The following is a 72089-nucleotide window of genomic DNA, read 5'->3' on the forward strand; positions in this document are numbered from 1 at the left end:
CTCCATTCACAAAATTGCCATGAAAGTCAATGTAAGCTTGGTCCATGGAAAACTTTCTGCACGTCACCCCCCAGGATTATCTGGATGAATACTGGGGGCTGTGCTTTAACCTACGTACCACATCACATCAAAAAGATGCAGGACCTATCAAACTGAGTATGCACTAGCTAGCATATTGTGATAATTAGCAGTAGTGTCTTTGTGGATGAGAAGAACTGGGTTAGAATGCCATGTCAATCTGATAATCACAAAGTCAAAGGTAAATGTTTTTCAGTGTCTAGAAAACTTTGTGAGTTCACATTACATTAGGGTTGCCAACTTTCTACTCGCATAAAACCAAACACTCTTGCCCTGTCCCGCCTCTTCCTGATTGGCTCGCAGCCCCAGCCCTCTCTAAAGGCTGGTTTTTAACCCTTTCACAGCAGGAGCAGGGTGACCACCCCACTATAGTGCTAAAAAGCAGAAGTCCTCACATTTATCTTTTAATGCTATCAAATATAAGACCAATCAAGAAGACTCTTTGCATTTCAAAGAGATCCAGCAAAGGCAAACTAGCAGTTGGAAATCTATCTGGAGGAAGAGCAAGGATCTGGTCTAAAGCCAATGGAAAGATTCTCATTCACTTCAGTGGGCTTTGATTCACATTACGTATATTTCCCAAATCTTTCAGCTGCCTTGTTATTTATGTAGTGGCTTCATCGGGATGTTCAAGGTTTTCAAGTGCCATCAGGTACCTGGGAGGTATAAGAAAGTTGCAGGCTAAAGGATTTAGTTGCCAGGATAATTTTGCTGAGACCGAAGGGCTTCAGTAATGAAAGCCTTTCCTATAAGGTAAATATCAAAGATTCTAAAGACTGGTCCAGAAAACGTGTATTTTATGGGGCAGAGAGGGGTAGTGAAAAACATGGTGACTTAGCTGAAGGTAGAAGGTACAGGTGCTGAATGACATTGCATGGAGTGGAGGGATTTATTGATGAAAGATCCCCGGTAGATTTTAAAACTCAATGGGAAGAGAGTCTTCATGGCAGTTAGTCAGCATGACATAATTGCTTTGACATAATTGTTGACGGTGTGTCTTTCTGGAATCTTTTGATTTTCTCTCAATAAATATTTTACCCTGGAAACCATCAGTAAAAAAGCAAACCCGTTAAACAAACATTGGCCAGCTATGAGAATACAGCAATATAATGGAATTTAAAGCTGCAGGTTTTGATTGTTTCCTTTGGGCTTTTACTGGGATAATAGAGAATGCCAGTTACAATTAAAAAAAGAAGATCAGAATTATGAGCTGTTCTGTAGATTTAAAATTTGAGGGCACATTCTGGGTGCACAATAGTGTCAGAACCTCAAGTGATACATGAGGTAAAGAAAGTAGAATAAATACTATTCTGGTAGTAAAAAGAGCCCTTAATCTAGACTCGGAATGTAAACAAAAGCCCCCCAGAACCATTCCCTTCAGCACACAGCTTCCTCCAAGGCAATCCAGCTCACAGCAGCCCATCCCCTTCAGACTCAAAGGGCTCTTTCTAGAGCTAAGGAGTTTGTGCAAAACCTGAGCTCCAGATTCTAAAACAGAGACAATTAACTTTGAGAATTTAATGTGAGAAAACTAGAACAGAAGAAACGTGTGACAGAACTGCCAAATAGTTACCACCATTGCAATCAGGACAGAAACTTGGATTTGAAATAGGAAGTGGATAGCAACCTATCCACACAATAGCTATACCCTCTACACCATCAAATGTCACACACCATAACCACCACGAATGGTTACTTCGAGGAGGAGGAGATGACATATTTTCCAAAACCAAAGAGGACACTGGCTCTGTGTTTCTTGAAACCACGCAAAATGCTCCAACAGAAGTAGCACAGACCTATCCAGTTACCAATATTGAAGATCATCAGAAGCAGCAAATGCAGACTCCAGGTAGCAGATCTATCGCAGTGGCCAAACAGATCACTACAAATCAAATGTAAGAGGAAGTGACTGTGCCAAGAATTGTTTTATAACCCTGACCCCTGTTGATATGATTGAGGGGCTGTCTCTTACCAGTACACCTGTGCGTACTGTACCCTTTATTACAGTATGGTCTGCTGCTTTTTAAGCCAGTTCAGGCTTATTTGCTAGCAACATACACTGACAAAAAGGACACCCAAATCAACTTCTAGCCAGTGCAAAGAATGACAAAAGAAAACTAGACCTCCACATGCAAAATGGTTTAAAAAAAAAAAAAAAAAAAAGCTGATGTGGGAAGTCTTTGTATGTTGCAGTTTTTTCTTCTAAAGACAATATTTATCCTCTCCTCCAGTACACTGATAATTAGCTGAACTGAATAAAAAACAGTCTCAGGGTTTAGTCAGGATTTTTGTTGGCATTTAAATAACCTTATTTTGTCAGACAGCTGGTTCCTTTACTAGCTAGGTTTTTCCTCCAGAATCTGTCTCTCCCAAGGGCATCATAACTTCCGTAGTCATGGATAATTATTCCTGTGATTATTTTAGGTTCAAGTTGTGATGAAGTGGGGTTTTATTCACCTTGTAATGTTGCATGCGAGTCTTACTGTCCTATACTAGTACTGTGTGTACCTCAGTTTCCCTGTGTACCGCACCAATGCCTATTGAGTGTGTGACTTTTGCTGAGGCCCTCAGGGCAGGTGAGGCTGCTCAGTGGTCTGCATGTAGGTGATGGCCAACACCCTTTGTAACCTGAGAACCAGGAGGGGGATGCGACCTGGTGACACTTTGCCCGCAAAGCAGGACAAAGACCAGAGGAGGAGCAATGGCCATGTCGGAGGCCAGACGGAATCCAGAGCAGTGTGCTCTGGGGGGCGGGGGGGGGAGGAGTCCAGGCCATCTGGCCCAGGGTCTCCCAAGATGGACTTTGCTGAAAGTCACTGACTGCTGTGCTAACAAGCTCTGTTCTATGCTGTCTATCTGTTGACCAAGAAACCCTTCTGCTTTACAATGCTGGCTGAGAGTCACCCCTGACTGTGGAGTGGGGTGCAGGGCCCTCTAGGTTCCCCCACCAAGGGGAAGTGTGCAGTGAGACCAGGGATGCTGAATGCTCTGAGGTCAGACCAGGAAGGCCGAAGCCAAGGAGATTTTTTTTTTTGCCCTGGACAGCGTGCCCTGAAGGGAGTCGCGCTACCCCAGAGTCCTGGCTGGCTTCATACAGAGCAGTTCCAGAGCATCAGACCTGTGACTCCATCACACAAGTATGTTGGTAAAGCTCTGAGTGCTTCTAATCCCCATTTCCTGTACATATCAATATTATATTGATACATTTTTGCACACTCAAATACTTAGTGTACACCATCTTTTCAAAATGCAGGTATACCATTTGCCAGGCTCTAAATTGCAAGGTGCAAACATTTCTTCTTAAAAAAAAAAAAAAAAAACCCACTGTGTAAACACAATGACCAAAGCAGCTATAGGCAGCATTTACGCAAGGTTCAGATTGTTTGCCAGCTGGAAATAGCAAAAGTCAATACAAGAAAGGGGTTATAGTCCAACAATTTGTGTGCTCTTTAGAGGACTTTACAAACAGTACCAAGACAAAATCCTCAAATTCTGTCTCCCTCTGAACATCAGGCAGGATGAAGGTTCAGATCAAATGGAATTGCATTGGGCTTTTGGATCAAAACCCACCCTTCTAGTTTGTGTCTAGGCCAGAATTCTCAGAGAGAGGCCAGTCTCACTACATTTCAGCCTTACTGTTCCTGAAGTACAGACTCAAAAAGAAAGCTGGCTGTTCCCCATGAAGCAAACTGTAAGATATGGGGGCAGAGGGAAAGGGGGAGGGGGGAGAGGGGAAAAAAAAAAAAAAGAGGAGAAAGGGATTAGAAGCCTGAGCCAAAGGCCACTGAAGCCAACAGAAAGGCTACCACTGACTTCAATGGGCTTTGGATCAGGCCTTAAGGCAGGGATAGGCAACTTATGGCACGTGTGCCAAAGGCGGCACGGAAGCTGATTTTCAGTGGCACTCACACTGCCCGGGTCCTGGCCACCGGTCCGGGGGGCTCTGCATTTTAATTTAATTTCAAATGAAGCTTTGTAAACATTTTAAAAACCTTGTTTACTTTACATACAGCAATAGTTGAGTTATATATTATAGACTTATAGAAAGAGACCGTCTAAAAACGTTAAAATGTACACTGGCACGTGAAACCTTAAATTAGAGTGAATAAATGAAGACTCGGCACACCACTTCTGAAAGGCATCAGAATCAGAGACAAAACAAAAGAAAAATCCAGACAGAGTAACTTTTTTTAAAAGGGATGTTTAGATTCCTACTGTGCACAGGCAAAGTCATGCAGAAAGTTCACCAAATATCCAATGCCTGTCTTCTCTCTGCAGTGGGATTCAACTATCCTCAGATAACCTTTGAATTAAAAATACATGCAGTATTTCAGCAGATCACAGTCAAAACAAACAAACCAAAAATTAAAACTAGCAATAAGAGCTGGCCCAAGATGAGCCATATCTATTATTCAGATATGCTCGTCTATCGTTCCCTTTATGTGCTTACTCTAAATTATAGTGCTGAAAGATTTCTACCACTCTAGCCCAGATGGATTTTTTTAAATATATATTTAAATAGCTTTCCAGTTCTTGCTAATAAATTAGATTCTTATTTAGGTGAGAGAAAACTAAAATTGGTGCCACTGAATGTTGCCACCACACATATTTAAGTAACAGCCATTACAAAAACGTATTACAGATTTATTACACATGCAAGTCGTTCTATCTATACTTGACATGCACAACATTGGCAAACTGTATGCCTAATGTTCCAAAGTACAAAATTTTTATAAGAATATGCATTATAGCACCATTGCAAGAATAAAATGCTTCTGAGGGCCAAATTCAGTCCTGGGGTAAGCAGATGCAACTATATTGAAATCAGTCAATCTCCAGCTGATGAGCATGTCAATGGGTCAAATTCAGAAGAGCGGTACAGAGGCAGTCATTAAATCACCATTGCGGCACAGTGGCATAGGGGACACTATGCTGCACAGAGTTAAAAAAATCGTTGAATTTCAAATGAACAAATCGTATCTTCTCAGACATTCAGTGGGCAGAAAAAAAAGACTAAATTTGTTGTATGAATTATTTGTTGCAAATTATTCACTCCACTCCAGCCTAACGGATATTAAATTTTCACATGATTTATGTATGTGACCGGACTGCATGCATGAGAATGATTCTGAATCCTTAGTAAACTCACTTGATATGGTCACCATACACATTTAATCCCTTCAGGTTTTTTTATGCTGGTGCATAATGATGAATTCACAGAAAAAAAAATTGTATTTAAAGACATTTGGAACCTATTTGGTGCAAAATGTACTTTTTATTTGCATAAATTACTGTTTAATTACTTGAATGTTGATTCTAGTTTTCCTGACCAAAGGCACCTTGCCTCTACTCTAGGGACAAGGTGGCAGAGTGAATTAGTTAACTACACCTGGACACATGGGTTTGGAGGTTCATAAAATAGGTTTGGTGGCATCACGCAAGTCTACATTTGTGCATACCCCGAAACAAAATCAATTAGGTGTTACTCGTTCCTGAGGAGAGGAGCAAAAAACTGATCTACACTACAGCGGGGGTCCGACCTAAGATACGCAACTTCAGCTACGTGAATACCGTAGCTGAAGTTGCGTATTTTAGGTCGGCTTACCTGGCGGTGAGGACGCGGGAAAGTCGACCGCTGCCGTGCTGCCGCCGACTCCGCTGCCGCCTCTTGCCGAGGGTGGATTTCCGGAGTCGACGGCAGAGCGATCAGGGATCGATTTTACCGCGTCTTCACTAGACGCGGTAAGTCGATCCCCGATAGACCGATTGCTACCCGCCGGATCGGCGGGTAGTGAAGACAAAGGGTAACAGGAGAAATTGCAGGTCAGAACTGTGGGGAGAAGCATTCAAGAGTTAGGGTAAGGCCAGCTAAAGAGACAGCTAGACAAACAAACAATAGCAGCAGCACCCAGTTCTCATACAGAGCTCAAATAGCCTTTGATAAGAACATTGATGTGGATTGCAAACAAGCTTTTAAACCCCAATTATAAAAAAAAGACAATATTCAGCAATGGGAGAAGCATCTAGTGGGTTATTGCAAAGATTGGTATCAAAACCAATTTCATTTAACAGCCTCACTCAGATCTGGAAGTGAGTGTTAACAGCAAATTAAGGACAGCTACTGATGTTACTAAATTGGGAGGATTTGCAAATATCAATGAGGAAAGAGCAAACATGCAAAGGAACTGAGGGTGGTTGTAATTGCAGGGGGAAAAATATAGTGAGGTTCAGCTTTAAAAATGCAAGTTAATATATCTGATGGAAAATAGACCAACATACATATACTTTTTTGAAGCAAAGATCATAAATGGCACTAATTGCCTCCAGATTTTACTCAGACCTTTTCCCCCTTTGAAGAAGACAGCCAAGGAAATTTAAATGCAAAAAAAAAGCCCCACATACATATTCTTGCCATAGTTACAGTTAAAGTTTGGAAAAGAAAAAAAAACAAGACAGAGTTAAGGATGTAAGCCAAAAACTTGAAGGTCAGGAAATTCCTACAGTTAAGATTGCTCTGGGAATGCTAATTCCATCACATTAGTCTCATTTCATTTCCAATTCCCCTTGTTATTTGTAAACCTTGCTGTATTACTCTTATTCATGTATGGTATAAAATGCTCCATATGTGCAATTGTAGCTGAGCAAACATGACTGGAACACCTTTAGATTTTTGAATCTCCTATGTGAAGTGTTTGCTCTCAGAGCCCTAACATTACTAGTGCTACGTTACATAATAGTACAGGTTTTGTTTTTACACTCAATACTAGACACATTGACTCACTCCTTGATCATCCAGGCTCCTCTTGAAGCCTGTCAGTCTTTCTCACATGTGAAACCAGGCTGGACTCTTTTATAGGTTCCCTTAATTGGCTCATAAAGATAAGAGAGGTCACTCTGACAAGCTTCAGCTGCTTTCCCACAGACCCATACAAACTGCAGAGTGAGGAACTAATGACCACATACTTCTATAAGCAAGAATGCCCGCTCTCAGGAAACCATAAGACTTGACTAAGCCTATGAAGATGCAGGACCATGTTTCTTAATTCCCTGAGAGTAGCTTAACTGCTTGCCATTGGTGGCAAGCCTAAGTAATTGGTATCCCTGTGATAAGTTCTAAATTGCATTTTTTTCTTCTATTTCTGTAGTGCCAAAAGTAGGCCAAGTGTTTTACAGAGAAGTATAAGGACAAGGGACATAGGAGTTGCAACTTTTAGGCACCTCGAAAATCACTGGATTAGGGTCCCTATACAATCCATGGGGAGAGCGTCATAGATTCCAAGGCAAGATGGGACCATTTTGATAATCGAGTTTGAGTTCCTATATAACACAGGGCTATAGAACTACTCCCCTCCCCGCAAATAATTACTAGAGCAGATCCTTTAGAAAAAAAATAAAAATCTAACCTCGATTTAAAAATTGCCAGTGATGGAGAATCCACCACAACCCTTGGTAAATTATCCCAATGATTAATTACCCTCACTATTAAAAACGTATGCCTCATTTCCGGTCTGAATTTGTCTAGCTTCAACTTCCAGTCATTGGATTGTGTTGTACCTTTCTCTGCTAGATTGAAGAGCCCATTATCAAATATTTGTTCTACATGTAGGTACTTACAAACTGTAATTAAATCAATCCTTAACCTTCTCTTTGTTACACTAAAGAATGGGATCGGTAAAAGCCAACATGCTAGGCAGGGAGCTGCCTAAGCTAGCCAATGGGAGATGGTGATAAGAGGGGTTTGTCCTGAGCCCTCCCTGTCTCACAGAGTTAAGCACCAAAACCTGGGCTGGAGAGAGGGGCCTATCTCTGCTTGTGCCTCTCTCTATCCCCCAACCAGGACCCTCTCTTGGCATGTGGTACCACTGGACTATTGAGTCATTCGCACTCTCTGTGGCCCAATGTATATTTAATTATTTATTCAAAGTGGAAGGGCTTCACCAAGAGAGACCCACATCAGAATATCCCATAGCCTACTGGCTCAGGCACTCACCTGAGATGTAGGAAACCCCTGTTCAAATCCTTTTGCCACAACAGGCCGAGGGGGAAATTGAACCAGGGTATCCCATAGTCCAGGTGAATGGCTTAGAACTGGGCTAAAGGCTGTTTTGGAGGGAGTTAGACATGCTGTGAGCATGCCTACTGGATTAGGCCCGCAGGGTGACACCTACCTCCATCTGCTGTGAGGATAGCACTGGGACTTAGGTGTGAAGGTGTCAGATGTGTGTCCAGGCTCCTGCCTGTGGCAGCAGTATACATGCCCAGAGGCAGAAACTTAGATGCCTAGAAAACCTTTACAGTGAACATTTAAACATTGAGTGAGATTAGGTGCCTGTGGATTTAGGCAGCAGCACCAGGGGAGAAGGGAGGAGGGTTTGTGGATTGCAATAGTGCCTAAAATCTGGGATATAGGCACCTACGTCCTTTTGTGGATCTGGGCCAAGGTGCCTGTCGTACAGAGTTCACAATCTATATTGACCAAAGAAAGGGAATGGGATGCAATACAAAGCAAACAATAGAGTAACAAGATGTATCTTGTTAATTCCATGGGTTTTGTTTTTATTTTATTATTTGGTTGATGCTTCTTAGAGAGGAGGATGAGGAGAACTGGGGTTTAAAAGTTTGTGAAGGAAGTGTTTTTAGAGGGCATGTGGAAGATCAAGGTCTCTCATAAGCATAGTTTTTCTTGTGCAGTAACAATTCCAAATGGCCTGCCATGTGATTATGTTTTTGCATCTAATTAGCATATTCAGTCAAACACTCTCAAGGAACCAGCCAGTCTTTTACATCTTAATTATCTTAGTTGCAACTGTACTTGTACATTAAATATAACTGCAAAGAGCTGGTTTAATAGAAATACATTTCTTTTGCTCTGTTTAACCAGGCCTATTTACTGATTTCATTGCTGTTTTTTGTAATCAAACTATAACATTATGTCAGTGTACCCTCCCTGTCATCCCCTGCCAAAAACATCACCACAATTGATATGTGATGTGTAGCATGGTAGAATGACTTTGCATATTACATCTGGATGATTCTATTTTTTTTCTTTATTCTGTTTAGCATGTCTGAAAAGAAGACTGCCCCGAAGGGTATTTGATGTGTTTGAAAAGATACAGTAATTCAAAAAGATCAGAAATGATTAGATAATACAATGAAGGTTTTTCCCCCATCATGCACTTAATATTCTTGAAAGGAAAAAATCCTGTACTTACAGACTTAACACTGCTGTCTACCATAATGGAAGTTTCCCTAAATCTACCTAGGGCATTGTAGTTGAGAGAGAACTTTCTTTTATTATTATTATTAACACAAGGTTCATAATTAAATCTGGATGAACTCAACCCATCAGCTCCTTTTAAAATAAATCTTGAGTTCTTTCTATCTCAGTGCTAGCATTTCTTAACACAAGTCTTTCTGGCAAGATAATAGATAACAAAACTCATTCTTTATAAATTAAATACCATTACATTCATTTGCTATTATTCAAACAAATGAATTCTATGGCATTTGTATGTTTGGAGGTGGTGTTTGTTTTGTTCTGTTTTTTTAGGTGAATTACACCTTTTTACATCAGATCTAAATTTGGCCCATTGCACCCTTTCTTTAAAATAGTTCCAATAATTCATGGATAATTTCTTAGCTTCTGCAGAGGACATGCAGGATGCAAAGGAGAATACACCCTAGTTTTAAGAACATGATTATTTCAGTCATTACTAGTAAATTTCTTTCTGAAGATATCTAAACTCTGCAAAGAATAATACAGTCATACTTCTACCCCTTAGCATAATATGCAGTGCCATTCTCCAAAGCTTGGTACTATTGCATTCATTGCTGAAGTGACTGTGGCATTTTCAAAAGTGACTTAGGAACACAAGTTCTGCTTACTTTTAATGAAATTTGTGCTCCCAAATAACTTAAGTGTTTTGGAAATCAGCATTTAGGACTCTGAAAAGAACTCCCAGAAATTCCCAAAGGGGAATGCCCTCCCTGAACTGATATTCTGGGTAGGGTTACCATATTTCAGCAAGCAAAAAAGAGGACGGGAGGAGCCCCGCCCTAGCCCCGCCCCCGTCCTGCCCTAGCCCCGCTCCTTGTCCCCTGACTGCCCCCTCCTGGGTCCCCTGCCCCTAACTGCCCCCCCAGGACTCCACCCCCTACCTAAGCCTCCCTGCCTCTTGTCCCCTGACTGCCCCCTCCTGAGACCCTCCCCCATCCTAACTGGCCCCCTAGGACTCTACCCCCTACCTGTACCCTGACTGCCCCAACCCTTATCCACACCCCCAGACAGACCCCTGGGACTCCCACGCCCCATCCAACCACTCCCCACCCCCTGACAGCCCCCCCCCCAGAACTCCCGACCCATCTAAACCCCTCTGCTCCCTGTCCCCTGACTGCTCCGATCCCTCTCCCCACCCCTGCCCCCTGACAGCCCCGCCCCCAGAACTCCCCAGGGGGAGAGGGGGGAAGTCCGGACATTTACAAATTCCCCCCGCACACTATTTTTAGCCCAAAAAGCCGGACATGTCCGGGGGAATCCGGACCAATGGTAACCCTAATTCTGGGCCTCTAACCTTCCCTCATTCAAACCCTGCTTAAGACTAAATCGGATCAGATAGCCAAAAGAAGAAAGTTACTGTGCATGATTTAGGGGGAAGATTGAGGGTGCATTCCTGGTGGCTAAGCTGGGGGCTCAAAAAGGCTTTTCTGTTGCTGTGATTTAGTGGCTGGCTGAGTTAATTTGTTATTTCATTGTTTAGTGCTGCTGGATGGTTGCTATTAGGTTATTGTAAGTTTAAATCAATTGTTAACATGCCTACAGCTTTTGTGTGGGTGGTTTTTAATGTCTGAATAAATAAATGAAGGAGTTTTTTCTAAGATATTTTCATCAAAACTATATTTTAAAATTTTTTTGAATATAAAACAGTCATATAAGTACAGTTTAGCTGTGCCAGAGTACTTCTGCAGCCCCTGCTTATTTCTTTCCCCATCTTCTCCCCACTGTTTCCCCCCCTCATTGCATCACACATTACATTAGATCCTGCTCAATCCAGGTGGACCTCTGTCCTCACATTGAATTCAATGGGGCTCCATGCTGGGGTCCACTGAGCAAAGCAGTTGGGAGGATCAAGGCCTTAAATTTTAAGCTCCAATGATCAGTTTGATTGAGTGGGACCTTGGTGGCCTGACAACCTACACAAGTCAGGCCAAAGTGTAATAAAAAGATAGACCCCCTACTATCAAGTGTCTTTCAGTCATGAGTATGACCCACCCCATGATACAGTAACATACTGTGCTTGGAGTTTGATCCCGTGTCCATTTGTCATAGGTTCAGTTTATTCATAGATTCTAAGGTCAGAAGGGATCATTGTGATAATCTAGTCTGATGATCTGTGAAGGGTTAAAATCCATGTGCATTTTATATAACAACCTGGTATATGGATTGTGCCAGCTCTTTTTCAGACCCGAAGTCCAGAGTTTGGTTAAGAGACCAGAAGCCTAGCTAATAGTGATTAGCGAAGAGAAACAAGAATAAACAAGATAACATTGCCTTTGCTAAGATATGCTTGGTCAGTAGAAATGCCAGATGTTGAAGCAATAACTGAATAATTATGTTTCATCCAATGTTTCAAATTGAACAAAGGATCCCTGTTCCTATTGTGTTTCTCCTGAAGGGAAAACAGTCTTCCCGCAGATCCAACCTTGAGTTTATGAAAATTGGCACATGTCAGTATAATGATATGGCATCCTTCCACCTCTCTTCCAAGGAACCAATGCCCTGCCTTAAGACATAAAGGAAACAATCTGTATTACCATATCCTTTCACTGTTTCTTTGCTTTAACCCCTAGGAATGTACCTGTTGGACAATCAAAGGAGTTGCTCCATTCCTATGGACCCCAAATCAGAATTCAACATATATATTTTATACTAATAACATTTTATCAAAGTATTAATTAAATGTTAACTTGCTAACTTGAGACCATGGGCGGAGACATTATGTAACCTTTTAAACCATTGGCTACTGTGCTATCTTGTCTTGCTGCAAAACCTATCCCGGGGTGTGGAACTGCCTACCCCGTCACTTTCCCCCACCCATGGTAAATCTATATATTCCATTGTAATCAATTGATTGACAGTGTCTCTGAGCCTGATAAGCCAGGTGACACTCCGCCAGCGCTGTGTGTAATAAACCCCTATGCTTTGACCTCTACACGGTGTGGATTTACGTCCTTCCATCTGTATAGCACAGGCCCATAAAACTTCCCCAAACTAAAGATCCAATCTGTGCTGTGTGGCACCTAGCACACCTTTCTGCAATGTGTGGTAATTAATTACTAACACGTTTTTCTTCATCATCATCATGGCAAATACCAAAGAGACATGGCCTCTTTGCAAATCTGGAGCACTACCTGGATCAATTTCAGGCAAGGTGCTTAAAGTGGTCGAGTTGAACATTCATTTTATGTCCATCACTGGCAATCTTCTTGCACCAACAAAGCTTTTGATGCCCACATGATCACCGGCTGTGTAGCAGAATCCCTTGGTACTCCTGCTTCAGAATTCATTGGTCTTCCATTCTAGCAATATGTCCATACCAGAAAACCACTGATATGTAACCGGTGTTGATGGAGGCAATTGCTGAGTTCAGCTTTGACTATCCTCACTTCTGATCTTGTCCTGCCACTTAAGCTGGAGAAGCTGACAAAGACGACAAGAATAGAAAACCTCAATGCAGCATTCTTCAGTCTTTCTCAGAATCCATATTTCACTTCCATGTGGTAGAATTGGTATAACTGGGAGTTTATAGATTTGCAGCTTTGTAGCAATCTTGATGTCACAATGTCCCAAGAAAGTCCACTGAAGTGCCTGAAACATTGCAACAGCTGCTGATTTATGAATTTCCACATCTTTTGAGCAACCTCCAGCATGTCTATGAAACTGCCAAAAGGATTATATGTCCTGGAAACTGGAAACAGATGAATGTGACAAAACAGGTTTCTTCTGTACAAAGGGGAAAGAAAATATGGTGGCAGATGTCCTGTCCAGGAAAGAGGGCTCTGACCTGCTGCCTCCAGGTCAGCCAGTGGCGAACCCTCCTACAGCTTTGTAAGCAGGCAGGTATGACCCTAAGAGCATCCCAGTGCCAGAGGGAAAGGGGCTCAGAAGTATCAGGTAATGAGTTTTTCAGCTGGCCTGGCCAACTTAGTGTATCCCAACTCACTATGGTTATAACCTATATCTAAAAGGTATCATGTAATATGTCATTGGAAAACTAATAACTCACAGATCATTAATATTCAAGTGTGATGTATGTATGTAGTGTGTATTAAGAGTTATGAAAATATGCTGGAGTTATGACTAAAATGTGTTTAAACCAGGCAGGTTGTGGGGAGTTGGTAAATAGGACTGCCCTAGACAAAGGAGTGTGTTTACTTCTCTGACCTGCCCAATTGTCAGGCGGAGACAATGAAGGTCCATTTACATATTAGGTAAACAAAGCTATCAAGCTAACAAGTGTGGGAGGATGGTGTCCACATGCAGCAGGACAGAGAAGCTTGGTCTGGGTTTTACCTTTCAAAGAATACATTGCAAAGGTTTACTGGTCTATAAAGACAGGGAGTCTGAACCTCAAGAGATAAGAAATTGAATCAACTGATTACATATAATATTACTGTATTATAAAAGTTTATTGAGTGAGGTGTTTTATGAAATCCTATGACACACTGGGAATTTATATCATAAAATGGATAGATTAACAAGATATAAGGAATTATGCATACCAATTGATATTAGGCTTTACAGTCTGTGTTCAAACAAAGGGAGAAACAGGTCTCTCGCAGACAGGAGGGAATGTCACAGCTATTTACCTGTCTCCAAAGAAATTAAGCAAGATGTGACCAAAAATAATGGAAGCTCCATTTACATTCTAATCAGCAGGCAGATGGGAAACCAACAGCAAAGGAAGAACAGCATGAGGTCATCCTGCCTCTTGAAACAAGGTCATTGAACTTTGGAATACATAAGCAAAGAGTGAAGTCATGATTGGCATCTATCACTAGACATACAAAAGGGAACAGATCTCTTGCAAGCTGAGAAAGATGGGTCCTTCAACCAAGCGGTGGGGTTGAAGTTTCTGGGAACTGAATATAGGTGAGAATGCCTAAGTAGGCTAAGATCTTTCACCAAGGAAAACAAGGGAAACCAGCCTCTTTTACTTCTGTGGAAGATCCTAACTGAGGGAAAGTCAACCATGGCTGGGAAGAAGAAATGATTGGTGAGAAACCATCTTGAACAAAGCCTGTACCTGGTTAGATGAAGTTTTAGACTTTTAAATGTGTGTTTTCACTTTTGTTTGTAACCCTTTCTAATGTTATTTCTTTTACTTTGCATCACTTAACTTATGTCCTACTGCTAATAAATTGATTTATAGTAAAAACTAAAACAAACCCAGTGCTATGTTTGAAGGGAAGAGTGTATTTACCCCAGTTAAGTTAATAAGCTGTAATGTGCTTTTGTCTCTTTAAAAGGGCAACAAACCTTATTACTTCTCTGAACTGTCCAGGAGAGGGCTGGAGAAATTTGGGACAGAGTACATTGGGGTCACCTTGCTGGTTGTAACCAAGACTGGTGGAAGCTAGAGTGGAACCGTAGACAGACTGCTTGGATGAGAGCTACTGGAACAGGCGTGTCTAGCATACAGACACTCATGGTGTGACCGGGTGTGCATGCTTGTAGGCTGGCTGGGAGCATTCCTGGCTGGCAGCTACTGCAGTGAAGCATTGTAAGACACCCATACTTGCAGGGCAAGTGGTGACACAAATCTTTACTAGCCTGAATTGCACCCCCAGAATGATGTGACGGGGGACCTGATAAGTCTTCAAATGTGTTAAGGGCGGTTATAAAGAGGAGGGAGATCAGTAGTTCTCCATGTCCACTGAAGGTAGGGCAAGAAGTAATGGGCTTAATCTGCAGCAAGGGAGATTTAGATTAGATATTAGGAAAAACTTCCTAACTATAAGGATAGTTAAGTACTGGAATAGGCTCACAAGGGAGGTTGTGGAATCCTCGTCACTGGAGGTTTTTAAGAACAGGTTGGACAAACAACTATCAGCAGTGGTCTAGGTTTACTTGGTCCTGACTCAGCGCAGAGGACTGCACATGATGACTTCTTGATGTGTCTTCTAGCCCTACATTTCTGTGATTCTATGTTTGAGATCTGGAGCAAAAAATTCAGAGAGGGACCCATAATTAGCTGTTGACAAAGACTTAGAATTTGCCAAGCTACAGAAGTTACCCAGTCCAGAATAAAGTTTATGGAGGGTGGATAGTTCTCTGACAATCAAGACATGATAGACACTCCGAAATACTACAAGAAGAGAGTCCTGAGGTAGAAATGCATGCAGAGCTCAAAAGCGGAGTCTAGCCAAAATAGCATATGGTGGTGCACGCACCGTGACAACCAATACTAGCCAAGATAAAGCTGGGCATATGGGAAAAGATGCAAGAAATGTAATGGATTACTTCACTATGCAACAGTTTGCACTCACCAACAGAGTATGCACAGCGTGGACCAAGAGGATGACAACAGCACCGCTCGCTCAAATTAATTCTTCATAGGAAGAATGGACAGTGTAGCAGCAGAAGATGATTGGACTATCAACTCATAAGCAAATGGGACATTTATTGCTTTTAGAGCAAGTAGAAGAATGAACAGACTAGATGAACTCATGGGACATTATAGAAAAAAAACGACTGATCCCTTCACTTATGCACAGACCAAAATAATTAAATAAATATGTAAAAAGGGAGAGAAATTTGAGGAGATGGCTAATGCCAAATATTTTTTTCCTATTCTTGGTGCCTTTCACCAGAAAATACATTTTTTTGATGCAATAAAGAGTGCAAAGGCCTACATAGATGACATTTTTATCTGGGGGGGAAACAGCAGAAGAGCATGACTAAAGGCTCCGAGCAGCTTTGGAAAGAACCACAGCTGCTGGGCTAAAGCTAAACAAAAGAAAACAAATTAAATTCTGTGTAATGGAGATAACATACCTTGGAGAGAAGTTAACACAGCAAGGTGTAGAGATAGAGAATGGGAAGGCTGAGGCCATCATCCACATGCTGCCCTCAACAGAGAAGGAAGAGGTACAAAGATTCCTTGAAATGGCAAACTGTGTTGAGAAATTTGTGCCTAATCTAACTGCATGAATCAGCCACCTGAGAGAGCTACTCGGCAAAGATGTCCAATGAACATGGGATGCAAATCTTAATAAAGAGTTTGAGAAACTGAAACAGGTAAATAGGCCCCAGTCCTGACAGACTAGGACAGTAAATGCAAATTAAGTTGTCCACAAGAATGTACTGGCGCGGCCCTCTTACGACAGTATGATCAAAACTGGAGACCAGTAGCTTACGCATCACTGGCTCTAACAAAAGTTGAGTGTCAATACACCCAAACAGAGGAGGTGGTTTTGGCCTCAGGCTGTGGCACTGATGCACTGGGCTGTATTGCTGTAAGCTCTCTCAGATAGCCACTCTAAGCCGATGGGAGAGAACTCTCCTGTCCACTTAATTAATCCACCCCCAACGAGTGACAGCAGTTATGTTGGCGGGAGAAGCTCTCCCACTGACATAGCACTATCCACACCAGCGCTTAAGGTTGGTGTAACTTATGTCGCTCAGGAGGGTGGCTTATTCACACCCCTGAGCAACACAAATTATACCAATATAAGGGGTAGTGCAGACATAGCCTATCAGCATGAAAAGTTTCATGACTTTATTTACGGGAGGCCTTTGTTAGCTGAATTGACCATAAACCACTGATTGCCATTGCTATAAAGGGCCTGGGAATATAGCGATTATTTTTTTCAGCTACAAATGCACGATTTGCAAATTGATGAGAAACCTGGGAGAGATTTGGTGGCTGCAGATACACTCTCCAGAGCATTTGATAAAAGTGCAGCAGGGCAAAAAGAGTCCAGAGCTAGATTTTGTAAATGTCAATGTGGAAAAAGAAAAAATAAACCAGTCCAATCTCAGATGAAATGTGGACTGTGATTGCCAGAGCTACTGCTCAGTAGAAGAGCCTACAGAAAGTAATTAAGAGTTGCCAGGACAGGGTATTCCCAGCTCTTATCAATTTAAGGCAGAAGTTCTCAGTACTAGATGGGGTTTTGTTTAAAGGCGTCAGGATGGTGATTCCCAAAATATTACAGAAAAAAATGTTTAAAGGGATACATAAAGGTCATTTAGGGATGAAAAAATATTTAAGAGAAGGTCCAGGAACATTTTATACTGGCCTCAAATGAACAGTGACATTGAGGAAGGTGTTAAGTCTTGTCACATATGCCAAAAGTACAAGCCAAATCACGCGATAGAGCCCATGTTGGAGGCACAGGAAAAATTGCCCTCCTGGAGCAAAGTAGGCATAGAGTTGTTTACATTGGCAGTGGGGGGGGGGGGGGATTATGTACGTGTTCTAGACTATTATTCTCAGTTCCCTGAGATAGCCTTACTAGAAGATACTACAACTAAACAGGTGATTGCGCATATCAAATCTATTTTTCCTAGACATGGTATACTTCAGTGGTTCTCACACTAGGGCCGCTGCTTGTTCAGGGAAAGCCCCTGGCAGGCTGGGCCGGTTTGTTTACCGGCCGCATCCGCGGGTTCGGCCGATCGCAGCTCCCAGTGGCCGCGGTTCGCTGCTCCAGGCCAATGGGGGCTGCGGGAAGCGGCAGCCAGAACGTCCCTCGGCCTGCACCGCTTCCTGCAGCTCCCATTGGCTTGGAGCGGTGAACCACAGCCACTGGGGGCTGCGATTGGCCGAACCTGCGGACACGGCAGTAAACAAACCGGCCTGGCCTGCCAGGGGCTTTCCCTTAACAAGTGGCGGCCCTAGTTTGAGAACCACTGGTATACTTGACACAGTAATGTCTGACAATGGGCCACAGTTTAGTGGGCATGAGTTTAAGCAATTTTCAGCAACGTAGAGGTTTAGACATGTAACAGCTAGTCCCCGTTATCCTCAATCCAATGTGGTGGGAAATGGTGGCAAAATAATAAAATGCCTACTGAAAAAGGCAGCAGAGTTAGACTCCAATCTATATTTAGCACTGTTAAATTACAAACGAGCATAAATGAAACACTGGCTGTCACCTGCTGACATTTTGTTCAACGGAAAACTGGAAGCAAGAATGCCCGCACTGTCAGAAACGGATGTCAGAATCACTGGGGAGACAAAGAGACAGATAAGGCAAAAAAAAAAAAAAAAAAAAAAATCAATATGGTTTGGGGCCACGGGAGTTGCCACAAGTTCATGAAAATGATGCTGTGCGTCTCTGTGGAGGGAAACAATGGTCGCAAACAGCAGTGGTGTCACAAGTGGTTGCCCTGCAGTTGTCAGCTCTGAAAGACACATACTAGGGAGGGTCAGGTGACACCTACAAATCCCTGAACAGAGGGAGATAAGAGGCATTGAGTCAGCCATTGTCCGGGAGAGGGTCTCAGACAGGCAACAACCACAGCAGGTTGTGAGAACAAATCCCAGAACAAGTGGACCTGCTGCCTCCTGACAACAAAAGAATGATGTTACAGGGAGCCCTGCAGGTCCAGGCAACAGCACAGGGCATTTCAAAGACTCATTGAACATTGTTAATCATTCTTAGGTTATTTATAAATATTTGCAATTGTATGTTATATTAATTTTAGTTTTTAAAGTGTTATGAAGTTTTTACTTGGAAGGGAAGATGAGGTATTGGGGACTGTGCCTTTAAGGGCTGAGCATCCCAGACAGAGTGTGGGAAGCAGGGCCGGCTCCAGGCACCAGCTTACCAAGCAGGTGCTTGGGGTGGCCACTTCAGAGAGAGGCGGCACGTCCAGCTGTTCGGCGGACGGTCCCTCACTCCTGCTCCGAGCAAAGGACCTCCCGCCGAATTGCCGCCGCAGATCGCGATCGCGGCTTTTTTTGTTTGTTTGTCTGCTTGAGGCGGCCAAAACCCTGGAGCCGGCCCTGGTGGGAAGGCCACTGTGAAGTTTGGGTTATACAAAGCCACTTGGAACTGGACACAATAAAGTAGAGCTCTTGCAAGCCCCTTAAACACTGACTAATCACTGAATACCATAACCCTTACTCTACCCTTTGTCTGTTTTGTTGAAATGTGAGCAAGGATGTGCCTTTTTGTTTCCACATTGTGAGCTATACTGGAAACACACACTAGTCATAATAATGGTCAGTGTTTAGTGGATTTTTGAAAATGGTTTTTTAATTTGGTAGGTTTTGCTCACCAGTCACTCCACTGAAGAATGTGAGAATATACAACACAATCAAAAAGAAAAGAAAAGAAAAAATTATCCTAAGCAGAAACTTCACACCGTAAATTGTCTATATGTTTCCAACAGTAACATATTTCCATGAGAACAATAGAGGATGCAGCAAGGGGAAAGAAAAGAGGCCTCAAATTCTCCTCAAGCATATGCTGGTGTAAACCAGGAGTAAATCCACTTAAGCCAATAAAGATAAAACAGTGTAAAACCAGTTTCAGAGAGAGAGGGGGGAAATCAGCCTCAAAGTTTACAGTTGAAAAATGCCTTGCTGCTTTGGTGGATCCTTTCAGAAACTACTTAGAACCAAGAAAAGAAGAGATGTTTAATTGTATCTGGAATCCAATTTTTAATCACAGACTCACCAGCTGTACCACCAGCATTATGGGACTAGGTTTTTCTGTGATCCTTAAGTGGAAATTCACGTCAAAGACAAAGAAATCTTAAAAATACAGCTTTCCAGAAATGGGTGTCCTTGGCGCTCAATGTAGAGGCAGCAGTTCAAATGCTGGCTGTTCTATCATATGAAATTCTTCCTAGTGATTGTCAGTCAATAGTTGAGTGGGGGACAAAGGGTAGCTTCTTTCTTTGCCTTTCATTTCTTTTTTGAGCTCTCCTTTTAGTGAACTGTTCTGACTGGCATAACGTACTATGGTTGGAAGAAAGTCTAGGCAGCTTTCAGCCACAGTACCATATTGGGTGGTGTTGAGGTGCACCCACACCGAGTGGCATCAACAGAAGGTACCTCAAACTTCCAAGCAACTCCCCTCAGCAGGAGGGGCGTAGCTTGCCTCACGTGGATAGCCAGCTTCAGTAGTTGCTGTACAGCCTCTGTGATGGTGATTTACCTCCTACCCCAGAGTGCTAGCAAGGAGGGAATAGAGACTGCAATTGTGCCCAGTCCCTCTGGAGCCCCGGGGTGGGAGGAGAGTCCTTCAAGACACAAGGCATTCATTAACATTTAGAAACTAATTGCTTCCAGTACTTGGCATTTACAATAGAAACCATTTGGGCCAATTTTCAAAGGTGCTGCACAAACAACAGCTCCCAATGCAGTTCTAGGCACTGATCACCTCTGAAAATCTCATTCAATTTGTCTCAAGAGAGGCACCCAGAGGATGGAAATACCCAAACTCAAAAGCTACTTTTCAATATTTGAGACTTTCAGGTTACATGATGTAATTGTGTCACACGTAGGATGTCTGGGGGGTGGGGGAAGGAGGCGGCCTAACGTAAGTGGCACACTTTTGTCACGGTACAAAATTTATATTCCCAAAGTAACTCAAAATTCCATCATTAAGGTAATCAGTCGCCAGCAGCTCATACCCAAGTGCACTCATGCAAATGTTACTACTGCTGTTCACTTTGGCACTAACTTTTCAGCAGCCACCAAGTCTCCAAACATTTTTTATTTTCATGTCTAACACTTGGTTCTGCATGTTACAAAAAAGAGTGAGATTAACTAGCTCAGTGTTGAAAAGGTGGCGGTGTTAATATTGGGTTAAAAGGAAATCATTTAATCTTTCTAGGCTCCTGAGTGTAGGCTGGGTAAGCTAAGCCTACCCTGTTTTGAAACAGATAAAATACTATCTTTACCTACTGCTGGGAAGTGACTCTGGGCATAACTTTGTACATTATTAAAAGAGGGAAGCAACAGATTTCAAAACCTCCTCTTTTACATAGGCACTGTTGCATTTGTCCTGTCTTTATGATCTATCAGAGACTATAAATATCCAGTGTACTTGCTGTGAAGAGTTATTTGCTGTGCAGTTATTTGGGTAACTGGAATCCAATAGGCTTTCTTTGCATAGATATGATCCTCCTCAATATTAAAGTTCAAGGGATGCTGAAAGCTTCAAGAATGTGACAGGTCTGGAAAATCATTTTTAAGTCGCAAGATCTCCATTTCCAACTGATTTATATGCACAGGTTACTATTTGAAAAGGCTTCTTTCAAAACCTGAACATGAACTTAGCTAAATAACTAAAGGATGACTGAACAATCAAGGTGTGAGTCCACCAAAGAGAGGTTTTCTAGCTAATTTATATTGCTCTTCAAGGAAGGTCTGTATTCTAGTGCAGGCTTCCCTGGCACTTCAAAGCACATATATTTTTATAGAGTCTAATTCAATTCACACTGAAAACCAGAATCTCGTTTACTTTAAAAGCCCCTTCATGTCACTCTGACATAAACTTGGAAGTTATTTGCTCCTGCTCTAGGCCCGTTCATACTGCCAGAGTGTTGTAAAGTTGTCTTAATATAAATGAGAATCTGGCCCTGGGAGTCTTTCCATAGATTTAACTGGAGTTGGATAATGTCATAATATGCTAGGAAAAATTCCTCAACTTGATATTGCTGGCTTAGCTCTATTACCTTGATAACACCCTCATCTACAGAATGCACCTGTGGCATGTAGCCCATGTGGCTATATAATCTGTTTTCCTCACTAGTTTGATTATGTTTGATACTGAATAATTCCAGTACACATTACTTCATTATACCTGGCAGTAATGTAAGGAACCTACAGTCCTGTATCCTGTATGATTAGCTAGGGCAAGTTAGCATAAGAGTTTGTAACCTTTGGCATAGATAAATGGCCTACTGGCTCCCCTTTTAACTTTGGGGAACTGAATGGAAAACTGAACAGAGAACTGAATGTGTTTACCATAATTCTGGAACATACCGGTAACCACAAAGTACAGCACAGAACATGGAAGTAATGATTTAGGCCAAAGGTAACAGTTTCGAGGATGAGATAATCAATATTAATATATATGAATATGGTAGTAATGTGTCATAATATGTCTATAGAGTAAGTGTACCCAAAGATTTATCTGAGTAAGGAAAGAAGATTTGGGCATGGAAGGTTGGGCATTGATATGAATATTCAGGGCAGTGCTGTTACCCAGGGTTGTCAGAACCTCCAACAGGGGCAACTTAACTATTTCACTCCCGGCAGTGTAAGGAATAAATCAACAGGAACTCAGCAATTCTGTCTGATCAAGGATTAAATGCAAGTTAGCGTGCTTTTGTCTAACACTGCAGTTTATTAGATTTAAGCACACACAAACATAAGCAATAGATTTAGAACATCCCAGATATTTACCTATATTCTGAGATGGTATTGAGTGAACAACGACAGGTCAGCGCTGGCCAAACGCCTCCCTGCTGGGAAGTAAAGATGTCAGGAAAATCTCTCTCCCAGGATAGCTCCAGAGGACTGCTGCCAAGTACACTCTATTATCTAAACTTTTTATAACTAACTTCTACAAAACACATAGGTCATGATGTCCCCTACTGGATCATCACTTTTCCTAACTTTCAATAAACTTTTACTATTAGGGGCATTTAGACTCAAGGCTGTCCATCCACATATCTTCTTCCAAGCACATATTTACTTTTTCCTCCCTTCCTCCCATACCAATTAACAAAACTGCCAGTAGTTATGACCTTGCTTCTGAAAGCCTGTCTCCAAATTAACCCTTAACTATGTGGTGTTCTATTTCATTAATTCGTAGTAGCGGAGTGCATATAATATGGTTGCAATTAGCTTGACTCACATTCTGGGGTATATACACCTCTCAAAACCAGGGCAACATTCCCCTCCTTAAAGTCTATACATCTTTAATATTAAGGCCTTTTCATACACACACACACACACACACACACACACAAATGAGTTCAGTTAGTTACTTTTGAAACTCCAGCATTAGGCTCAAGGCTCTTAACCAAGACAGCAAGAATTTTTTCGTTGGCACTCTTCGGTTTCACCCCTAACTTTGCCTCGTTAAAGACCAGCCATTATGTACTTATTTTTGGGAAGTACCCATGGTTTGTAAAATTGCTGGCTTTGCAACTGATCATTTTTTCTCCTTATCCAGCATGTCAGTGCTAAGAACACAACAACCAATGCCATTTGAAGCATGAGAATCACCACAATTGAATGCAAGGCCAAACTGAAAATTCCCGATGCCGTGGGGGACCATCCTAACAATGTCTTTCACCAACTGTGTTCCGAATCTCTGCTAACCCTCTTAATTACTTGTTTAATTTAATTAGAAGCGTGGTGGATGGTAACCATGACTTTATGCGCCTTCTGCCTAGCAACTTGCTAATAATTCCTCAAATGGGAATGCTTAAATAACATTTTTACATGCATCCGAAGAAGTGGATATTCACCCACGAAAGCTCATGCTCCTATACGTCTGTTAGTCTATAAGGTGCCACAGGACTCTTTGCTGCTTTTACAGATCCAGACTAACACGGCTACCCCTTTGATACTTAACATTTTTACAGAAATTAAATTTATTTCAGTAGGTACAGGTATTACATTGGAGTATAAGGTGTATTTTACTTTTAATTAGCTGGTCCTTTGTCTCCCACTACCAAGTCTCCAAGGAAGGGAGGTCTTGAAATTTTGCTTTTATCCTCAGTCTCAGTGTCCTTGCCACACATCCCAAGGGTCCGGCACGTCCTATGCTCTCCAATTCTATCACCTGAATTTGGGACAAGAACCTAAGTATCTTCTGGTCAGATCATTGGTGAGTTGTAATAAACTAGCCCTATAAATTCAGGTCAACAGGTATTTCTCTGTCTATGGAGATTGTTAAATCTCTCCCAGACAGGCTCTCTACGCCCAGTCACAGGGACCTTTTCTTCCAGTGTTCCAGTTCTTACACTTTGAATCCCCTGGGGCTTCCCTGTGCCTAGACATTACAGGTTAGTTCTCACCAACTAATCTCAGAAAATACCTTTGGGTTTTTTTTTTTTTTTTGGTTTTTTTTTTTAAACTTTCGACTCCACAATTTTTTTCCCAATCTTAGTTGCTGAATATTCAATAGATTTACTTTACATTCCAATTATCAGACCCATCAGGTTCATTTGTCCAGGTTTGTGTTTCTAGTGGTAATATCTGCATGTACTATGGAGTTGTTTCACTTGCAGAGCTGTCATGGAAACAAATTTTATGACCAGTGTGGGAGACAAAGATGTTACTACTCCTGGTCTCCCCAGCTATCTTATTGTAAGACATTTTTGTGTTTGTTAAGTTTCCCATTGTACGTTCTGTGAGACATCTGAGAGAATTCCCATTTTCTTCACCCATCCAAGTTAGCAGTTAGCTCTGTGTCTACTATACCCAATTACTCTGTTTTGTCCTTGATAGACTGAAATAAATGGTTATAATGTACTGTAGAACAGATGAGTCACAAAGAAGTGTTTGTTACTCATTTCTTCACACAGCCACATTCTTTTTCAACAATTATTTCCTTTTAAAAACCTTTTCCAATGAAACCTCTCTGAAGTGAGTATCCAGTCTTCTGACCGTGGCAGGTACCAGATGATTCAGAGGAAATGAACAGAATGGAGCAGTTTCTCAAGTGACCCACCCCCCCATCATCCAATACCAGCTTCTGGCAGTGAGAGGCTTAGGGATACCCAGAGCATAGGGTTGCATCCCAGACCATCTTGGCAAATACCATTGATAAGTTCCTGCAAGATGGATCTAATTCTTTGTTGAACCTAGTTATACTTTTGGCGTTCACAACATCCCCTGGCAGCAAGTTCCTCAGGTTGAGTGTGCGTTGTGTGGAGGAGTACTTCCTTTTGTTTGTTTTAAACCTGCTGCCTATTAATTTCATTGGGTGACCTCTGGCTCTTGTGTTATGTGAAGGGGTAAATAACACTTCCTTATTCACTTTCTCCACACCAGTCATGATTTTATAGACCTCTATTATCTCTCTCCTCCACCCGACTTAGTCATCTCTTTTCTAAGATGAACAGTCCCAGTGTTTTTAATCTCTCCTCATGTGGAAGCTGTTCCATATTCCCCTAATAATTTTTATTACCCTTTTCTGTACCTTTTCCATTTTTCATGTATCTTTTTTGAGATGGGACAACCAGAATTGCATGCAGTAGTGAAGATGTGGGTGTACCATGGATTTATATAGTGGCATTATGATATTCCTGTTTTATTATATATCCCTTTCATAATAATTCATAACATTGTTAGCTTTTTTGATCGCTACCGCACACTGAGCAGGTGTTTTCAGAGAACTATCCATGAGGACTCCATGGTCTCTTTCTTGAGTGGTAACAGCTAATTTAGACCCCATCATTTCATAAATATAGTTGGGATTATGTTTTCTAATGTGCATTACTTTGTCCTTATCAACATTGAATTTCATCTGCCATTTTCTTGTTTCAGTTTTGTGAGATTACTTTGTACCTCTTCACAGTCAGCTTTGAAATTAATTATTGAGTAATTTTGTATTCTCTGTAAATGTTGCCATCTTACTGTTTACCCCTTTTCCCAGATCATTCATGAATATATTGAAGAGCACTGGTCCCAGTACAGATTCTTGGGGGGACGCTGCTATTTACCTCTCTCCACTGTGAAAACTGACCATTTATTCCTACCCTTTGTTTCCTATCTTTTAACCGGTTACTGATCCATGAGAGGACCTTCTTATCTCATGACTGCTTACTTGATCACTCTAAAAAACATCATTTGCTTACAAGAGGTTGGTCTTTAACAGTCAAACAAAATTGCAATGGAAGCCTTGGGGATACTTTTAAAAGGTCAGTTCAGAAAGGGGATTCCCTACTGAAGTCTAGATTTCACTTCACAGCAGGGCCGGCTCCAGCATTTCTGCCGCCTCAAGCAAAAAAAAAAAAAAAAAAAAAAAGCTGCGATCGCAATCGCGACCGGTGGCGGCATTGGGGAAAAAAAGCCACGATCCGCGGCGGCAGTTCGGCAGCAGGTCCTTCGCTCCTAGAGGGAGTGAGGGACCTGCCGCCCCTGAATTGCCGCACATGCCGCCCCTCTCTCTTGGCCGCCCCAAGCACCTGCTTGTTAAGCTGGTGCCTGGAGCCGGCCCTGCTTCACAGTAGACATTCTGTGAATTAAGTTTTTAGAGGCACCAATTCAGAGTCAAAATTAGTGCCTGTAATCATTTGTAGCCACAATAAATAGAATTTTCACATCTAGATACCTGATTTGCAGGAGCAAAATGATGTTACTGTCTCCAAACTAAATAATTAGATGTCACAATTGTATTATTTAGGCCTGCAAATAAGGTCCCACCATGACAATGATCATAAAAATTTGGTGGCTAATTTACATGAAATTTTCAAAATGCTGGCCTCAATATGTTTATTTTCAGTTCTATATTTGCAGAACTGGGTGAACATTTCCCCTTTTTGGTGCACTAACCTCCCCTGAAATGCCTTTTCTTTAACCAATGTGTTCATTATTTGAAATTATTGAACAGATGTTTTTTCAAATATATTGCAACCTAAAGACTGCTCAAAAAGTATTTACATGACTGTTGCTTCAAGTACTTGCCATGGATGCTTTGTAATTGCACTTTTAAGTCACAGGGCATTGTTTTTTCTGCTTAATTAAATGTTTCCCAAGCCCACAGAGTGCTATTGCTTCATGCAAACATACGGTGCAAATGTGCATGTAAATATATAACTGCCTAATTAAAGCCCACTGAAGTCAATGGAAGATTCCAACTGACCTTAATGGACTTTGGATCAGGTTCTATATCCCCAGTTCAGCAAAGAACTTAAGTGGGTGCATAACTTCAAGCATGTGAGTGGTTCCATTCACGCCAATGAGACTATTCACATGTTTAAAATTACACATATGCTTTGCTGGATCAGAGCCTAGGGTCCCGACCCTCAAAAGGTATTTAGGTGCCTAACTCCCATTGATTTCAATGGGAGTTAGGCACCTAATACCTTTGAAGATATGGTCCTACAGCTATGAGTATTTATGAAACTGTCTCTGCAAATATAAAATTACTTTGCACAGAATGTACATAAAAAGCAAGTACCTGGGATTGAAAATGCGATGCAATGAATGTGTGGTTTTGTTTGAATTTTTATGAATACTTTCTTTGCATACTTTGCCTTACTTTCCTCAGGAGAATCTTAGTATTCTGGTATCTTCACATGAAAACAGATTTATTACCAACCCAAATTCAGAGCTGGTCCTAAAGCGTGCAACTCCCCTGAACTAGAATACTAAAGTTCTCCTGAATGGAGTTAAACCTTCAATGGAATAGCACTTGCTCACACTTGATCTGAATTTAACCCAATTTTTTGTTGGTGTTGAGCCTAATGTGAGAAAGCCATTGCAGAAATAGTAAACACGTTTTCCTCAGTGAGCTTACTCGAGAGCAAATATCATAGTGATCCAACATATTCCCTAACCATACCCACTTTTTAATCTAAACATTGCATTTTAGATATTTACCTGCACCATATTTTCAGAGACTGAACCTTGATTTGGTATTGATGACCTTCTTCACTGTTTAATATTGGAATATGTGGCTTCCACTCATTTTTATACCAGTGTAACAATGCCATCTACAGGCCATACAATACACAAATTCTATATTATTTAAAGACTAATGTTTCAATCAAAGAAAAAGACACCACTGAAGTTGAAAAGTGTCCAAAATTAGCTCTGTTCAGTCAGCCTGACAAACTGTGCCATTTTTCAAAATTATCCAGTAATATTATGGCTCACCAACAAAAATATTATATTAAACCAACTGCTAATGCCTAGTGCTCCCAGTTCTTTCATTGCAGTGAGTTATAAAGCAGAGGGTCTTCCTTTAATGCAGTGGAAATATATTTTGGGGAGGTGGGGTCAGAGAAGGTAGCATGTTAAAACAAGGTGTTTCCAATTTAGTTGCTCATCATAAATTGGCATCAGTTATATACCCAAATTTTCATATAGAAATTTTACTTTATTTTGTTTTACAGAAGATTCCAAAAAAAGTCATACTCGATCTGCATCTACCATCTTAGCTTTGAGCAAAGCTAAGGACTTTATGTGAAGAGCTTCATGCTGATACGGAGGTCAACCAGCCATGGTTCCTGGGATCAGCAAGTTTCTCATGTGCCTAATGGGCTTGATGCTGAATCATCTGGCCATCAATCCAGCAAAGCATTTATGTATGCGCTTAATTTTAAGTATATGCATAATCCCATTGGCTTCAAGGGGGCTATGCAAATACTTGAAATTAAACACATACTAAGTGCTTTGCTGGAATGTCACCAGAGTGCTCAGAACCTTGCAGGATCAAGCCTCGGGTGCTTAAAGTTAAGCATGTGCTTAAGTATCTTGCTGAATCAGGATGCAAATTAGGGCCCATAACAAGGATATTATTTGTCTGTCTTTAAGACTTTTATTTAATACGGTTGAGAGAAGTATACTAAATGAAGTCAAATGGGACTCCTGGGTTGCTATTATTTAATTAAGAGCCTGTAAAGAAACTGAAGAAATGCAAATGTCATTAAGGATATTTTTGGACTGCAAGAATTCTCTGTTGTATCTGGGCTCAATTTCAAAGGTGTAGAAAACAGATATTCATTAGTGAGGTAGAAGGGTTCTCACCCTGGAGATCATGACCGCTCCACCGTTCTAATATTGCTGAATGGGTGGGGTATTCGGGTAGATGAGAATGGGGTCCTGGTATGGAGAAAGGGGTCGAGGTATGGGAACCACCTCATGTAGCATATTATATTTCCTGAATATGCATTGTTTCACCATCTTTGGTGGAAGGAAGAAAGGAAGAGGTCAACAGATAGATCAGGCAAACCTGGGTGTCAATTGTGAAAAAATAAAAATGTAATAAACTTAAGACTTCCAAGATGAACTCAATACATTGTTACAGAAATGGATCAGTGAAACACTGACATTCTCCATGGAGTGATTTTGTGTAGATTCTACAATGAAATCAAGAAAATTAGATGCTATAATACATTGATCCTTACAAAGCAGTATCATGGCTAAAGCCATGTTTCAGCAAGGCACTTAAGAAGTTACAGACTTGCAAGCACATGGGTAGACCCACTGAAACTAAAGCCACAAGTGGATGCCGATGTGGACCCAATTTTCAAATCTGGGCAGCTAAGTCTGAGCATACAAGTATGTATTTGGGAACTTAATTCAGCATTTAGGCACCAAACCTTAAAAATTGTCAGTGGTCCAAAATTAGACACTGAATACTTGCTCTTCAAGGCAGATCATCTCTTTACAAATAAAGCATCTAATACTTTTTGAGTGATGCAAAAGAATAATAAATATTCATAATAATTTGGTGTGCTAATATAGGTTCCCAGATTTGAAAATTGGGATGGTTTAATTACTGTATTAAATCATGAGTGTATTATGATTAGTGTAATATAAAGGAAATAGAAAAACATGGTAGTCTGCATTAAACCTTTATGAACTTCACATCAATAATGTGAATTAGTGAAATACATATCCCACCCAGCCACCGATAACATTGCCCCAAAATTTTGTTCACAAATGATCTGCCCTTGGTACAAGAGACAATAATTTTCAGATCATTCTCAAAATTACTGCGTCTTAAAAAAAGTGATTGTGTGAGAGATCAGCCAATCATTATTGGCGGAAACTGATGTCATCTCTAAATGTACTATTTTGGAGGGCAGGAAGGGAAAGAATTTATTTAGACAGACAATATTCAAGATTGCAAACACTGTTCAAATTTTGAAAAAAAAAAATCAGACCTACCCACACATCTCCTCTGCCAAAGACTAGGTGTACACTTGCAGTTCTGATTTTGTTCCAAATGTCCCCTGTCTAAGGAAAGCAATGAAAACAAAATTAACAAGAATATGATTTATACTCTTGCAGTAGGATATGAGACAAATTCTGGGGCACCATGGTCCAACGGATGGTTTACTCCCATTACCGCCCACTATACTGCTGTGTGACTCAGGTAAGCAACCCTCTCTCAGTGGCTCAGTTTCCTCATCTAAGTGTTAAATAAGTGCTACATTATAATAGCACTAATTTTAATATTGGAGGCAATCAGAGGGGGTCCAATTATCAATGAAGATTACTGGTATAGTAACAATATCCAGATCTTCATCAGTAAATCTCAAAGCACTTTACAAAGAGGTCAGTATTGTTATCCTCAATTTACAGTTTGGGAAACTGAGGCAATGCGACTTGCCTAATGTCATCCAGTAGGCCAATAGCAGAGCCAGGTTTAGAACCGAGGTCACCTGAGTCCTAGTCTGCTGCTCTAACCATTAGGATGCACTCATGAGAGTGCAAGAAATTAAAAGCAGATTATTACAGAGTCTGACCACTTTCTCTTTATGAAGGATTAAAAATCTGTACAAAGTTAGTAGCATTGAGAAGGCCTTAAATGTTGAAAAGTGAATGTATGTGGTTGGTAGGTATATTTTATTCTGCAAATGAAAGCTAGGTGATACATTTCCATATATATTACCTTAGGTGGTCATGGGAAAAATAAATAGAAATTAAATGTCAGTGGAAAAAATATTGTTGGTTTTACAAAGCTTGAAAAGGAAACAGGCCTGTTGTCAGTCATTGATTTTCAACATGGCAGGAACTTAGAGATTTTGCCATTCTGGTGCGAACCCTGGAATGGATCTCAGAGTATTTAGCATAAATGTAAATAAGCATTAGTGTGTGAAAAAGTGTTATCAGAGTTCAAGTGCACTGTCGAGTGACTAAAAACCTGAGAGAAATCATGGACTGTTCTAACTGGGCTAAAAAGTTATCAACATGCGACAGTGATTGGTGTAATGAGACACTATTGAAGTGGAAAGCAACAGAGGGTCCTGTGGCACCTTTAAGACTAACAGCAGTATTGGAGCATAAGCTTTCGTGGGGAATGCCCACTTCATCAGACGCAAGTAATGGAAATTTCCAGATGCAGGTATAAATCAGTATGGAGATAACGAGGTTAGTTCAGTCAGGGAGGGTGAGGTGCTCTGCTAGCAGTTGAGGTGTGAACACCAAGGGAGGAGAAACTGCTTCTGTAGTTGGATAGCCATTCACAGTCTGTGTTTAATCCTGGTCTGATGGTGTCAAATTTGCAAATGAACTGGAGCTCAGCAGTTTCTCTTTGGAGTCTGGTCCTGAAGTTTTTTTGCTGTAAGATGGCTACCTTTACATCTGCTATTGTGTGGCCAGGGAGGTTGAAGTGTTCTCCTACAGGTTTTTGTATATTGCCATTCCTGATATCTGACTTGTGTCCATTTATCCTCTTGTGTAGTGACTGTCCGGTTTGGCCAATGTACATAGCAGAGGGGCATTGCTGGCACATGATGGCATATACAACATTGGTGGACGTGCAGGTGAATGAGCCGGTGATGTTGTAGCTGATCTGGTTAGGTCCTGTGATGGTGTTGCTGATGTAGATATGTGGGCAGAGTTGGCATCGAGGTTTGTTGCATGGGTTGGTTCCTGAGTTAGAGTTGTTATGGTGCGGTGCGTGGTTGCTGGTGAGAATATGCTTGAGGTTGGCGGGTTGTCTGTGGGCGAGGACTGGCCTGCCTCCCAAGGTCTGTGAAAGTGAGGGATCATTGTCCAGGATGGGTTGTAGATCACTGATGATGCGTTGGAGAGGTTTAAGCTGAGGACTGTAGGTGATGGCCAGTGGAGTGCTGTTGGTTTCTTTTTTGGGCCTGTCTTGTAGCAGGAGGCTTCTGGGTACACATCTGGCTCTGTTGATTTGTTTCTTTATTTCCTTGTGTGGGTATCATAGTTTTGAGAATGCTTGGTGAAGATCTTGTAGGTGTTGGTCTCTGTCTGAGGGGTTGGAGCAGATGCGGTTGTACCTCAGCCCTTGGCTGTAGACGATGGATCGTGTGGTGTGTCCGGGGTGGAAGCTGGAGGCATGAAGGTAGGCGTAGTGGTCGGTGGGTTTTCGGTATAGGGTGGTGTAAACGTGGCCATCGCTTATTTGTACTGTGGTGTCTAGGAAGTGGACCTCCCGTGTAGATTGGTCCAGGCTGAGGTTGATGGTGGGGTGGAAGCTGTTGAAATCATGGTGGAATTCTTCCAGGGTCTCCTTCCCATGGGTCCAGATGAAGAGGTCATCAGTGTAGCGTAGGTAGAGAAGGGGCGTGAGTGGACGAGAGCTGAGGAAGTGTTGTTCAAGGTCAGCCATAAAAATGTTGCCATATTGTGGGGCCATGCGGGTGCCCATGGCGGTGCCACTGGTCTGGAGGTATATATTGTCACCAAATTTAAAATAATTGTGCGTGAGGATAAAGTCACAGAGCTCAGCAACAAGTTGTGCTGTGTCATCATCAGGGATACTGTTCCTGACAGCTTGTATTCCATCTGTGTATTGAAGTGGAGTTTACTTTGAAAGAGACTTTGTGGAAGAAATTAAAGAGTGATCAGTAAGTATTTTGGGAAAGAGAGAGAGATGTCAGAGAGTGATAATTCCAATGAGATAATCAGATCAGAAGTGTGAACTTTGGTGCCAGACAAGAGAGATACGAGTTTAATTTAAGGAAGATAGAGTAGGGAATTGATAAAAAATTATTGTTCTGTGAATCCAAGTAAAATATTGAGGGACGGGGAATCAGCAGGAATCAAATGTGAAGGGATCTGAAATTTACGACAAAAGCATTTTATATACTTTGGAGAATAGTAATAAACCTGAAATGTTTACAAAGCAAGATGGCTCATTAGTTGTGGGAGCCATTGGGTGGATTATGCCACCTTAATTTATGCCTAGAAACCCTGGGTCCACTAGGCCTATGGATTTGGAATGGAATGGAGGGGAAACCAAGACTCTGTCCATTACAGAGAGGTGTTCTGGTTTCAGGTTTCTTTGTGATCGCTTCCCACAGCTCTCATTGAGACAAACAAATAAGATGGAAAAGCTCATGCCACTGACCAAAATCAGCGCAATAGCCGGGAGTGAAGGGAAGTCATCAGACAAGTAAGCAGTCTGAGACACAGACTAAGTGGACTTTTCAGATGGAGCTGAGGCTGCTTAGCATTTAAAGTCAGCAGCTGATGTCCTAACATACATCATCACTAACATTTTTGAAGATGTTCAGGAGGACAGAAGTTGATAAATGACTCTGCCACCTACCCTTGCTCCTTTTGAGTTTGTAAGGTTTTCAAGCAGCTGTTGTAATATCCCAGGTTCCACAAAACTATACAGCAGAGAGACCTTATGTCTATTGTATCCAAGAATTTGACAGACATTCGGTCAGAGGATACCCTTCTACAATATGGAACATTAGGAGATGCAGCAGTGATGATATTGTCAGTACACCAGTTGCAACCATGATAGTGTCAGTAACTACATTACTGAAAATACAAAAAAGAAGCAAGTGAATATTCAGACATGGGTTTTGAAACAACAGTTCTTGCAACCCAGGCCATTACTTCCGGAGACTGATAGTAGGAACAATTTTTTTTCAGCTGGTGGGCTTTTATTATAACTAAATAAACTAAAGAAATATGTCTGGAGAATACTAATTGAATTTGAAAGTGAATTTTGATTTGACTGTTTTGGGACCCTTTCAATTACCCTGTATAAACATTTGCATGCTTGACATTTACAGTATTTCCAACCACAAGAGATAAAAATGAGAAGTCAGACCCCCTCAAGAGATGGGCCCAAAAACACAAGATTTTTAAAAGGATCAAATAATGCTTTCCAGTTGGCCTTCTGACTTTTTAATTCCCCTCTATTCCTCAGCCAATACACATGGAATAATTTCCAGTTGAAAAGTCAACCTCCAATGCATGCAAAAATGCACAAGTCTCGCTGGCTGCTCAGATGGAGAGTCCACTTATCACCTCATCCCTGAGAAAGGGGAAATGCCAGACATTTCCTATTACTGGCTTGACTCAGCAGCATTTCTCCACCTCCTGCTGCCCCAGGACTTCTCTACCTGGGAGTCTCGGTCACCACTTCCACAACTTCCCCCTCTGCTGCCTCTCACTGCCCCAGGACCCATTTTCTGCACTAGGGTCATATATGAAGTCAGGGCTCAGTGGCAGAACACAGTTTTGCCCACATGCCCATCCCTAAAAACCCTTGGATTGGAGGATTTTCTCACATCATCCATGACCACTCCTCCCACAGGAGCCAAAATCCTGTGACTTGCAATCAGTTAATGAGAGTTGGCAACACTGCCTTCCCCGGACTGCTTGGCAAGGACTCTCCTTCATCATTACTCCCAAGCTGGCGAAGCTGCCATTCGATCCCTCCATCTCCTATCCCCATCACTGTCCTCTGCACCCCCTCAGCCTCCCTCTGGCTCCCACATCCTCCTACAACCTGTGAATCTGCCTCCTGTCTCCTCCCGGGGCCCTGTCCCCCCTCACTCTCCTCATTCACATTTCACAGTGTCTTTTCTGCTCCTCACAGTCCCAGTGTCATGTCCTGTCCTGTCCAGTCCCCTGAACCAGAGGATGGCAGCAATTTTGACTATGCACATGGCTTCAATATCAATGAAAACAGGAGGTGTCAGCCCACTTTCTTAAGAGCAGCCTCACTTCCAGATGCAGATAGACTGTGGGGAAATGGTGGCCATCTTGCTGACTTCAGGCCCATTGACAGGAATAGGAGATGGTGGCCATTTTGAATAAGGGAAAATTCAAGAGCTGCTGCCTTTCTTCATGTTTTCATAAAACAAGTAAAAAAAAATCCAACCCTAAAATTATTAGTCCCGCAATAAAATTGAGAGAGTTGGCAATACTTCATTACTGTCACAAATGCTCATAAAAAGCAAATATTAAATTGGAATAGTTGCTTTAAAGGAATTTTAAATTGTACATTGGAATATTAGATTATCCAGTTAGGGAACAGAAAATATAACCACATGATTGGGGTAACTAACTCTTCATGAATCATCTGTAGACTAAACATTATTTGCTGAGGTTAAAGAATTTTGAAAAATACTTTTGAGCATTTTGAAATCATTTAATGGATAATTTCTGGATTAAAAACAAGGGTGACTGTCAAAAATTGTTCATTGTGCGTTATTCCCTCAGCTTCAGTATTTACACTTCAGTTTCAACCTTGTTTTGTTAGCTGCATTTTCTGCAGCACTTCCCTATTATTTATATTACACAAGTGCCCAATGTCCCCAAGATATTGGGACTCCATTGTTCTGGGTACTGTACAAAACACGCACGAAGAGACAGTCCATACCCTGAGGAGCTTGCAGTCTAAATAGACAAGATAATAGTTGAAGCTGGTTGTGAACTTTTCAACACAATTTTTGTTGGAAAATGCTGATTCACTGAAACAAACTTGTCACAGAAACATTTAGTCTATTTCGACTAAACTTTGACCAGGAAGGTTTCCTGTGGACAGAATGGAATTTCTGGTCAAACCCAGAGAGAAAGACCTACCTGGAATAGCCAATAGCCTGCAGGTTAGTGTGCTCACATGGGACATGGTAGAATTAGGTTCAAGTTCCTGGCTCAAATTGAGCAGAGAAGAGACTTGAACCTAGGTTATCTCACATCCCACTGAGCTGTTGGTTATTCTGGGTGGGGGGGGGGTGTCTCACTCCTCCCAAAACAAGAAAAAGTTTGATTTATTTCTGTATCAGAACAGAAACAAATTTTGAAACCTCATTGTTCACTAAATGGGATTTTTGTTTTCCAGTCAACGCTAATAATTCTCTTATTCTCATAGGGAAATGAGGTAGAGAGAGTTTAAGTGACTTGCCCAAGATCATACAGGATGTCTACAGCAAACTTGGAAATTTAAGCCAGATCACCTTCCCCTCAGTTCAGTGCCTTAACCACAAGTCCATCCTTCCTCACTTGATCTTTGGAAATACAAGTGATCTAAAAAATTAGCCCAGGCACCACAGCACAGTGAAATAGTTAAAAAGGCACACTGAGGGAGAACAGAAAAGCACAAGGTTTTCATTATAAGCACTAATGCTCTTGTAGGGATCACAGTCCTCCTAAGATGATGAGCAAAAGGACAACGCTGGATGGAGACTAAAGGGAGTCTACAAGTAGCGAGCCAAATAAAACTTCTCTTCTTGCAAAGTCCATGGGAACTCTTGCCTACTTCATAACAAAAGGTTCTTGTCTGCCTCAACATTTTTAGCAATATTACTCTGAAGAATGTTTTTGCTCAGCTATCCCTTATCTTATAATTCACTCTATTTTCTCTAACAATATAGCTATGTTTAAACAATTTAAGCTGGATTTAATGTCTGTTAGGGCCCAGCCATGCTGCAAGTACAGCTGTGTTTTTGTAACCAGCTCATAACACTCCATTCTGACCTGGTTAAAACATGCTTGAATTGTTTTGACACACCCTTGTATTCTGTTCAAGAAAGGACATTGTCTCTTTTACTTCACCTATAAAAGAGAAAAAAAAGCAACTGCCACAATCACACTGAACGATTGTCTTAATATAGTAGCTATCTATATAGTAAACTTAAATGATGACAATACAATACCACAGAAAACCATGGTCTGTGGAACACTTACTAGTGGTCACATGAGAGCTTGCTTGTCATATTGTGACCAGCTGATGCATCATCTTAGAGAAGCTGAACACACAGAAATACTTTCCTACTGTCACTTTTCCGTGTGATCAATTGCTGTGTTAGCCTCAGGGATGCAGTGTGATCATGAGCAAGAAAAGACCCACATGACTGAGAATAGGAAGGGAGGGGTTTGCATAGGGTGACCAGACAGCAAGTGTGAAAAATCGGGACAGGGGGTGAGGGGTAATAGGAGCTTATACAAGAAAGCCCCAAATAGCAGGACTGTCCCTATAAAAATCAGGACATCTGGTCACCCTAGGTTTGCAGAACAATCTGTCTGCTAAGATGCAGACCACACCGTTAGGAAAAACTTGAGAATCCTGAATTGCCCGGCATTTCTTATATTTGAGACTACTGACTCTCCAACTCGAATGGCTTCCCCCACTTTCCCTTGATCAATGATGTTTTACATATCTATAGTGCCTTTCCATCTGAGGATCACAGCTGCTTTACAAACATTAATGCATTCAGCACCTTTATGAAGTAGGTAATATCACAATTGTATATGTGGGTAAACCGTGGTACATAGAGGTCAATGGCTTGATTTCCAGAGGCATTGAACACCCACTACTCCCATTGACGGTTTCTCATTCTTCATACCAGATCAAGGAAGAACTACAGTTTAGCCTGCTTTCAGGGTTTTGTAATGAAACTTGTGTGCGATGTTTTGCAACAGTGACATCTGCATATACAATATGACTAATCTGAAATGAATGGTCTGAACTGCTTCTCTCTCTCTCTCACTGCTGTGATCCCTTTTGCATGAGACAAAACAGACTGTCCACCTGTCTCCTCGGTGAAGATGCTGTGAGTTTCCTTGCATCACCTGGTATAGCAGACTAATCCCTTGAATTTATTCAAACTGGATTTCTCTCTTGTAGATTTTGCAATCTTATGCCTGCTGTTTGGCTTTGTATGCAAATAGGCATCCATCATAAGACATACAATGCACAATACACACATAGCCAGACAGAGAGAAGCGTCTGTTACCCCCTACCTAGAAGGAAAAGTCTGAGGCATGTTACTTCCTAGTGACCTGCCTTACCTTAAAAAAATATCATTTTCAATATAGATACATACATGCGCTGATCTATTAAATATTACCCTTTCATACATTTCTCAATTATTGTGATGACCAGCAGGCTACTGGCCCTCAGAAGAGACCTTCCATGCCACCCTTTGTTGAATTTATATGTATTTACCTGACATAGGGGATCCCTTTAAAACTCTGAGTCTCCTCCTCCCTCTGCCAGTTGGCACCAACATGTTCCTGCATCACACAGGTAAGGATAGAGTCTGTCAAATTAGTCTGAACTAGCTTTCTCCCCATCTTGAGGAGGATTTCAGCTCAGATAGTTGAGGGAGACTCTTCTAATTCACCTCCATACTCAACAACTACTCCAAACACAACATGGGTCAGTTATCAATTCCCAAAGTTTAATCACAGGAAACTAATGTGTTACTAGTTCCATTTAGGAATGGAAGAAATAATGAAAAAATAAACCCTCATAGGGCTTCACTGATCCCTGTTGTAACTTCACTCTCTTCAGATTATAACAGGGGAAGAATCTGACCCCATATAATATAATCTAGGGCCGGGCTGACTCCACACAATGTACCTCATTGTGCAGGCAATTTATGTTCCACTGTGAAAAGCCCTCAATCTCGATGTGTTCCCATCTCATTAGAGTAGCACTGTGAAGAGCAAAATCTCCCAGACACCAGAGTTCTTAGCTGGCCAACTCCATAATATAATACACGTGGAGATCAGAAAAAGCTGTCACCTCAGATGTCTATGGTTCCGTTATTTTCCTAGCCAAGAGGAAATTCACTAATCTACTTTCCTAAACTGAGAGAATGAGAAGAGGCCACATAAAAATTAGGCTATCAAGCCAGGGAAATCAGTTCATTTTGATTATGTTGACATTCTCCATCCAACTTTTAAACAGCCTGCCCCCAGATACATTTTTTGTTTGAATTGCATTAAGAAGTGGAAATTAGCTTTATAAATATAAATCAGTTAAATATAATGCAATATTTATGCTGAAGTATCAGATTTTTTTCCCCATCTGGGATTCCATTTAAAAGAGAAATACAGAGAAAGCTATTCCTTAGTGTTCTCAGAAAGGGAGTAGGTTTACAATTTATGTAAATTTCCATCCTGACACAGAGTAAACTCCTCACTTTACTTGATTGCAGTGAGAAAGTCACTCATGCAGTATGAGACTATACCTACTGCTTAGTCTCGCTCTTCAAATGCTAATATGGTAAGGCCAAATTCTACCTTCTATTATTCCTGTTAAGCTTCCCATTGAAAGTTCCAACCCATTCAGTCTTAGGTTGCACAGACTTGGAGCCAAAGCTAGTCCTAATCACCTGGGCCAGTTGCTCAGTCACACGTACAAAATGGATGAGTGAGGAAACCCAACGCTTTTATTCCCTGTATTATTTATTTATAATGGCAAACCATTTCATGGACTTTTGGTTAAGTTCAAGTGTAATACACTAGCCACTAGAGGCCCCAGTCGAGATCAGAGCCCCATTATGCTAGTCACAGAGCAAGCGACTGTTCCTGCCCAGAAGAGGGGCTCAAAAGACTCCATTAAATTCCACTCTATGTCGGGGATATCTGTAGAATGCTTTATCCCATCCTAAAAAAACCACCAGGAGTACCTGTGGCACCTTAGAGACTAACAAATGTATTTGAGCATAAGCTTTCGTGGGCTACAGCCCACTTCATCGGATGCATGTAGTGGAAAATACAGTAGATTAGATGATTGACGGATGGATAGATAGACAGACACAGAGAACATGAAACAATGGGTGTTGCCATACACACTATAAAATAAAACCATTTCCCAATGCTTATTCCCTCCCCTGCCCCCCCCACAGTTCCTCACATCTCCTTGTCAATTGCTGGAAATGGGCCATTTTCATTACCACTACAAAGTTTTTTTTCTCTCCTGCTGATAATAGCTCACCTTAACTGATCACTCTCCTTATAGTGTGTATGGTAACACCCATTGTTTCATGTTCTCTGTGTGTGTATATATATCTTCCTATTGTATTTTCCACTACATGCATCCGATGAAGAGGGCTGTAGCCCACGAAAGCTTATGCTCAAGTAAATTTGTTAGTCTCTAAGGTGCCACAAGTACTCCTGTCCTTTTTGCGGATACAGACTAATACGGCTGCTACTCTGAAACTTATCCCATCCTACAAAGTCTGGGACAAAACAATATTTATTGAGAAGAAAGAGAAAGCAATTATTTTCTTAATGGTAACATTATCTGGTGCTTGAAAAGAAAAAAAAGAAAAAGAAAAAAAAAACAGTTTGCTGATACCATACATATGCTGTTAAGAGCTTGAGCCAAATTAATTGCTGGTGTAACTCCCTGAATTTCAGTGGTGTTTCACCAAGGAAAAATTTGGCCCTTTGTGGTCTAGTCTCTATTAGAATTAATCACTCATTAAGGATCGGCAAACCTGTCCTGAAATTTCCCCCAAACTTCAGCTGAATCAAACCATTCTTGGTGTTCAAACAAATGGATTCATTTATCTCTTCCCATTTTCTCATGTAAACACCAAAGAGGAAGAAGAGCTATTTAAGCTAAAGGACAACATTGGCACAAGAACAAATGGGTATGAACAAGCCATGAATAAATTTAGGCTGGATATTTAGAAAAGGTTTCTAACCATCAGAGAAGTGAGGTTCTGGAACAACCTTTGAACAGGAGTAGTGGACCCAACAGCCTAACTTGTTTTAAATTGGAGCTTGATAATTTTATGTACAGGATTTATATGCCAGAGTGGCCTACAATAGCAGGACACTGGACTTGATGTCCCAGGAGGTGTTTTCCATCCCTCTCTCTCTCTCTTCTGGGCCATGGGAAGGGAGTAAATAGCTCGAGGTGATTATTTTGGGGAAGCCAGAGGGAGCTGAAGAAATGTAACCTGGTTTTGCTGACCAGCTCAGCCTGTCAGCTCTGCTTCCTTTCTCAAACGATTACTTTTCTTTCCAGTAGTTTAATTATTCAGTCAGGGTTCTTGTGTGTGTCTGAGATTAATAGAATTTGCCCATCATATTGATTAGGTCACTTATTATTGTTCAGCTGGATTCACAGTATAAATAAGACTTCTTTGCAATTTCAAAAATCCTTTTGATCCAGTGAATCAATCTGATTTTTTCTTATTCTACTAGAAGCAGAAGTGCTAATTATCTGCCCTTATGTCAATGTTGCCTCAGCTGCATCCTACAATGCTGAATAGCTGGTTTCCTTATTGTCATTAGCACTGAAGTATTCTTATAAGGATAATTTCATTCAGGCAGTCTACGTGTTCTTACTTTCTCAGGGGAAAATAGAGGCTCTCCATTAGAATCAGGATGTTGTCCATCACTAATGAGTAAGGGTAATGAGACAACAGCATGATCAGAAATGGTAATATTTTCAATTTCCCATCCCCAGCTATTTTCACCTGTATTTTACTGAGGTAATTATCTCTTGTCCTGGGATACATATTCTGCCTATCCACAATAAAATGTGAATTCTTTATCTCTAGTTGGCAGCTTTCTCCAAACATAAAATCCTAATTCAGTTAACTTCATTTTAATAGGTTTTCCCTCAACTGATTTCTGAAAGACATGGCAGCTAGATTTATTCGTGTCCGGTGATAGTGTGATGCTGAAGCCCTCAACAATACATGTGTTATCCTAAGTAAATTGTGCATAGATATCTAGAATATCAGCAAAGAACGGAGCCCTGTGATTTAAAATGGCGAAAGGCAAATCCCTGAAATTAAAATATATCCCCCTTATCTCAGTGCAAGAATAACTTGATCTTTTTTAATTTACCAGAATAGCATTTAACAATTTTATTTAAATGAAGTAGAAAACAGCATCCCTACTCCCATGCACTTTAAAACAAATTTGCTTTACTCACTATTGCCTGAATACTTTCTACATCAGTTTAAATCTTGAAAAATTATAGACTGTTAAATTTGTTAATTCTCAGGTAATCTAATTAAAAATAGTGGCTGAATCAATGGGTATGAGAGAGCAAGACCTCCTAGGGACTAATTGTTATGCTATTCTATAATTGGCACATAACTATTACTGTGATCGGAAATCTAGAAATGCACAGATTAAAAAGATAGTGGAAAAGAAGGGGTGAGAAAGACAAGTCTTCCTCAAGAAGGCAAGGTGAAGACATTGGGAAGACTGAAGTGAAGTGTAGAAAAAGGGGAACATTGTCAGAAGCAGAGGAAGACAGATTTGTTGAAGGCATACGGATGATAAGTTTGACAGTACAGACAACACAGAAATGTTGTCAGTTTTTGACTGCTATAAGTAAAAGTTTGCTGGAGATGGTAAATCCATGAAGATGCATTGCAGAGACATTTATCCAGAAAGACAGCTTAACTGACCAAGTTCAAACATACCCTTGAATTTCTCTGGGACTAAACCAATTTAAGATTCAGAGAAGAGCAAGTGTGTGTTATTTGCCAGCACCTAGGAAGCATTCAGTTAATTCAGTGCCAGGATTACATGGCTCGAAAGTTGCATCTGCATCACGGATGGAACACCAGTGTCCACTTTTAGCTGATGTGTAAATCCTGTAATGAGGTGTTACTTTCATTCTCTCTTCTGGTGCCGTGTTCTCTACAACTAAGTAAGTATAAACAATGTATTAAAATTTTCCATTTTAAAAGCCTCTTATACCACAGGGTTTTGAAGAGTTGAGAGAGTCCATGACTTTGATTACAAATAAAGGGAAAGCCACTCAGTTATTGTACCTATTTTACACAGGTAAGGAGTCTTGCCCAAGATCCTATACATACTTGCTGCATACACGAGTGTTTTTGGTTGTGTTGTAACTCAAGTTATTTGATTGCTAACAGTACTGTAAATGTCAGTATGGATACACCACAAATATTTGTTTCTCATCATAGTTTAGCCCAGAACTTTAGTCTAGACAGACCCAGAGAGCTCTCAGCTTCTTCTGATGCAGCTAGTTGGGAGTTCCATGTACAAAGCTGGTCTGAAGCACCTACATACAAACCATTCATCCTGGCTGGCAGCAGGATAATTAAAAATCCAAAAATGGCTGTAAAGTTTAATCCCCTGTGCCATAGCAATGTTTTTTCCCGTAAGCTAAAATATTGGTTATGTTCAAAATTTCATGCTGTATGATGTAAGTTACTCATCTGCTGGTGCCAAAAAGGAACTTCCTTTCTCCTATATTGCATTTCACAATTAATTTGGGACATGCACCAGTGTCACTTTTTTCCCCTCTCTGTAAAATATTATTACTGCTCCAACAAGTGGTAGCAGATGTCTAGGGCCTTACAAATCAGATTTCCACTGGAAGAGAAATCAGTGGCTCGGAGTTTGGTGAATATAAGTGATCACAACCAGCATGCAAGCAATCTGCTCTTTCAGAACTCTCAGCTAAACACAAATGCCCTGGTCCCAGAGAGCAACTCTGCCCCAAGAATTGACTCTAGTTGGGGAGATTAAGGCAGAGAGCAAACTCAAAAAAAAAGGAAAGAAAAAGAAAAACCACAGCTCCCCCCCAAAAAATTGCAATAGAAAACCAACAGTATTTCTTCAGAGGCTAAAATCTTGCTTGCGTATGAAGAAAAAGGGATACTTTAGTGGGCTCCTGCCATAACAATATCAAGTAATGCCCACTACCAGAAGCAAGATACTGGACTGCCTAGTCTGATCCCATGTGGCAAGTACAATGTTCTTCCTGCCTATTATGAATAGCATTGCCAGCAACACTGAGTCAGCATCAGAGGTCACTAGTTTAAAATCTTCTGCCAGAAGTACGGTGGGACACACTTTTCTTCACAGTGTATGCTGGAAAATCTAGCAATCGGCTTTCATACTAAAATAAATGTCTGTCCTAACCTTCAAAGGGTTGATATAGAGTTTTGAATTATAGATCAAGCAGAAAAATTTAATACATAAATGTTAAAATCATTAAAGTAGCTTTTTACTGCAAATAAAAAGTGAGTGACTCATCCCAGGTCAGCTATCAAATGTATCAGTTTAGGTTTTTGCTCCATAAGTTGCATAAATCTTCTCAGTCTATCCTCCTGTCATCTTGTCAAAAAAAAAATAATAATAATTTCACATCACTTCCCCCCCCCACACACACACACACACATTACTCCCCCCGGTTTCTGAAAACATTCCACTTTAAAATTTTATCACAGGGGTTTCCCCCCCCCCAGGTTTCAAGAAGGGTTATGCTGAAAAGTGCACACAGTAAGGTTCTATTTTAAAAAAATTCAGCCTTACTACAGTCGGTTAAAAATAAAGTAACTGAACACCCTTGATACCATTCCTGTTCTGAATCCATAATCATTTCTCTTTAAGTTGCAAAGTTTGATAGGCATTTTGCCTCATTAAAGTTTATGTGACGTAGTTAGAGAAGCACAGAGATTAAAATGGCATATGGGGAGCCTTTCAATCTGACTACTTTCCCTGGGGATCCTTTCCCCTGCTTTTCTAGGAATGCTTCAATTCTGAGTCCATAGTAAATGTGGCTATATATCCATAGGCTATTGTATAGCCCCAGAATCGTCAAAGGGCTATGTCTGAAAAGTCTTGAGAGAAGGGGGACTGTTCAACTTAGAAAAGAGATGAAGGAGGGTGCGGATCTGATAGAGGTCTATAAAATCATGAATGGTGAGGAGAAAGTGTTATTTACCCCTTCACATAATACAAGAACGAAGGGTCACCTGAGGAAATTAATAGGCAGCAGGTTTAAAAAAAAAGGAAGTACTTCTTCACACAAATCACACTAAACCAATGGAACTCATTACCAGAGGATGTTGTGAAGACCAAAAATATAACTGGTTTCAAAAAAGAATTAGATTAGTTCATAGAAGAGAGGTCCATCTCTGGGTATTAGCCAAGATGGTCAGGGATGCAACCCTGGTGTCCCTAAACCTCCAAGCCCTGGAAGTTGGCACTGGACAACGGGATAGATCTCTCTAATTGCACTGTTGTGTTTATTCCCTCTATAGCATCTGGCACCGGCCACGGTCAGAGACAGGATACTGGGCTAGATGGACCATTTGTCTGACCTAGAATGGCCATTATGTTAGTTTGAGTTACTTGTGAGGCATTTCCCCACCTAATTCTTTTGGAGATTATGGACACACACTACTAGATAAGTAGACAGATGAAGAGTGAGTTAGCCTCAAACTTCTGCGATTGGGAAAAGGCAGAAATAATTTGTTCTTTTCTCTTATCCTATATCTTCTCTAACCTGCTGGAGGCAGCATCAATGATGCATGTAGTAATATGGCTTCAAGAGCAAAATGCCAGATTCTGCCATCCTTACTTAGAAGTAGTACCTAATTCAACTAAGTAGTTCAACTAATTTCATTGCAACTATGTACTGAGGGTCCAATCCTGATTGGTGCTGAGGACCCTCCACTTAGAGAATTCAGTAGGAGTTGAAGGTGTTCAGGTCCTTCCAAGATCAGACCTTGAATAAAGGACTAGTTGTCATAGGCAAGGTTTGCAGAATATTACTCAGAATAAGATGAAGGGAAAGAAAGTTGGGGGTCCTTTGGAAAATACAGTATGTGATCGTGTAATTAAATGAATATGCACAAGAGGATGAATTAAGGTTGCACAGAAAACTTTAATTCTGGTATTTCCTAACGTTTGAGGGTTTGACATTGCAACCTTAATAATGTTCTTTCAATCTACCTTTTAGTGTTTAATTTCCTAGGTTTTTTCAAAAGAAAACTGAAGAAAAAAATAGATATTCCATCATGTGGTATATATTGATACTTACATCGTTCATCAACAGGGTTGGAACATTTAGAGTCACCACACAGACCTCTGGCACTTGAGCTAATAGACTAACTAAGAGCAATAGTAGGTTGTCAGCCTCTATGTGGACCAGCACTTGAGGGGGATCAGACACACACACTTTGCCAGTTTCACATATATTTGCTGACAGCAGAGGAATGGAGTCAAGTATCAGAGGGGTAGCCGTGTTAGTCTGAATCTGTAAAAGGCAACAGAGGGTCCTGTGGCACCTTTAAGACTAACAGAAGTATTGGGAGCATAAGCTTTCGTGGGTAAGAACCTCACTTCTTCAGATGCAAGTAATGGAAATCTCCAGAGGCAGGTATAAATCAGTATGGAGATAACGAGGTTAGTTCAATCAGGGAGGGTGAGGTGCTCTGCTAGCAGTTGAGGTGTGAACACCAAGGGAGGAGAAACTGCTTCTGTAGTTGGATAGCCATTCACAGTCTTTGTTTAATCCTGATCTGATGGTGTCAAATTTGCAAATGAACTGGAGCTCAGCAGTTTCTCTTTGGAGTCTGGTCCTGAAGTTTTTTTGCTGTAAGTTGGCGACCTTTACATCTGCTATCTGGCCACACAATTACTTGCATCTGAAGAAGTGAGGTTCTTACAGAGGAATGGAGACACTCAGGAAGCTTGGGGTCCATTCCAGGCTTTGGAGGGGAGTGTTCTCTAGTGGGCATAGACTCTTTGGCCAGTTTCTCCCAAAGTTGGCCCCTTCTGCCCGGTCTCTTCCAATCCACCCTGTCCCAGTCCTGTGTCTTTTCCTCCCTTGGCTCCTTGTCCCAGTACCATTCTCCTTGCCTACCCATTCCCAGCCTCTACTCCTCAGGCTTCTTATCTCAGTCCCAGTCCCCTTATCCAACAGTCCCAATTCTCACCACCCCACAGTTTCTCATCTGATTTGTCTCTCCTGTACAAACTCTGGGTCCTCATCCAATCTCAGTCTTCCCACCCACCCCAATCTTCTTTCCCTTACTCAGTCTCTTTACCCATCTAGCCCCACTCTCCCATTCCCTCCAGCTCCTTGTCCAATCTCAGGAACAACATTACCTCCAGCCAACAAGCTCCCAGTTCTCCCCTTTCCCACCCCCTAACCCCCCATTTCCCTAACTGGCTCCCAGTCTCTTACTCTCCAACTCTCAGTTCCCCTCCCCAACCCAGTGTCACAACTCCTTGTCCCAATCTACTCCTTTCCCTCCCATCTAATCAGTTATTGTCCCCTCTGCATTCAAATCAGATGGCTTCCTTCTCCATGAAGGCTCCCTGCTCTCAGTTCTGGTGCACAGTCGGACCCTGCCCTGGAGCATCTAGGAGCACCCATTATGTAGAAAGTCCTTCTGAGCTTCCATGGCCCTGGGCTGGAGCATGCTCAGTCACTCTGTGGGGATGCTGCATACACGTAGATGCTGCAAGGGTATTGAGCATGCTCAGTGAGGACAGAATCTTTGAGATTTTAGCTGTTAAGGTCTAGCAAGACTCCACTGAGCAAGTGCAAACTGCAATTTTTCAGAGGCGTTATTTGCTCCCCTGAAAATCTGCCCAAATTTCACCAGTAAGAGGCCCATCCCTGACACAAAGGCAGTCCCCCTACTAAATTTCACGTCCCTGATCTAAAATATGGGAGGAATTAAAGCATTTCAAAGAAAAGGTCGCTAGAAGTTGTTGTTGTTTTTTTAAACATGGCCAAAAAAATGAAGTTTTCCCTAGCCTTGTTGGCAGAACAGTTTGGGCCAAAATTCTCCAAAACAATTCAGCCTGAAACAGTCACTTGGCATGGAAAAGTTCAGCCCAAATGGCTAAATTTTGGCAATGTTATAAGCAGACGAAAATAGGCTCTTGTAATGGGAAGTGTCAACAATAGGTGATGTTAGCAGCCCTGCCTATTATATAGTAAGTGGCATGATGCCCCATTCTCTCCTGGTCTCTGAAGTTTTCTAGAAAAACTCCTTCTGACAGCATTTTGTCACCAGAAAATGTTAGCAAACTTCATCCCCAGGGACCTTATTGCCTTTTTTTTTTTTCCCTTCCATAAACCCTTTGCTAGAGTGCTGTAGAGGCAATTTTAGGAGTGGGTGTATTGCACATCATGTTCAGTACATGAGCACTTTGGCTGCAACCCAGTGGAAACCTCCTACAACTTACAGGTGCTTTGTGACCTACAACTTGGGAAACTATATGCAACACCAAACTTTTTTTTAAAAATACCCAGTCCCACTTATCCCTTAATTATGCATGATCTCATTCTCTCTCACACACTCCCTGCCGTTGCTAATGTAAATCAGAAGTCTTATGCTGCAGCTGAATTGAAGAAAAAAGAATATCCCCATCTTTCTCAAGTCTGGCTTCTCTCACATCAGCTACTATTATGGAGCTACCTTGCTGGAATTTCTCTCTGGTGCTCTCACTGGCAGGTTGATGCTACTATAAAGGTTTTGGTCCTTTGTGGGAAGTAGGCAGTGACCAAAAACGTTTGGAAAGAGCGACAGTGATGTGTGGCACGACAATGAAGGACGTACTTTGTGTACAAAGTGGTAGTGAGGCTTGATCAGGCATCTGGTCAGGAATCTTCCTGAAACAGCTCAGTCAAGATTTTCAAAAGCAGCCACTGATTTTGGATGTCTCAATTTCTGGGGTGTCCCATTTGAACTTAACCAGGATTGATTTTTTCAAGGGTGCTCAGCACTTCTTGGAAAGGAGGCCCTGCTAAAGTGGCTGAAGTCCGGCACCCAAATAAACTTGGGAAAAATCAGGATCAAGATTCTGTACTGCTAGGATCTTGATTCCCAGCACCAGATCTCATTAGTGGCTACTAAAAACAAAGCAATTATAGTACATTACCACCATGCCACTGACTGCCCCACAAACGTAGACTGCATCCAGTACAGAGCTTCTCAGTACTAGAGAGAAGCTGATAAACTGGAAAGAGTTAAGAATGGGAGTGTTACCTGTCTGAGGCAGGCAGAAGGGGATATATATTACATGGAAGGCTATTTTCCCTTCTCCTCTCCCTCCCCAGCCTAGAAGCCTGAAAAAACAGAATTCTCACAAGAAAGTAGCTCATTCTTACAAAATTTACTGCTCAATTTTACCATCCCAATAGATAACACTTTAGATAAACCCCCAAACTTATGGCTGCTGAACCTCCAATTTTTTTTATTTTTTTTTGAGTTTCACCCATTGCTGCATAACATACAATGAGCTTTCCATCGTTCAGTTAAAGAATATTGGGCCCTATTCTCTTCATACATTGTTGTAAATCAATTAAAGTCAATGGAGTTACACCAGTGCAAAAGTGACGTGAGATCACAATCAAGCCCATGATATTTATTATAAGCTAAATTGCAGAAACTTAATGACAACCAGCTGATCTTTCCTGGATAACCTAGCTGCTGTTGGATGTGACCGACTCCTCTCCAGCAAGAATATTTCTTCGATGCATTTGTTACTATGACACATTTCAGCTATTTACTTACGGAGTTGCCTTGAGGACAATGTCATTATTAAAGCTATGCTTAACTATCCATTTTCTAACACTGCTTTTCATGGTGAAAAATGACAATATTCTTCCTCCTCTCCTGCCCACTAGAAATTGAATGTTTTGGCAGAGAAACTTCATTATTTTTGCAGCAAGCTGACCTTTAATAACCACCTTTCTGTTGCCGCCAACACTCAGGAGAGAAAGAAAAATACTTTGGTTTGGACATACCTGCAAAAGCTCAAATCTGTAAACCCGCTTTTCAAATTTACTTTCAACGAACTGGAAATTTGGGTGGTTGCATTAATTACTGAGCTGATTAAACACAGGCATACAAATAGTTTTACAAATACTCTTGCTTCTGTCCAATTCCACCAAATTCAAGCCCTTTAATAGTAGTGAATTCATGAAGCGTTGAAATTTGTCTACCTGATTAGTCAAATACATACATTATTATTTGTTTGGTTAAACACTGATACTGAGACAGCACCTAGAGACCTCAACTGTGTCAGGGTCCTATTGTGCTAGGTGCTGTGCAAGCAAATTGGGGAAAATTTTCAAAGGCACAAAGGGCAGGTAGGCATCCAACTCCCACTGATAGTTAATGCAAGTTGGATGCCTAGCACCAACAAAAATGAGTTCTCCCCCCCAGTCAATGACCACGCCTGCCCGGAAGACCTCACGGTCTCAAAACACAAAACATAACAGGTGGCTCAGACAAACAACAAAGCTGTGTATGTGTAACACTGACAGACCCCAGTTGTCAGGATTAAACCTTGGACTTCTGGAGCTAAATGCATGAGCCTCTACTGCATGAGCTAAAAGCCACATGGCCATTAGCTAAGGCTGTAGCAGACTCATTAATCTCTAAGTGGTCTCAGTGCCACTACATGGGATAGAACACCACACCCAGGTGGTGTGTGGGTTACATGTGTGTGTCTGCACAATGGATGACTAGGTAACAAGGATAATAGGCCATTTTTTGTCAGTTATCCGGCAAACTGCACCTCTGACCCCCTCCTGGTCTGTCTGAAGGCACCCAACCTTTGTCTCTGGCCTTGAGCCATTGCCTACCTCTCAGGGTGGAATCACATGGTTTTTCCACCCAGGTTCTGAGTTGCAGTACCCAGTGTATCAACCATGATTTACCTCAGCAGGTCTGAACTTATGCCCAGCCCCTGCAATTATGTTCCCAAGAGGGCAATGACCGTGGTAATCAGTGACCAAAACAGCCTTCTGAAAGCAAAATATTATTTATTTAGAACAAACATATTTGGATCAGGTCAGTCATCCCTTCACAGCCATTATGTTCACCAGCAATAACTTAAAATGTTCATATACTGAATAATTTCACAAACACTGGTTTATGAATGCTCCACAGAGCCAAAATTCACTGCGTTTTTTTATTTGATGAAAAACTATGTAATCAACTCTAAGTAGCAGCAATTAGGAAAGAATGGGGAGACATCAGAAGTTCAGGATAGTAGTTTAGTTAGAAATTATTTTCTCATTTCAAAGGTGCAAGCATTCACTGAGAGGCATGAGAGCAATGGAGAAGATTAATTATGAAAATGCACAAATTATAGATCCAAGGGCATTTCTGCCTAGGTGTTTGTGTGATGGCTTTAGTGGCAGCTGGAAATATGCACGAACACCTACAAAATTATTTTAAAATAGCTGATCTGCAAGACATGGTAGAAACAGTACCTGAGCTGTGAGAATCCCTGTCTATCAGTGTGCACTCAATTAGTTATTTTACACATGCACAACTACATATTTTGTATGTGCAAGTCAGTGCATCTTAGTGAAAATCAAAATCCATCTAAGAATTCACCAGCTACTTGTCATGCCATATATTGGGCCTGATTCTCCTATCATTTACACTGGTTAAAAATCAGAGTAACACCAGTGTAAGGGAAAGGAGAACCAGGCCCACTAACTACCGGGGAAAATGACCCAGAGAGGTTCTTTCAACCTAAAATATTGTAATACATCAAATGTAGGCAAGGGGTTTATTTTGCATCTTCCTCAAGTGCTTGGGCTGATTAGCATAATATGGATCTCAGCAATTTGATTTGATTCTGAGGGCATAAGAAGGATTTCAGTAGTACGTAGACATTTTGTTGGTCCTCTGCATGGGGGTGAATTTTACCCCCCAATGCAAAAAAAAAAAAAAAAGCCCCCCCCCCAACTATGTGTTTTAGATTATAAGCAGAGCGTGCAGCTCAATTAAATATGCACAAAACACAAATCCATTAATGAATTGCATCGGGTGCACTAAAGGAAGTTAACCAAATCAGCTTAAATCTTCTTATAGGCTTCATGCTGGTATGGTGACAGATAAAAATTAAGCATGCAAGGAAGTTGTATTGGACTGTCCAGATTCTGTTTATATTCAATCAAAGTAGCCCACTTTATCATGCTGCTCTTGACACTGCTGCAAAATAGATAACAGCTAAATCAGAGATTGTCAAACTGAAGTAACTGTCAGGAATTAAATGGTGTTGCTGAATAAAACCATAATTGAAATGCTCAAAAAACCTCCAAAAACAATGCTGGAAACTTTAGATGACATTGCAAAAGCATCAAAAGTCTCTGATACAGCAGAGGAATTGAGCAGATTGCTTGGGCAAAATGTCAGTGGAGTTTTCTTGTACCTTATTACACCGAGACGTCTGGGACACTGAGGAGCACTGAATGACTATTTACAACATTCTGACCTTGAACATCATTGTCGCATTAATGCAGTCCATTCACGGGAGAAGAAACAGTCAGTTATGAGGTCAGAGGAAACATAATGCATTTTCATATTCAGAATTGTAGGATCTATGGAAAAAAAATGAGACTGGTATAGAACATAAAATAAGGAATTTGTTAATAAAACCCAGATCTACACAGAACAGCATTAAAAATAGGTCTTTAGATAGATCAGTTAAGGTACAATGCATTATTGATCAAGAGATTTAGTATAATTTCAGTTCTCTCACTGCTGTCATTATGTGATGCAAAACACTTTCTAAAATATAGAAGTTTCTTGAATATGAATTTTGGTTGCCCCATCATATGCCTCATTAAATGAGTGACAGAATTGTAAGCAGTAGGAATTCAGAATTTGGTATTCATTCAAAAAACCAATTTGAGATTCTCAAAAACTTCACTAACAGCAAGAAATTGGCAGTATATAGGGTGAATATTTCACATTCTAAAGCTTCCCCCCCCCACACACATTTATACGGACATCTGCAAGTGCTAATAGAGTTCTCTCTAGGATGGAGATCATTAAGTCAACATACTGAAGCACAATGGGCAATGAAAGATGGAATTTGTTTCCGCTCATAACAGTTGACAATGCTAATATACATGAGTACTTTATTGAATTATGCAGTGTATTTCAGCATCTGGAAACTCTTCCCTTGGTTCTGTTTCTATCAGTATAAAAACTTTAAATACCTAGTTAGGGGTACACATACTTCAAATACATAAAAACGAACAGGAGTACTTGTGGCACCTTAGAGACTAGCAAATTTATTTGAGCATAAGCTTCCGTGGGCTACAGCCCACTTCTTCGGATGCATAGAATGGAACATATATTGAGGAGATATATACACACACACACACACACATAGCATGAAAAGGTGGGAGTTGTCTTACCAACTCTGAGAGGCCAATTAAGTAAGAGAAAAAACTTTTGAAGTGATAATCAAGATAGCCCAGTACAGACAGTTTGATAAGAAGTGTGAGAATACTTACATGGGGAGATAGATTCAATGTTTGTAATGGCTCAGCCATTCCCAGTCTCTATTCAAGCCTAAGTTGATTGTATCTAGTTTGCATATCAATTGAAGTTCAGCAGTTTCTCGTTGGAGTCTGTTTTTGAAGCTTTTCTGTTGCAAAATTGCCACCCTCCGGTCTGTTATTGAGTGACCAGACAGGTTAAAGTGTTCTCCTACTGGTTTTTGAATGTTATGATTCCTGATGTCAGATTTGTGTCCATTTATTCTTTTGCATAGAGACTGTCCGGTTTGGCCAATGTACATGGCAGAGGGGCATTGCTGGCACATGATGGCATATATCACATTGGTAGATGTGCATGTGAATGAACCCCTGATGGCATGGCTCATGTGATTAGGTCCTATGATGATGTCACTTGAATAGATATGTGGACAGAGTTGGCATTGGGCTTTGTTGCAAGGATAGGTTCTGGGGTCAGTGTTTTTGTTCAGTGGTGTGTGGTTGCTGGTGAGTATTTGCTTCAGGTTGGGGGATTGTCTGTAAGTGAGGAATGGGTCTGTCTCCCAAGATCTGTGAGAGTGAGGGATCATCTTTCAGGATAGGTTGTAGATCTTTGATGATGCGCTGGAGAGGTTTTAGTTGGGGGCTGAAGGTGACAGCTAGTGGTGTTCTGTTATTTTCTTTGTTGGGCCTGTCTTGTAGTTTGATCACCATCATCATCATCAACTGAAGTTGCCCATATAGAATTAAGGCATATCAATGGAAAATGCTGCTAAAGGATTTTGTTCAGTGATAGATGTTAAAAACAATTACAGTGGGACTCCCTTTCCCTAGTTTTCAGTGGTGCAATACCATCTACATGTCTATGCGAGACCTGCCCCTATCTCATGGAAGTAAATATCAGTTTTGGCATGGACTCTAGTGGGCGTGGGATTGAGCCCTTGAAGCATCTCTCATTAGGGATGAATGTACCAGTAAGCATAAAACAAAAACATCCCCAAACTTACCTACATTTTTAAAGCCAGATTTGAACCAACCCCCTTTCAAATTAGTAAACACTGGGGAGGAGTGGGGGTAACCAGAATTAACATCAGAAACAGATTAGGATTTCTGCCGGTAGGGACTTGCTTTTGCACCAATTCACCCTAGTGCTCTGGATGGAACCAGCCAACCTTTTAGACTGTCAGTTTCTACATGCCTATGTCACTGTTCGCAGTATTTCTCAGCAAATAAACCAGCCTTCCATATCTAATTGATTCATCTTGCTCTCTGTTGGCCTCTCCCTTGCCACCAGACAAATTGCTTTGGAATTAATTCCCAAAGCTTCCCCCTTCCCCCCCCCCCCACACCAATTTCTCCTCTAATTTCTCTGTGTGTGGTTTTCCAAGTCTTGCAAATTTTTCCTCCTTCCTCAACTTGGACATACTTTTATTGAGTCATCACAGATTCCTGCCAGAACTGAATGACAAACTTTCAGATGTGTGGGCCACAGTTCTCCCATAGAGACCCAACACCTTCACAAGGACTGGGATTTTCTGACGAGGCTACAGAAGTTAGGTGCTCAATTTCCTGGACATTCAATGGGAGTTCAATGCCTAATTTCTATTTTCAAAAGAAACATCGCCACTAAATTCAGCTGCCCTTATCAGTATGTATCACATTGGGGAGCAATGGCTAATATGGGCATAAATCCATCAGCTGATTGATTGCATACTAGTAGATTACTAGGCAGAAAATTGAGGAAAAGAAGAACATAAAAACAGCCATACTAGGTCAGACCAAAGGTCTATCTAGCCCAGTATCCTGTCTTCCAACAGTGGCCAATGCCAGGTGCCCCAGAGGGAATGAATAGAACAGGTAATCATCAAGTGATCCATCCCATTGCCCATTCTCAGCTTCTGGCAAACAGAGGGTAGGGACACCATCCCTTTCCGTCCTGGCTAATAGCCATTGATGGACCTATCCTCCATGAATTTATCTAGTTCTTTTTTTGAACCCTGTTAAAATCTTGGCCTTCACAACATCCTCTGGCAAAGAGTTCCACAGGTTGACTGAGTTGTGTGAAAAAATATTTCCTTTTGTTTTAAACCTGCTGCCTATTAATTTCATTGGGTGACCCCAAGTTCTTGTGTTATTTACTCCTTCTCATATTTACTTTCTCCACACCAGTCATGATTTTATAGACCTCTATTATATCCCCCTTAGTCATCTCTTTTCCAAACTGAAAAGTCCCTGTTTTATTAAGCTCTCCTCATAAGGCACCCGTTCCATACCCCTCATCATTTTTGTTTCCCTTTTCTGAACCTTTTCCAAGTCCAGTATATCTTTTTAGAGATGGGGCAACCACATCTGCATGCAGTATTCAAGGTGTAGGCATACCATGATTTATATAAAGGCAATAGGATATTTTTTGTCTTATCTATCCCTTTCTTAATGATCCCCAACATTCTGTTCACTTTTTTGACTGCCGCTGCACATTGAGTGGATGTTTTCAGAGACCTATCCACAATGACTCCAAGATCTCTTTCTTAAGTGGTAACTGCTAATTTAGACCCCATCATTTTATAATCCCAACTATACGTATGTTTTCCAACGTGCATTACTTTGCATTTGTCAACACTGAATTTCATCTGCCATTTTGTTGCCCAGTCACCCAGTTTTGCGAGATCCTTTTGTAGCTCCTCGCAGTCTGCCTGGGATAATAAGAAGCCCTCTGATCTAAGCCCTCCTGAACATGGGAGTTAAAACTCATAAGAACATAAGAAAGGCCGTACCGGGTCAGACCAAAGGTCCATCTAGCCCAGTATCCTGTCTACCGACAGTGGCCAATGCCAGGTGCCCCAGAGGGAGTGAACCTAACAGGCAATGATCAAGTGATCTCTCTCCTGCCATCCATCTTCACCCTTTGACAAACAGAGGCTAGGGACACCATTCCTTACCTGTCCTGGCTAATAGCCATTAATGGACTTAACCACCATGAATTTATCCAGTTCTCTTTTAAACTCTGTTATAGTCCTAGCCTTCACAACCTCCTCAGGTAAGGAGTTCCACAAGTTGACTGTGCGCTGCGTGAAGAAGAACTTCCTTTTATTTGTTTTAAACCTGCTGCCTATTAATTTCAGTTGATGACCCCTAGTTCTTGTATTATGGGAATAAGTAAATAACTCCAGATCTTAAGTTTCCCAAATGTCAGTAAGCTCACACTCACATTATAAGGATAGTGTAAAGTTGTGAACATGGATCTAAAGATTGTGTTTTAGACTCATCTTTCTTTGCAAGCTATTCTTGGCTTGCTGGATACTTAAGTAGTTTCAGTTCCAGAATTCAGTCGTCTTTTCTTTATGATTTCATAAAACCAGTGATCATACTCAGCCCCTGTTAAGAAAAGCGTCTCCTAAACACCTGAGCTCCACTGGAGTTCAAATCCCTATACGGTCACACTCCTGTCTGTAAAGAAAATGTGCCACAGACACAATTACTGCCATAAATCTCCTGCTAATGCATGTGTGCCCTTCAGAAGCCAGGACTAAAACCAGAGTCTTTCTGCTTCAATACCGCAGGCCTCCGCTATCTATATTAAAAGAAAATCCCTATAGGCTACAACAATAGTAAGCCAGATCCTCTTTGTGAGCTAAGCACTAGATGGCAACATCATTCACTTAAAAGCAATAGCTAAATAGAAATGTCTCTATGAATTTGCTTTGCACCACCAGCAGTTTTTGGAATCCATACACAACTTAAGGTACTTCTACACTGCAACTGCACACCTAGCTTTAATCTTGCTAGCTTGGGTACAAAGGCAGTGAAGCTGCAGTACAGTAGCCTGGATTTCAGCGTGAGCTAGTGCTCAAGCAAGCCCCCAGGGTTCTGGCCAGCCTTGTACAGCCTGTGCTGAAGCTCGTGCTGCCACAGCTTCACTGCTATTGGTTCCCACATTTGCTAGATTTAAATGAGCTAAATATAGGTCTATGCATGCTGGAATCACACCTCCAATTGCATAGTGTACCAGTACCATGCTAGTGTACAAGAGTCAGAAAGTGAAACTGGTTATAAACAGATGACAAAATGGATCAGCCTTCTTTCACCATCCATTTTTATACTTTATTTGCTTTGAGTGAAGTGACCCAGGAAACCAAAATAGAATAAATGAAAACAGAGAAATGGGGAGGGGGGGGGAAGAGGAGAAGAGTCACTGTTGCCCTGCACCTTGTGCAGTCATTTGCACCAGTGCAAAATGGGTGTCAAATGCTACCCAGTCAGAATGGCAACATTTTGCACCCATTTTGAACTGGTACAAATGGTCTACTATGCAAAGTGCAGAATGGTGAATGAGGCCCCAATTTTTAAAAATTCAATTTTAATATCGTAAGGCAATGACAGTGCATTTTAAAATATGTACATTATTTTTTATTCTTGACAGTGTCCTTTCAACCCTGTTTAAATAGCTAGAGCTCATGTCCACTTTTCAAGTCATGGATTACAAGCAGGACAGTAATTTTTCATGGGAAAGCATTTCCTTACCACTGTGTTTTGCAGCCTCTGTTTCTTGGCAAGAGGTAATTTCAGTGCAATTAAACACCTTCAGAGAAATCATACAGGTTTTATGGCATATTGAAAGAGATTCTTGTGTGTATTAAAAACTGTAGTAATGACAACCTACTTCATAAGGACTGTTCACAGGTAGTTGAAATTGATTATAAATTTATTTTAATCCAGGTAGAGTTTTGACCATCACTCCTGCATTTATTTCCTATGTTTCAAGATCAGTAGTTATTCCTTTCAAAAGTGTAATGAATGTCACACTGGATTATACAACCTCGCTACATCTGTTCTCTCTTGTTTTCTAGATATTACAGTCATTGTATTTCACAGCAGGAACTCACAATCAAGATGCTGAATATTGCTCCGTGATAAATGTCACAGATGAAGAAATGGTCCAGTGCCAATGTCGTTATCACAGTTCTGGCACATCTCCTTGAACAAATGTCGCTTATTGCTCATTGCTTTAATTGGACAAAGGTAGCAAATGCTCTTTCAGAATCAAAAACTTTCAGCCAATACAATATTTGTATGAATCAGTTGAAAAGTAATATTACAACTGTCTTAATTTACCTAGTACATTTTCCTTTTGTTTTGTCTTTGAAAGTTGTTGTGTTTTTTTTTAAAACCACTACAAATTATAATCCTTTCCTTCCTTAGGTGTTTACAGACTTAGCACTCACATAGGTGAGGAACTTTAAACATATTAAGATAGCATTATACTCAGTGGGACTACTTGCATGAGTAAAGTGCTGCATTCAGGCTTTTAATACACAAGGTGTATGCACTCAACACTGAAATGCAACCTCCTCTGGGGTGAAATGTGGCAGTTTAAAGATACCCAACAAAATTGCAGTGTAGTTTTAAGGCTTGATCTGGCCAAGGTTTACACACAAGTAACCTTTCCTCAGGTTAAATTCATGTCCAGAAAGTTACTCACACATGCAAGTGTCTGCAGAGTCAGGCTCTAAGATAGGAACAAGGAAAGAATACTGGGCCAGGTTCTTCAGTCCACCCCTCTGATCCTCTGCAGAATCAATGACAGTCCAGTCTCACAGAACAGGTCAGAGAAGCTTTAAGGCTGCCCTAAATAGTGCCATGGGCCAGACAGACAGTTGGGGACCAAATCAATGTTGGGGTGCCCTGACCACTCTTCTCTTTTCCCTGGACATGGTCCCTATATCAAGGTGCAGGATGGAGTTGGTGTAGGTACCCGGGGGTTCCCCTAGCTAGAGGGAATCCCAGACCCCAATCTGCCAGCTTCTAATGGACCAGAGAATCTGGCCACTATGTCCAATTAAAAACTATATACAGTTAAAACCAGAATTGCGATAAGCAGCATGAAAGTACCTAGGATAGAATCTGATGCATGAATTAACATCCTATCCTCACAATTAGGCTGTGGGGTTGTTAGAGATCACAGATGCTCAGAATCTCAGCTTCACATCTCATCCGAAAGAGGGCGGGTAACATTTTTGAAAGCACTTTACGTTCCTAAATCCCATTTTCAAATATTGGCATTTCTCGGGGGGGAGGGGGAGGAAAGAGGGGTAAAGTGCCTAAGTCTGGCCTTCTAAGTGTCCAATAAAATCCATTCAACAGCTCATTGGAAAGACACCTGGGTACCTGACCAGAGAGTTTCCCTATTCCTCATTAGTAAAACCACGTGCAGTTTGTTCTCCCACTTAGCTTTCACCTAAGTACTATGAATAACAGTGAGCTGAGCCATGTATACAGCACAGCTTCCCAGTCCAATGTTTCCCTGCAGGGCCGATGCAAGGAAGTTTCGCGCCCCCGCCCAGCCCTGCGGCAGCTCCCCCCTGCCCCCCCCCGCAGCAGCTCCCTGCCCCCCGGGAGCTGTGCGGCAGCTCCCCACCCCAGCTCACCTCTGCTCCACCTCCTCCCCGAGCACGCTGCCCCCCGGTCTAATTCTCCTCCCCTCCCAGGCTTGCGGCACCAAACAGCTGATTGGACCTGCAAGCCTGGGAGAAGTGGAGCGGTGACCGCGCGCTTGGGGAGGAGGCGTAGGAATGATGTTTAAAAAAAAAAAAAAATTGGGGGCACCGCTTTTTGGTGCCCCCAAATCTTGGCACCCTAGGCAAACTAGGCAGTTGCCTAAATGATAGCACCGGCCCTGTTTCCCTGGCCCCTTCATCCTTTGCAAAGATTTCCAAATAGGGAGGTGCCTACAGCCATCCAATCCAGGCCTAAATTTATACAAAAATAGATTGCAAGGAGATGGACCAAAGGGCTTTTTATCACCAAGACTTAAACTAGTTTCTCCATTGAAGTGTCATCGTTATGTCCCCAACATGTGCACTGGGTTTAACAAAGTATGGGAGAGCTTCTTCACTCTTGAGAAACTCCCTGCCATGAAAAGATAGATCAAGGTACAGTACATCTCTGGTTACCATTCAGTATGTACTCAATGAAATGCTCACTCTGCCAGAAGTACAGTAATAATTGCTTCATGTCCTTTGAGCCTTATTGAAAAAGGTTGGCTGTGCTTATCATTTGTACCATCCTTACCTGCATGGTAAACAGCAAGTTTCTCTACAATTGTATTGATTGGTCCCCAAATAGTCTTCACTTTCTCGCCATAGATCTTGTAAGCTGAAAGCTGGTACTGAAATTCTTCTTTATCTCGGTCTGAACTGTGGGATTTTTCCATAAAGAAACTGGCAATTATTTTAAATGGGGAATGCTCTGGAGAGAGGCTAAAGTCAGTTCAAAGTTATTTTTTCAATCAGGAACACAGTCCTCCTTGCAGTGACAAACAATTTGATACTCCAGCAAAATGAGAATAAAAGATGGAGATTTTTGAAAACCATCTACAGGATTTAGACATACAAGCTCCCAATATGATAGTAACAAATCTGGGAAATCCAGGACTCCCTTTAGCCAGCTTTGCTTCATTGTCTTGTGAGAGATCTCCATATGCTTTGTCCCTTGTGCACGTTGCAGTAATTATGCTCAAGCTGTTACAATGTTTTTTCTACTAAGGAAATAACCTGAGTAAATACCTGACCCTGTGGCCAATATTCACAATTGCTATGTCAATTCTGTTTAATAAAGATAAAGGTAGCTGTTGCCATCATTACATATCTTTCAATTTGACGAGCAATATAAGGACATATTTAATAGATAAGATTACATACCTAGTAGGCAAAAATACAGGCTAACTGGGTATACTTGTCACAAATCACAGAACTGGATGGGACCTCGAGAGGTCATCTACTCCAGTCCCCTTCATTCAAGGCAGCACTAGGTATTATCTAGACCATCCCTGACAGGTGTTGGTCCAACCTGCTCTTAAAAATCCCCAATGATGGAGATTCCACAACCGCCCTAGGCAATTTATTCCAGTGCTTAACCACCCTGACAGTTAGGAAGCTTTTCCTAGTGTCCAACCTAAACCGCCCTTGCTGCAATTTAAGCCCATTGCTTCTTATCCTATCCTCAGAGGTTAGGAACAATAATTTTTCTCCCTCCTCCTTGTAAAAACCTTTTATGTACTTGAAAACTATTACCATGTCCCCTCTCAGTCTTCTCTTCTCCAACCCAATTTTTTCAATCTTCCCTCATAGGTCATGTTTTCTAGGCACCCAGCACTGGACACAATACTCCAGTTGAAGCCTAATCAGCATGGAGTAGAGCAGAAGAATTACTTCTCGTGTCTTGCTTACAATACTCCTGCTAATACATCCCAGAATGATGTTTGCTTTTTTTGCAACAGCGTTACACTGTTCACTCATATTTAGCTTGTGATCCACTATGACCCCCGGATCCTTTTCTGCAGTACTCCTTCCTAGGCAGTCATTTCCCATTTTGTATGTGTGCAACTGATTGTTCCTTCCTAAATGGAGTTCTTTGCATTTGTCCTTATTGAATTTCATCCTATTTACTTCAGACCATTTCTCCAGTTTGTCCAGATAATTTTGAATTTTAATCCTATCCTCCAAAGCACTTGCAACCCCTCCCAGTTTGGTATCATCCACAAACTTTATAAGTGCACTCTATATGCCATTATCTGAATCATTGATGAAGATATTGAACATAAAGGAGAAATGGAGCATACACGTGTTTCATATCGACTTGCTATTCTTTATGGATGTTCTATGTAAGCCTATTGCTGGAATTAAATTCTTAGATTAAATTTCCCCCACTTCATTTTATAGTGAAAGAATCTTCTCTATTTGTCACATCAACTTCAGCAACTGTGATCCATACAGAGGTTTAACAAGCAAGAGCCCGAAAACAATATTGAGAGAGTAGGATGGTTCAGTGGTTAGGGTACTAGCATGTGACTCAGTATGTGCAGCTTCAGTTCCTGCTCCACTACAAACTTCCTGTGTGACCCTGGCCAGGCCAATTTAAAGGTATTCAGGTGCCTAAAGATGTAAATACTCAAGATATTTCAATGGCAGTTAAGTGCTTCTCAAATCCTGCTAGGCTCCCATCTGCATCTTTAGATGCCTAAATACCTTTTAAAAGCTGGCCCTTAGGGTACGTCTATACTGCAATTCAAGTGGGGTTGCAGATTGGGTAGACATACCAGTCCCAGCTTTAATCTATTGAGTGTGGCTAAAAACAGCAGTCCAGACACAGACCCTGGTGCGCACAGGCTAGCAACTCAAGTATGTACCCAGGGTTCTGGACTGGTTCGTACAGCACATACAGCAGTATGGACTTCAGTATCTTCACAGTTCTTTATAGCTGTGCTAGCTAAAGTAAACCTAGTGCAGGTCTGCCTGCCCAAGATGCGATCACACCACCTATTATAATGCAGACATACTAAATCTCTCTGTGGCTTAGTTTCCCTATCTGTAAAATGGGAATTACAGCACTTCCCTACCTCACAAGGCTGGTGTGAGGCTAAGTACATTAAAGAGGGATAAATACATAAAGTGAGACACATGATGTGGGCTGTAGAAGTACCTAAGATTGACATGGAAAAGCAACATTACAGCCATTCACAGTAAATCATGAATTTCTTATAACTCACCATCTTGAGTAAAAACCAAAGAAAAATAAATATCAAAGAAGTCAGCAAATAGAAGAGTCCAGAGAAAGGAGTCCAGAGAAAATTATAGGACACCATAATTACTATACAAGGAAACTTTTCTATATGCATGAATTATTGTGTCTTCCACCATGGTGGCCATTGAAAATATGATCTTTGGTCATATAAAATGGTCACTCAAAAGTGCAGGGATTTGGCACATCTTTTCTAAATCAGTGCTTCTCAAAGCCGGTCCGCCACTTGTTCAGGGAAAGCCCCTGGCGGTCCAGGCTGGTTTGTTTACCTGCCGCATCCGCAGGTTCGGCCAATTGCGGCTCCCACTGGCCGCAGTTCACTGTCCCAGGCCAATGGGGGCTGCGGGAAGCGGCACAGGCCGAGGGATGTGCTGGCCGCCTTTCCCGCAGCCCCCATTGGCCTGGAGCGGCAAACCGCGGCCAGTGGGAGCCGCGATCGGCCGAACCTGCGGACGCGGCAGGTAAACAAACTGGCCCAGCCTGCCAGGGGCTTTCCCTACACAAGCGGCATCCCAAGTTTGGGAAACACTGCTCTAAACCCCAGGGAGATCAAGGGTGATCTCCCATGAGGCAGGACCATGTCAGCCCAACTTCTTTACTGACTCCTTATCCATCACTGAATTTGATTCAAGAGTTGCCCTCCTGGTGTTCAGAACTTGCCTGGCCTTGCCCTACTATACCCCTCTGATCCCATACCACTGCCTCCCCCACCCCCGAGGCAAGTGAAATTACAGATGCCAGCAGCACATGGTTTATGTCCAAATGCAGTTCCACTTAGACCTTTTTCGGTGACATAAACACCACAAGGGCTTTCTAGAGCTTCTCTGCAAAGGGGTGAATTTCAACATCCCATGCCTACAATCTGGGATTCCATTGTGTCTTCTCCCTGTGTGTTTGCACATGGAGCATCATTCCTTCCCTTGTGTTGCCCCATGTATTGGAGTGTTCTTCCCCTCTGCAGTATTCTTGAGGAAGCAGGGAGACTCCGATTTCAGTAAACTGCTTTTATTAAATTACTACATCAAAAATGGGTTTAGTTTCTCACTCTGTCCCATACTCTGTCTATGTCTCTCCCATGCCTACTTCCTCTCATCTCAGCACTTCCTATTACATAGATGCACAAAATGGCACTATGCCATATCACCCATTCCCCCAAGCCACTTCCTTTCTCTAAATGCTTCCTTGCAAACCTTCCCTCGCACTTTATCTGGAGCTGCACTTTAAGTCATTTTGTAACTATATATCACAAAAATACCCGGACCATATGCTGCAATTGTTACAACTGTGCAAACCTATAGGCTGCAATGCAGTTCCATGAGTAACAATATGAGTAGCATTCAGCCCACTAAATTGTATGAGTGTTTTAAAAGAATCCCAGAAATATTTCAGCATGGCAATGATGGCGAAACCCACATTTTTTTAATTAGATCAGTGTACTGAAATTAATTTTTGTCTCCAAGGCACAGGTGTAAATATGCACACTATGGATGACTGACGCAACTGTCTTGAACCTCAACATGAACAACAAACCAAATGTACATTTTGGCAGCTTCACGTGAGCTCGGGTAAGCACCTCACCTCTACCATCCAAATCCGGATCTGGCCCATTGAATGCTCCCATACAGTTGTTGCTATCCCATCAATTCCATCCCGGATTCAACTCCTCCGATTGCCACTGCTGGGTTCACTGCTGAAATCTTGTGCATGCCAAAATATTCCACACAGAGGGGGAAAAAAGCAACCCAGGATGTTCTCTTGTGCCCCACTCTGACCTGGGGAAGCCATGTTTGAGAATTAAGCCAGCCCAACAAACTTGTGTTGGACTTGCTAGCACAATATGGCCACCATAGAAATGCCTGGGATAATAAAACAGACCTTGCCTTTGGGTCTCTGGGAGGGAGGAAAAAGAGAAGTATACTTGTATCGGAAGGAAAAGGCAGCAAGGACAGAATCAGGTTCGCTGTGGAAAGGAAAGTGTTACATTCTCCAGAAAGTTAGTTGTACTGTAGAGTTAGGGAGCTGATCGAGAAGATGGTCAGAGGTAGAATATAGGAACATAAACAGGCTGTGAGTCCTCCTGATATACACTGGTTCCATGTTGTAGAACCACCTCCTCCCCATCAGAGAAGCAAGGGGCTAGGCCTTGCACATTTGTGTATCTTTAGTAAAAACAGTTATTTGGGACGAGCTATACCCATATGGTTTCTCGTATTTTTTGTTGTGTAAAGAGCAAAAGACACAAAACCAGAGAGAAAAAAAGTCAGAGAAAGAGCCGGGACCAAGAAAAGTCAAGTAGCGAAGACATCAAAAGTGTCAAACAAACTTTCCATTAGCAATTTAACATTTCTGCACTTGTCCCAATTGAACATAATGCCGGAACCTTTAGCTGTTGGCACATCAATTGCATTGACCCCATTCTGTCCATCTCTTCAAGCACTTTGGAAATATTAGCAACATGTACCTTTTTAAAATGAGTCTTCACTTCCTTTTGGTTTTAAAAGGAAGAAATTGGGATGACTAGCTCTTCCCCTAAAATTGGTTAATGTGTCTCTTCCGCCAGTATTGTGCAGGTGTATTATAATGACTTGTCAGAGTGATAGTGCTGTGATTATGTAGTAAAATAAAGGGGATACAGGAAAATATAGCTTCTGAAATATTTGGAGTAGGCCCAATGAATCTCAGGCCTGTTAAGGTTCCTTAGACCTTTATTTTTAACTAATTATTTCTATCATTTTGGCCACCTATTTGGGGCGGTCTTTTAAGTAGAGAAAGCATTAAAACTAACTATGCCTCCTTGAAATATAAATATTCACTTTTGGAAATGTAAAGGACAAAGGGCAGAATAGACTTACTGGCAATAAAGCATAAAAGGAAAAGATACATGCTGTGCAGTGAAGCCCACTCTTAATGAAGCCACTGAATAAAGTGATATGTTGTGACTAACATTAGCTTCCAATATGCTCCACTGAAGCGAAGACTTCGCTAGCTTGACCTGTTACTTGACAGCATTTTCTTTTTTTTTTCTTTTTTTAATGGAGAGCACTTTAAACTGTGCTTTTATTCTTCCTTCAGTGCCAAACTGTACAACTCTCATTAACATGGCTGCTATCGGCTTTAATGAGATTCACAGGGCTAAATCGAGCACAAACCCTCCGACCATCACAAAGTCTTGGTCCCCTGAACATAGCTCAAATAAATGAGATGTGCAGAGATCTTTGAAAGGGTTAGATCCTTACCCCATGCAGTAAAGCACCAGTCCAGATGCACAGGCAATAATAGCGGCTGCTGCTTTGGGACCACCAGGGCCAGCTCTAGCTTTTTTGCCGCCCCAAGCAAAAAAAAAAAGGGGTGGCCGGACTGCCGAAACAAAAACAAAACAAAAAAAACCGGCAGCCACAGGGTGCGCATGGAGGGCGGTCAAGGTGGCTCGCAGGGGGGTGAAGGGCAGCACCTCACAGCCGGGCAAGAGGGGCTCCCCCCTCCGGCCTTGGGGTGTCTCTCCCGGCCGGGCATGCGGAGCCCCCGGGGGCTGCAGGAGGTGCTGGCTCAGCTGCTCCTTTAAAGGCGGCTCGGCTGGGCCGGTGCAGGCGGCGGGGAGTGGTGCATCCCAGGGAGCCCAGCGGCACGGTGAGCGGCAGGAATCGCTAGTTCCTGCCCCCCGGGCCGGGGTCCGTGCCCCTGCAGGGCTGGGACTGGTGGAGGATGGGGAGCCGTCTGGGGGCTCCGGAGCTGCAGACCGGGCTGCCAAAGCAAAAAACAGAACCACGGCAGGGCGGCCGGAATGTGCCGCCCCAAGATTGGCCAGAATGCTGCCCCTTACAATGTGCCGCCCCAGGCGGGTGCTTTCTCGTCTGGTGCCTGGAGGCGGCCCTGGGGACCACGGAGCCATGGCAGATTCTCAACTGACCACCATTCTACAGCCGAGAGCAGCCTCTCTATGCAGCTTACCTGTAGCCTGTTCCCCACCACCACAGCCTCGTGCGGTCAAACTATGGTAGCTCTGCTGCTTTTAAAGCTTTTGTGCAATAACCAGTATGTGAAGCAGAGCTGGGGCGGGGGGGGAAGAGGCAGGATTTTCCCTCGAAAAAATAAATAAAAGCTTACTACAGTAAGGCTATGTTTCCTGCACGTCCTTGCATGGCATGCTATGCAAAAGCTAGATCAAGCAGAGATTATGCATGGGCACATGCAGGGTTACGTTCCGGGCACAAAGGTCCTCAATAAGCAATAGTTCCATATACCTTGCGCACTGGGGTTCCCTTACTTGAAAGGAAATATAGTAAGAAGGGCCCAGACTCTGCGCCTATCTCCTCATACTAATGATGGATTTAGCTATATATTCCCCCTTTTAGGTCACACTGCTGCCACCAAGCAGTAGCAGCTTGGTGCCGGAACATTAACATAGGCATTGTACAGTGGAATCCAATCCTTTCTCCCTCAACCCCTTTCATAGATTCCAAGGCTAGAAGGGACCCACTATGATCTAATCTAACCTCCTTTATAACACAGACCATAGAACTTCCCCAAAATAATTCCTAAAGCAGACTTTTTAGAAAAATAGCCAATCTTGATTTAAAAATTCACAGTGATGGAGACTCCACCATGACCCTTGGTAAATTGTTCCAATGGTTAATTATTGGAGCAATCGCCTCATCATTAAAATGGTACATGCTATTTGTCTATCTTCAACTTCTAGCCATTGGATTATGCTATATCTTCTCTGCTAGATTGAACAGTCCATTATTAAATATTTGTTCCCCATGAAGGTGTTCATAGACTGTAATCAAGTCACTGCTTAATCTTCTCTTTGTTAAGCTAAATAGATTGAGCCTCTTGAATCAACAAGGCTCATTTTCTAATACTTTAACCATTATCCTAGCTCTTCTCTGAACCCTCTCCAATTGCTCAACATCCTTCTTGAATTGTGGGCACCAGAACTGGACACAGTATTCCAGAAGTGGTCACATCAGTGCCAATACAGAGGTAAAATAACCTCTCTGTTCCTACTTGAGCGTCTCCAGAACACATTAATCCTTTTGGCCACAGTGCAGAGTTCATATTCAGCTGATTATCCATCACAACCCCCAACATTTTTCAGTCACTGCTTCCAGGATAGAGTCCCCCATCTCAAGGGTACGTGTAATACTGCTCCTGCACTGCCTCCAGTGTGTGTGTAGCCCACAGCAGGAGAGTGGTGGATCTTTGTCTCTCTCTCGTGGCTTGTCCACAGAAGCAGTAGAGCATCATGCTTTTAGCTGCGAGTGTTTCAGCATCAAATCCCATTCTCAGCCCAAGGTGCAAGTTGAAAAGACATACATAATTGCAACATTAAAAAAAGTTGTAATGACTTCTTTGTTGAGCGTCGTATGCAAAATGAGGATCTGGTCTCGGTAATATAAAATAATTTCTTAGGAAAGTGAGTTTTTCCCTACAGAGAGAGAGAGAGAGAGAGGTAGCTACAACTTGTAATGTGTGAACCTGAAAAGATTCAGGGATTTGCCTTTGATAATTGTGCAAGCCACCTGGCTCTGCAAAAAAAAAAAAAATGCGCTGAAAATCTCAGGAGAAAACCTCAAATGAGAGCTAGGCCTGTCCAGATACACTAGAAGGTGGATGGGGGAGGGGCCAGAAGAAGCCATTTCTCTGCCAGTGCAGACGAGTGTTGCCAGCAATACTAATTGGACCCAGAAGGGGATGTATCTGGGGAAGAGGTAGGTGGACCCATGCCTTTAACCAAATTCTGGCAAGCAAGGGAAGGATGCTGGGGCACATGAGAAGCATGCTTTATTAAAGGCATAGTAAGATCCATGGACCACTGGATGAGCAATGCTTTTCTCAAGTACAGTGCTCCCAGCACAGCTGCCAAAGCACCATCCCTCTTTGCCCTGCCTTATGGGGCATCATTTAACCCCTGGTATTTTTGATTTTAGCTAGAACCAGAAGAAGGAACAAAGACACATGAATTGATGAAACAAAGTCTTTAAAAGTTATCCCAACATTTATGAGCCTTAAAAAAAAAAAAAAAAAAAAGAAATAGAATTTAAGGCCAAGTTTTATGGGGCTTCTACTTTTATCACCATCCCAATACAGAAACACATTGTAGTGCACAACGGCTCAGCCCTTCAACAGAAAACAACAGTATATCTTCAATCTGGAAACTGCTAGAGTAGCTCTGTCTCATTTAGGCCCACATAAAATCTCTAGGATTGATAGTTACACTTGCATCATATATTTTTCCCCATATTTATTCTCAAAAATTCATTTACACATTAAAAAGCCTCTTCCATTGTCTCTTTGCCACTTCTGTGTCATGATAGAATTGCCTATTTCTTATGCTACGATTGATTACTCTACATAGAGTAAGGAAAGAAAGTTGAAAACGCTCAGTATAATGGAAATGCTTGTCTAAAGACACAATCACAGGAAGGCCCATCAAGGAACCACTGGATGGTCTCATTTTCTCATGAAAGATAGATTCATCTTTGTGTTACAAAGGAGAGTGAGGAGGGAAATACCTTGTGAATGGAACCTGCAGCCTAGTTAAACGAATATATTAAAGGTTTCTGCTTCTGAAAAGGGAAAAGTAGCTGTCATTCTCCTCAGCACTTCGTGAATTAAGTTGCTGTCCTTCATTATCCCAAAGATTATTATTACTCTGTTTCTTGTGAGTGCAGCGAGCTAGAACAGCAGAGATAATAGGTTATTATAGGAAAATTTGGCTTTGACATTTATATGATATATTTGGAGTCAATTAGATGAAAAATACTCCATTAGATAAAGTGAGTGTACCAATTACTTCAGTTAAGAGCTATTGCTAATAATATAATTGAAATTTATAGAGTGCTGGGCACAGCCCTCTGGAAGTTGATTGTATAAATGATGGTAATAACAGACATGTAAACATTTTAGTTCCTAGCCATTTTCAGGCTGTTTGTGGAGTTTTCATATTAGGAGTCTATTTCCATACAGATGTTAAAAACCCACCCAGTAATTAGCTATGAAAAGCTTGTGATTCATCAGATTTTCCTCGGTAAATTTAAAAAAAAAAAAAAAAAAAAAACTGTTGTTTTCAGTACCACTTGCATGCTATTTCATGCAAATGAAACACAAGTATGTGTGGCAATTAAGCAAAAGTCCTCCCCTTCCCCCTGGAAAAAACCCAACAGCCCAGAAAATGACATTTTCTTAACTGGAAGAATGAATCACAATTATAACTAAATATAAACACAGAGTAATAGGATGAAATTAAGAAAGGGAATATTTTGCTGAGTACTAGGAAGGGGAAAAGACTTTTTGACAGCAAGATGTATTAGACTGTGAAATAGCCTCCCAAGGGAATGGGTAGAAGCCCCAAAACTTGCGACATTCAAACATGAAATTGGACATCACACTAGAAAATATCTATGACAGAAAACAAGCCCATGTTAGCTGACGGGGATGGGTGGGTAGGGACTTAATAAACTGCTTCCATTTCAAATTCTGATTACAATGAACATTTATTTATTCAGATACTACAGTGATGACAGCCAGATAAGTAGCTGCTGTGCTGAGACCAATGCCTAGCATACCAACCTAGATTGCCTCGTTGTTTCCTGGTGCTCCCACCATCTGTCTATCTCCATCTGTTGTTTCTTGTTTTATACGGAGATTGAGAACTCTTCGGGGCAGGGACGACCGCCTTTTAGTTCTGTGTTTGTACAGAAGGTCCTGCTCCATTTAGGTGTGAACTACTGAGCAACCTGAATTCCATCCTTCTTCCATGACTACATGGAAACTTGAAAGCCGCATCTGCTGACTTGGGGCTAGTTTATGGCTGGCCCTGAGCAGGTGTTCTAGAGAGGAATGGGAATGAAGCATCTCCTCCGCCAGCAGCACACCTATGTGAGAGGCAGCCATAATCCTGCTGCAGAGCACTAGGAAGAACAAGGAAGGAGGTCAACCAGCAAACTCTGCAGTGCTCCGTGCCTCAAAGGGATATGGCTATGAACACTGAAGCGCCAGCAGGCCTGGAGAAAAACAGGGAATGCTTTCTATTCATCGTTATGGGAGCAGTATGTGCCATTCCATACTGTGGTCCCCAAGTACAGACAGATACAACTCCCTTCACAGCACTCACATGCTGACAATGTGCATTCAAAAATGCTCACGTTTCTGCACATGGACAAAATGTTCACATCTGGTTGCCTTAAAGTTAAGCTTTCAAACCCATATTTAGGAACCGAAGTGGCTTGATTTTCAGAGTCCCTGAGCATCCACAAATCCCACGGAAGCCTAGCTAAAGATGCTTAGCATCTTTGAAAATCAGCTCACTTCTAACTTAAGTGCCTGAATATGGATTTGGGGTCCAAACTAGGGGCACCCAGGTTTAAGAATTTTGGCCATGGACTTTAGGCTTGAGCCTTTAAAGATAGGGCCTTTGTACATTCAGTGTTGCATCCACAGAACAATGCTGAGCTCTTTAAGAGTGGGGAGGGATAGCTCAGTGGTTTGAGCATTGGCCTGCTAAACCCAGGGCTGTGAGTTCAATCCTTGAGGGAGCCACTTAGGGGATCTGGGGCAAAATCAGTACTTAGTCCTGCTAGTGAAGGCAGGGGGCTGGACTCGATGACTTTTCAGGGTCTCTTCCAGTTCTATATATCTCCATAGCACCAGCCATTCTATGCAGAGATTCCAGGCATAAAACTAACTGAAAGGAGAGATCAAATTAGGCCTGAATAAAGACTGGGAGTGGCTGGGTCACTACAAAAAATAATTTTCCCTTCTCAGCCCTTCTTGTCAACTGTTGGGAATGGGCCACATCCACCCTAATTGAATTGGCTTTGTTAGCACTGACCCCACCACCACCACCACTTGGTAAGGCAACTCCCATCTTTTCATGTGCTGTATATTTATACCTGCCTACTTTTTTTTCACTCCATGCATCAGATGAAGTGAGTTATAGCCCAGGAAAGCTTATGCCCAAATAAATTTGTTAGTGTCTAAGGTGCCACAAGGACTCCTCGTTGTTTTTGCTGAAAGGAGAGAGCTATTGGAAGAGTCACATTGCACCCAGCCAAAAAAGGTTTAATTCTCTAACAGATAAGCCAAGACAGGATATAAATATAATGAAAGCATCCACTAGCGCTGAAATTAAGGTTGTGTAAGTGCTTCCATTATTAACTCCATCCCCTACTCTGTCATCACCTCTTCACTGAAACCTTGCGCTGCCTGTTGAGAATTCTTCACTTGAAAATGAGACGTGTTACTCAGCATGACTTACTGCAGGAACTTCATACTATAAAAGAAGCCAGGCAACGCCCCCAAATCATTTCCTGCTGGTTTGCTAATTCTTGCTTCACTTTTTCTCCACATATTCAGATAATGGGACCTTGGGTCTCCTTTACAGCCAGAGTGACACCTTTGACTTCACTGACAATATTTGTTGTTTTGCCTTTTCTAATGCAAGCTAGCTGTACACGCTTTCCAATACTTGCTGGTACCACTGTTATTTAGCTCTACAACAAGAAGCATGACCTCAAATAATATGTTCCTCCTCACAAATTCAGCAACTATTCCCCACAGCTCAAGTTCCTTCTTGACTCTACTTATCAAGAGAAAATCCTCAATTTTTCTGTTATGGACATCCATCTCCCCCCATTTGACCAGCTCCTCTGATGCAGTCAGTGGTTCCTATCTGTTCTCTACTTCGTATGCTTATCCATGGCAAG

This window comes from Emys orbicularis, chromosome 9, assembly GCF_028017835.1.
Source record: "Emys orbicularis isolate rEmyOrb1 chromosome 9, rEmyOrb1.hap1, whole genome shotgun sequence".
Taxonomy (NCBI): Eukaryota; Metazoa; Chordata; order Testudines; family Emydidae; genus Emys; species Emys orbicularis.